At 38.5% G+C, this 72,089-nt stretch overlaps 1 protein-coding gene across 1 annotated transcript; it reads right to left on the bottom strand.

Annotated features, from left to right (window-relative positions):
• Window positions 1–23,783: 23,783 nt before the first annotated feature.
• On the bottom strand, window positions 23,784–52,880 carry LOC102804283 (uncharacterized). Its single transcript, XM_078009094.2, has 6 exons — window positions 52,683–52,880; window positions 50,102–50,262; window positions 30,905–30,985; window positions 30,734–30,795; window positions 29,217–29,383; window positions 23,784–28,806 (listed from the first exon to the last, which is right to left on the bottom strand). Exons 1-6 carry the CDS (start codon window positions 52,878–52,880, stop codon window positions 28,639–28,641), a joined length of 837 nt encoding a protein of 278 aa, XP_077865220.1. The 3' UTR covers window positions 23,784–28,638.
• Between the last annotated feature and the right edge of the window lie 19,209 nt (window positions 52,881–72,089).

Raw genomic sequence — 72,089 nt, forward strand, 5'->3', positions numbered from 1 at the left:
TGAAATGACAAGGTGGTGTGCTGTGGAGTCTGAAATGACAAGGTGGTGTGCTGTGGGGTCTGAAATGACAAGGTAGTGTGCTGTGGAGTCTGAAATGACAAAATTGTGTGCTGTGGAGTCTGAAATGACAAGGTGGTGTACTGTGAAGTCTAAAATGACAAGGTGGTGAGCTGTGCAGTCTGAAATGACAAGGTGGTGTGCTATGGAGTCTGAAACGACAAAATTGTGTGCTGTGGAGTCTGAAATGACAAGGTGGTGTGCTGTGGTATCTGAAATGACAAGGTGGTGAGTCTGAAAGTCAAGATGGTGTGCTGTGTAGTCTGAAATGACAGGGTGGTGTGATGTAGAGTCTGAAATGACAAGGTGGTGTGCTATGGTGTCTGAAATGACACGGTGGTGTGCTGTGTAGTCTGAAATGACAAGGTGGTGTGATGTAGAGTCTGAAGTGAAAAGGTAGTGAGTCTGAAATGAGAAGCTGGTAAGCTGTGGAGTCTGAAATGACAAGTTGGTGAGCTGTGGAGCCTGGAATGACAAGGTGGTGTGCTGTGGAGTCTGAAATGACAAGGTGGTGTGCTGTGGAGTCTGAAATTACAAGGTGGTGTGCTGTGGAGTCTGAAATGACAAGGTGGTGTGCTGTGGAGTCTGAAATGACAAGGTGGTGTGCTGTGGGGTCTGAAATGACAAGGTGGTGTGCTGTGGAGTCTGAAATGACAAGGTGGTGTGCTGTGGAGTCTGAAATGACAAGGTGGTGTACTGTGAAGTCTAAAATGACAAGGTGGTGTGCTATGGTGTCTGAAATGACACGGTGGTGTGCTGTGTAGTCTGAAATGACAAGGTGGTGTGATGTAGAGTCTGAAGTGACAAGGTGGCATGTGTGGAGTCTGAAATAACAAGGTGGTGTGCTGTTGAGTCTGAAATAACAAGGTGGTGAGCTGTTGAGTCTGAAATGACAAGGTGGTGTGCTGTGGAGTCTGAAATGACAAGGTGGTGAGCTGTAGAGTCTGAAATGACAAGGTGGTGTGCTATGGTGTCTGAAATGACACGGTGGTGAGCTGTGGAGTCTGAAATGACAGGGTGGTGTGCTGTGGGGTCTGAAATGAAAAGGTGGTGAGCTGTAGAGTCTGAAATGACAAGGTGGTGTGCTGTGGAGTCTGAAATGACAAGGTGGTGTGCTGTGAAGTCTGAAATGGCAAGGTGGTGTGCTACGGAGTCTGAAATGAAAAGGTAGTGAGTCTGAAATGAGAAGCTGGTAAGCTGTGGAGTCTGAAATGACAAGTTGGTGAGCTGTGGAGCCTGGAATGACAAGGTGGTGTGCTGTGGACCCTGAAATTACAAGGTGGTGTGCTGTGGAGTCTGAAATGACAAGGTGGTGTGCTGTGGAGTCTGAAATGACAAGGTGGTGTGCTGTGGGGTCTGAAATGACAAGGTAGTGTGCTGTGGAGTCTGAAATGACAAAATTGTGTGCTGTGGAGTCTGAAATGACAAGGTGGTGTACTGTGAAGTCTAAAATGACAAGGTGGTGAGCTGTGCAGTCTGAAATGACAAGGTGGTGTGCTATGGAGTCTGAAACAACAAAATTGTGTGCTGTGGAGTCTGAAATGACAAGCTGGTGTGCTGTGGTATCTGAAATGACAAGGTGGTGAGTCTGAAAGTCAAGATGGTGTGCTGTGTAGTCTGAAATGACAGGGTGGTGTGATGTAGAGTCTGAAATGACAAGGTGGTGTGCTATGGTGTCTGAAATGACACGGTGGTGTGCTGTGTAGTCTGAAATGACAAGGTGGTGTGATGTAGAGTCTGAAGTGACAAGGTGGTGTGTGTGGAGTCTGAAATAACAAGGTGGTATGCTGTGGAGTCTGAAATAACAAGGTGGTGAGCTGTTGAGTCTGAAATAACAAGGTGGTGTGCTGTGGAGTCTGAAATGACAAGGTGGTGAGCTGTAGAGTCTGAAATGACAAGGTGGTGTGCTATGGTGTTTGAAATGACACGGTGGTGAGCTGTGGAGTCTGAAATGACAGGGTGGTGTGCTGTGGGGTCTGAAATGAAAAGGTGGTGAGCTGTAGAGTCTGAAATGACAAGGTGGTGTGCCATGGTGTCTGAAATGATAAGGTGGTGTGCTGTGGAGTCTGAAATGAAAAGGTAGTGAGTCTGAAATGAGAAGCTGGTAAGCTGTGGAGTCTGAAATGACAAGTTGGTGAGCTGTGGAGCCTGGAATGACAAGGTGGTGTGCTGTGGACCCGGAAATTATAAGGTGGTGTGCTGTGGAGTCTGAAATGACAAGGTGATGTGCTGTGGAGTCTGAAATGACAAGGTGGTGTGCTGTGGGGTCTGAAATGACAAGGTGGTGTGCTGTGGAGTCTGAAATGACAAAATTGTGTGCTGTGGAGTCTGAAATGACAAGGTGGTGTACTGTGAAGTCTAAAATGACAAGGTGGTGAGCTGTGCAGTCTGAAATGACAAGGTGGTGTGCTATGGAGTCTGAAATGACAAAATTGTGTGCTGTGGAGTCTGAAATGACAAGGTGGTGTGCTGTGGTATCTGAAATGACAAGGTGGTGAGTCTGAAAGTCAAGATGGTGTGCTGTGGAGTCTGAAATGACAGGGTGGTGTGCTGTTGAGCCTGAAATGAGAAGCTGCTAAGCTGTGGAGTCTCAAATGACAAGTTGGTGAGCTGTAGAGTCTGAAATGACAAGGTGGTGTGCTATGGTGTCTAAAATGACACGGTGGTGTGCTGTGTAGTCTGAAATGACAGGGTGGTGTGATGTAGAGTCTGAAATGACAAGGTGGTGTGCTATGGTGTCTGAAATGACACGGTGGTGTGCTGTGTAGTCTGAAATGACAAGGTGGTGTGATGTAGAGTCTGAAGTGACAAGGTGGTGTGTGTGGAGTCGGAAATAACAAGGTGGTGTGCTGTGAAGTCTGAAATGGCAAGGTGGTGTGCTACGGAGTCTGAAATGAAAAGGTAGTGAGTCTGAAATGAGAAGCTGGTAAGCTGTGGAGTCTGAAATGACAAGTTGGTGAGCTGTGGAGCCTGAAATGATAGGGTGGTGTGCTGTTGAGCCTGAAATGAGAAGCTGCTAAGCTGTGGGGTCTGAAATGACAAGGTGGTGTGCTGTGGAGTCTGAAATGACAACATTGTGTGCTGTGGAGTCTGAAATGACAAGGTGGTGTACTGTGAAGTCTAAAATGACAAGGTGGTGAGCTGTGCAGTCTGAAATGACAAGGTGGTGTGCTATGGAGTCTGAAATGACAAAATTGTGTGCTGTGGAGTCTGAAATGACAAGGTGGTCTGCTGTGGTATCTGAAATGACAAGGTGGTGAGTCTGAAAGTCAAGATGGTGTGCTGTGGAGTCTGAAATGATAGGGTGGTGTGCTGTTGAGCCTGAAATGAGAAGCTGCTAAGCTGTGGGGTCTGAAATGACAAGGTGGTGTGTGTGGAGTCTGAAATAACAAGGTGGTGTGCTGTGGAGTCTGAAATAACAAAGTGGTGAGCTGTTGAGTCTGAAATGACAAGGTGGTGTGCTGTGGAGTCTGAAATGACAAGGTGGTGAGCTGTAGAGTCTGAAATGACAAGGTGGTGTGCTATGGTGTCTGAAATGACACGGTGGTGAGCTGTGGAGTCTGAAATGACAGGGTGGGGTCTGAAATGAAAAGGTGGTGAGCTGTAGAGTCTGAAATGACAAGGTGGTGTGCTATGGTGTCTGAAATGACATGGTGGTGTGCTGTGGAGTCTGAAATGACAAGGTGGTGTGATGTGAAGTCTGAAATGGCAAGGTGGTGTGCTACGGAGTCTGAAATGAAAAGGTAGTGAGTCTGAAATGAGAAGCTAGTAAGCTGTGGAGTCTGAAATGACAAGTTGGTGAGCTGTGGAGCCTGGAATGACAAGGTGGTGTGCTGTGGACCCTGAAATTACAAGGTGGTGTGCTGTGGAGTCTGAAATGACAAGGTGGTGTGCTGTGGGGTCTGAAATGACAAGGTGGTGTGCTGTGGAGTCTGAAATGACAAAATTGTGTGCTGTGGAGTCTGACATGACAAGGTGGTGTACTGTGAAGTCTAAAATGACAAGGTGGTGAGCTGTGCAGTCTGAAATGACAAGGTGGTGTGCTATGGAGTCTGAAATGACAAAATTGTGTGCTGTGGAGTCTGAAATGACAAGGGGGTGTGCTGTGGTATCTGAAATGACAAGGTGGTGAGTCTGAAAGTCAAGATGGTGTGCTGTGGAGTCTGAAATGACAGGGTGGTATGCTGTTGAGCCTGAAATGAGAAGCTGCTAAGCTGTGGAGTCTGAAATGACAAGTTGGTGAGCTGTAGAGTCTGAAATGACAAGGTGGTGTGCTATGGTGTCTGAAATAACAAGGTGGTGAGCTGTAGAGTCTGAAATGACAAGGTGGTGTGCTGTGGAGTCTGCAATGACAAGATGGTAGGCTGTGGAGTCTGAAATGACAAGATGGTAAGCTGTGGAGTATGAATGACAAGGTGGTGTGCTGTGGAGTCTAAAATGACAAGGTATGCTGTGGAGTCTGAAATGACAAGGTGGTGTGATATGGTGTCTGAAATAACAAGGTGGTGTGCTGTGGGATCTGAAATGACAAGGTGGGAATGCTGTGGAGTCTGAAATAATAAAGTGGTGTGCTGTGGAGTCTGAAATAATAAGGTGGTGTGCTATGGTGTCTGAAATGACACGGTGGTAAGCTGTGGAGTCTGAAATGACAGGGTGGTGTGCTGTGGAGTCTGAAATGACAAGGTGGTGTGCTATGGTGTCTGAAATGACACGGTGGTGAGCTGTGGAGTCTGAAATGACAGGGTGGTGTGCTGTGGAGTCTGAAATGACAAGATGGTAAGCTGTGGAGTCTGAAATGACAAGATGGTAAGCTGTGGAGTATGAAATGACAAGGTGATGTGTTGTGGAGTCTGAAATGACAGGGTGGTGTGCTGTGAAGTCTGAAATGACAAGATGGTAGGCTGTGGAGTCTAAAATGACAAGGTGTGCTGTGAAGTCTGAAATGACAAGGTGGTGTGATGTGGTGTCTGAAATAACAAGGTGGTGTGCTGTGGGATCTGAAATGACGAGGTGGGAATGCTGTGGAGTCTGAAATGATAAAGTGGTGTGCTGTGGAGTCTGAAATGACAAGGTGGTAAACTGTGAATTCTGAAATGACAAGGTGGTGTGCTGTGGAGTCTAAAATGACAAGGTGTTGTGCTGTGGAGTCTGAAATGACAAGGTGGTGTGATGTCAGGGTCTGAAATGACAAGGTGGGAATGCTGCGGAGTCTGAAATAATAAAGTGGTGTGCTGTGGAGTCTGAAATGACAAGGTGGTGTGCTGTGGAGTCTGAAATAACAAGGTGGTGTGCTGTGAAGTCTGAAATGGCAAGGTGGTGTGCTACGGAGTCTGAAATGAAAAGGTAGTGAGTCTGAAATGAGAAGCTGGTAAGCTGTGGAGTCTGAAATGACACCAATAACCCTTACTTAAATCAATTTTTGACAGGAACTTACTATTATGTAGCCTCTGAAATATGTCCCCTGTTGTTACCATTGGCTCAGGGTCGGTTACAGTGACCTTATTTAATTTCCTATAGTCTACACATATGCGATTTGATCCATCCTTCTTCTTTACAATCACAACCGGTGACGCATAGGGTGATGTGGACTTCCTGATTACTCCCATTTTTAACATATCTTCAATATCTTGCCTAAGGTTCTCCCTTATTGCATATGGTAGTGAGTATGGCTTAGATCGTATTGGTGTATCATTTGTCAGGTCAATCTTATGACTGATTATCTTGGTCTTTCCTGGCAAGTCAGTAAACACCTTATCATAGGTATTGACTAAACCCACCAGTTCTTTTCTCTGGTGTTCTGTCAGGTCTGTACCAATTTGAACATCTTTACCTGACTCCTTGTGTTTACAAGTTCCTAACTCTAGAAGATCATCTTCGTCTACAGCATTCTCTTCATCTGACTCGTTGGACCCCACTGTAGCTGCGCGCACATCATTCATCAGGTCTATGGCCATATTTGGTGAGTAACTTGTCTCACTTCCATCTGGTTGAGGTGACGTCTCCCACTCAACATACAACTTTAACATATTTACATGATACGTCTTCACTTTGTCACCTACCCTCACTCGATAATCGTTTTCGCCTATTACCTGCTCCACCACATAAGGACCCTTTCACTGCATCAACAGCTTGTTGTTGTCAGCTGGCAGCAAAATTAACACCTTATCTCCTTCCTTAAGCACTCGCTTCTTCGTTAACACTTGTATCGGTTCTGTGCCTTTTGTAATTCCTCTCGAGCAATCTCTAAAGTCTGTTCTAACCGATCTCTCAACTCAAACACATACTAGTAACTATTAACTATCTCAGGAGTATCGCTTTCTTTGGTCCATAACTCTTTAAGGATCTTCATTGGGCCTCTAACCGTTCGACCATATAACAGCTCAAATAGGGAAAACCAGTTGACTCCTGTGGTACCTCTCTATATGCGAAGAGTAAAGCACTAATATACCTATGCCATTGACTTGGTTGTTCATGGCACAACCACTTCAACATCTTCTTCAAAGTATCATTAAACTTTTCCACCAGTCCATTACAAATGGGGTGATAGGGCGTAGACGTCAGTCTCTTAATGCTGAGCAATCTTGATACTTCTTGCATGCATTCTGACACAAACTGAGTCCCCATGTCACTTCTTCTGGACCCCCAATCGGCTATAAAAGTCAATCCTACAGTCTCTGTATCTATTTTTTAAGTGGAACCGCCTCTGGATACCGTGTAGCAAAGTCCACCATAATTAAAATGTATCGATGACCCCCGTCACTGGCTGGCGTAATTGGTCCAACCAAATCTATAGCCACATGCTTGAATGGTATATCAATTAAAGGCATCTTACCTAATGGGGCCTTCACAACTGATCCCTTTGAAACAGTCTTCTGGCACACATCACACGACCTACAAAAACTGGTAACATCTTGATGTAGCTCAGGCCAATAAAAGCTAGTCACAATCCGGTCTTCTGTCTTCTTTATCCCCATGTGTCCACTAAATATTAAATCATGGGCAATCTCCATAACACGAGTTCTCAACAGTTTCTGCACAACCACTTGACATACCATCTTGCCTCCTGGAACTGAACGATCCTGATACACACGATATAGCAAGCCTCCATATACCTGGAACTCGGTTGTATGGTGCCCTCTCACTTCTGGTACTCTCTTATTATAATACTTCTTCAATGATGTGTCTGCTTGCGGCATCTTGATTAATTTGTCTTTTGTTACATGTTCTCCAGTCTTTACATCACACACTTTGAGCGGCTTCACCTTACCAGATTTCTTCACTTGCGCTCTGGTTGTTACTGCTCCACTCACATTCCACACTGGATCTGGGTCATCTGGTGGTCTTGCTCCGGGCACATTCCCAACAATTAACTCATAGATTGGGTCCTGCACATATAATGCTTCAACCGTGCCTCTCAAATATGGCGTATCAATTTCCACCATGGCGACTGGAACCCTTCTTACAGTACGATCAACCATCAATATATGACCCATCTTTTTTGTATACTGGTCATCTGGTACCAAGCTCTTCTTGACTATAATGCCATTACACCCAGTGTCTCTCAACATGGTCACAACTGTGTCACCAACCTTCCCTTGACCCACAGGCAAAGTCCTGTCCTCCACAACACCACTTCGATCCATACATGCACCATTCACAACCTTTAACTGCTCCCCCGATGTCAACAACAAATGGTTCTTCTCAATCATTTTAGGCACATCACTGTTAATTTGAACAGCACAGCTAGCACTGATATTAGACTCCTCTTTAACCACTGCAGCTGCACCAGTAGTAGTGCTGGGTTTGACACTCTTTCTTTCTTGACGCCTATGTTGTCCACTATGGCAGAACTTAGCCAAATGTCCTATGGCACCACACTGAAGGCACTGTTCACCTTTGTCATGGTTGACATCAGTAACGCGGGATGGACATTGTGCTGCTCGATGACCAACACCCTGACATACATAATACCGTATACTACTACCCTGTCCCACACCAGTATTTCTAATGGCAGTCTTATTATCGTTACGTCTCACCTGGTCCTTTGTGGATAACTGTCACGGAATCGCTTCCTGTACCCATCCTCTGTGAAATCGTATCTTGTCAACAGCGCCACCTTCACACGGTCATAGTCAACTGCATCAGTGTCGGACATCCTGGAATATACTTGCTCTACCAGCCAACAGCGCACTCAATTTTGTGGCCCATCCATCTCTATGCCAACTCGCATTTATTGCAAACCTCTCAAACCGCAATAAATAACTATCAAGTTCGTCCTTACCATCAACAAATGCAGGCAACTTTGGTGACTGTGCATCACTAACCACATTTCGTTGACCGCCAAAATCAGCCTGTTGGAACCCCGACATTGCTGCTTGCAGCTCTAATCTCCTCAACTCAAATTCTCTTTCCTTTTCTCGCTGTTTTGCTTCCGCTTCCAGCCGTAACTTTTCCTTTCTTTCCCCAATCTCCATTTTCCTTACCTCTGCTTCCCTTTCCCTTTCTCGCTGTTCTGCTTCCATTCGCAATTTCTCTCTTTCGCCTGCTTCCGCTTCCAGCCGTAATTTTTCCTTTCTTTCCTCAATCTCCCTTTCCTTTTCTCACTGTTCTGCTTCCGCTTCCAGACATAACTTTTCCGTTCTTTCCTCAATCTCCATTTTCCTCACCTCTACTTCTATTTTCATTTTTGCCTTTCTCTCTTCCCACGCCGCTTGTCTGTCAGCCCGCTGATAACTCAATGGCTCCAAAATAAATTTCCTTTTGTCTTCTCCAGTCATTCCCAGTTCACCCGCCCATTCCATCAACTCTTGTTTCGATGTATCTTTTATCTCGCTGGCCATGTTGTCTTCTATATGTCTTCACTGTTCCCGGACGAGCCCCCAGATGTTACTCGCAACGTAATATTACCGTAATTGGTATAGTACAGGTGTGATGGTTCAAATACCAAAATGGCAACAGTAACAGAAAGACTTCCCTGGCGGCGATGATAAAATACGAACCCGGAGCCAACAGAAGCTGAGGTTTCAACTGGTACTGGTATTATTATACTCTGCAAAATCAAGTACAATAACGCGGTAAAACTCCACTACCCCAATGACTAGATACTTAAACTCCAATACAATTCAACGAGATCTCTGATCTGAACTCAGTGCTGAACAACTCCCCTATATATACCCCCATTGTCTATAAATAGACCATTACATCAGCATACATAATGAGTCTGGAACTTACTACAAATTTCTAGAATGTTCCATTACCTTTTATCGCCTCCTACAGTGTTCTATTACCTATTCAACCAGTTTCTAAAAATAAATCTAGAATATTCCACCCAGACACAGTACGGTTCTAGAACATTCTCAGTGACACCGAAGTGGTAAATAAGTCGTATGCGACAGAAACCTTGGAAACCTTTATATTTTCACAACACCATGATGACCGGCATGGGCTAAATAGATCGCTTTCTGTTGCAATTTCTTTGGAACCAAATTCTGTTTCAACGTAACAGTTCGTCTTTGACAGATTTGTATTGTACAACATTGTGATGCAAACTATACCACTGTTGTGTGTTAATAGCTGTAAGATTTCATCTTCCGATGTTGCTTGCATAATTTCAGCTATTTTCATAGCAGGGGGTATTGCATTATTCGTTACCAAATTTATGTATGAATCAATTCGTGAAAAGTTGTCTGTACAGTTACTATTTGGGCATGGTTTTCCAAACAAAATTAGGCGTGGTTTTTAAAATATGATCGTGGTCATTTGTGTAACTTGATGTTTTCGTAACTCGACGCTCGTAAGTCCGTAACAATTCAGCATCTCATTGCAAGCTCTACTGAGCATGTCCGCATAATTTATTAGAAGATAAGACGAGGTCAAATGTCACAACAATACAGCGGTAGCACACTACAGGGATTATGAGATGTGAGGTGATATGTAATGGTGTGTTGAAATTGTTTCTTCTTTTTTCTCAGATGTGTGTTTCAAAAACAATAAGTCTATAAATAAACATATTATCTCCATGTATTATCTCCATGAACACTAATTCGTGTTCACATATCTGCAGCACATTCGCCTTCACATTCTTTGTGTCCGATTTGTGCAAATATAGTTGAAGATGAATCAGAAATAGCACAATATAAACGTTTGAGAAGATTCTGTTCGGTGATGTACTCAACCTGCTATATTTGCAGCCAAAATTGTAACTTGATCATACTGTTTTTTTATTTTATTGAAAAACGTTCAACCAAATATTACCCACATTGCCTCTTTGATTCATGGATAAATATATTATCATAGCTAATTACAATAAATAAAATATTCCCCGCAATAACTCAGAACTGTTAACATGCACCCTCTATGACCACAAACTTATGTAACCTGCCCTTTCGTATTGCTACTTTTATATGTTTGGCGTGCTATAAATTCCACCGTTGAAGCTAAACTATTAGCACCTTGCTTTGTGCGACGATCGAGTTTTCGCCGCGGTGGCGTACGCACAGCAGTATATGACCCTGCATGTGTCTGACCGTTCGTCGTTTTTTAAACACGTATTTATTGAACTCACACTTGCAATTTAACATTTAACTAAATTGTACTACAATATCAGTCGTATCAGCATTGAGTTAAAAAACGACATGGTCTGGCATCATTTGCGTTGTTAAATGTTCGTACGCATATTTCTGAATGTCGGCAGTTAAATTAATAAATGCCCAGTGTCATTTCCCAAACGCTCATCAAAATAGGCATTGCAAATTTAGTAGTAAATAACAGCAATAAGCTGCACAAGATTCAATGTAAATTGAAATGTTGCCGCCTATTTGGATGTCGTGTGAAAAATAAAATCATACTACGAGAGCGCCCCCACGCGTTCTTCTTTGACAATATACCTGTTATGAACACTCGCATCGTGTTCAGAGAACATTACTCACGTAGCTGATTGTACTTACACGTAGATATACCAGATTCGACCCAAAGGAATACAGATTAGTTCATTGCAGATAGTCCAGCTTTATTCATTCAAACGGCCAGCTAAGGTAACGCTGCGCTGTCCGCTTCTGTCGTTCTTTTTCTTACCACTCTTACAAAACTCTCTCATAAATTCTCTTTGAATTTCTGTTCCGAAAAAAACAATTGTGCCTATTTTTTTATTACTAGCGCATGTACTTATGTAAATTACAGACTGATGTGTTTATAATCATATTATTGCTTTCTCACAAAATGTTTCTTTTTTCTTACAGTTGTTGCTATACATAGTAAATACTGTTTAAATAATTAACCCTACTGTGTTTTAAAGACTTTACAATATAGGAGTGTTCTATTAATTTTACAAACCTTGGTCCTGCCAATTATTGAACAGAGACATAAATTGTAATGTCAAGTCAAAGAAAATATTTAGGATGCTAAACAGGGGTCCCCTTGATTTAGGAATGTAGTCTCCGAATGAAGTACACACCAGACGTGCTTAGTCACTCTGGAACTCAATGGAGCTCTTCACTTATACGTAGATTATGGAAGCTTGTGAGGTGTATCCACGTAGATAGATGAATGCATGTTTATAATTTGCTGACAGATATTGTGGCTTGTCAGATAATTTTTCGTCTTGCAGCAAAAAGTTTTAGAACCATACAGACGGCTTTTCTGATTTTCAAAGCACATTTCTTAGTTTGTGTGTGCAGGCCAACAGTTTGTGTGTGTAGGCTAACAGTTTGTGTGTGTAGGCCAACAGTGTGTGTGTGTAGGCGAACAGTTTGTGTGTGCAGGCCAACAGTTTGTGTGTGCAGGCCAACAGTTTGTGTGTGCAGGCCAACAGTTTGTGTGTGCAGGCCAACAGTTTGTGTGTGTAGGCCAACAGTGTGTGTGTGCAGGCCAACAGTTTATGCGTGCAGGCCAACAGTTTGTGTGTGCAGGGCAACAGTTTGTGTGTGTAGGCCAACAGTTTGTGTGTGTGTGTGTGTGTGTGTGCAGGCCAACAGTTTGTGTGTGTAGACCAACAGTTTGTGTGTGCAGGCCAACAGTTTGTGTGTGCAGGCCAACAGTTTGTGTGTGTAGGCCAACAGTGTGTGTGTGTAGGCCAACAGTTTATGCGTGCAGGCCAACAGTGTGTGTGTGTGTGCAGGCCAACAGTTTGTGTGTGTAGACCAACAGTTTGTGTGTGTAGGCCAACAGTGTGTGTGTGCAGGCCAACAGTTTATGCGTGCAGGCCAACAGTTTGTGTGTGCAGGCCAACAGTTTGTGTGTGTAGGCCAACAGTGTGTGTGTGTAGGCCAACAGTTTGTGTGTGCAGGCCAACAATTTGTGTGTGTAGACCAACAGTGTGTGTGTGCAGGCCAACAGTGTGTGTGTGTAGGCCAACAGTTTGTGTGTGCAGGCCAACAGTGTGTGTGTGCAGGCCAACAGTGTGTGTGTGTAGGCCAACAGTTTGTGTGTGCAGCCAACAGTTTGTGTGTGCAGGCCAACAGTTTGTGTGTGTAGGCCAACAGTTTGTGTGTGTAGGCCAGCAGTTTGTGTGTGCACGCCAACAGTTTGTGTGTAGGCCAACAGTTTGTGTGTGTGTAGGCCAACGGTTTGTGTGTGCAAGCCAACAGTTTGTGTGTGCAGGCCAACAATTTGTGTGTGTAGGCCAACAGTGTGTGTGTGTAGGCCAACAGTTTGTGTGTGCAGGCCAACAGTTTGTGTGTGCAGGCCAACAGTTTGTGTGGGTAGGCCAACAGTGTGTGTGTGTGCAGGCCCACAGTGTGTGTGTGTGTAGGCCAACAGTTTGTGTGTGCATGCCAACAGTTTGTGTGTGCAAGCAAACAGTTTGTGTGCGTAGGCCAAAAGTTTGTGTGTGTAGGCCAACCAACAGTGTGTGTGTGTAGGCCAACAGTTTGTGTGTGCAGGCCAACAGTTTGTGTGTGCAGGCCAACAGTGTGTGTGTATGTAGGCCAAAAGTGTGTGTGTGTGTGTGTGTGTGTGTGTGTGTGCAGGCCAACAGTTTGTGTGTGTAGACCAACAGTTTGTGTGTGCATGCCAACAGTTTGTGTGTGCAGGCCAACAGTTTGTGTGTGTAGGCCAACAGTGTGTGTGTGTAGGCCAACAGTTTGTGTGTGTAGACCAACAGTTTGTGTGTGCAGGCCAACAGTTTGTGTGTGCAGGCCGACAGTTTGTGTGTGTAGGCCAACAGTGTGTGTGTGCAGGCCAACAGTGAGTGTGTGTAGGCCAACAGTTTGTGTGTGCAGACCAACAGTTTGTGTGTGCAGGCCAACAGTGTGTGTGTGTAGGCCAACAGTGTGTGTGTGTAGGCCAACAGTTTGTGTGTGCAGGCCAACAGTTTGTGTGTGCAGGCCAACAGTTTGTGTGGGTAGGCCAACAGTGTGTGTGTGCAGGCCAACAGTGTGTGTGTGTGTAGGCCAACAGTTTGTGTGTGCATGCCAACAGATTGTGTGTGCAGGCAAACAGTTTGTGTGCGTAGGCCAACAGTTTGTGTGTGTAGGCCAACCAACAGTGTGTGTGTGTAGGCCAACAGTTTGTGTGTGCAGGCCAACAGTTTGTGTGTGTAGGCCAACAGTGTGTGTGTGTAGGCCAACAGTGTGTGTGTGTGTGTGTGCAGGCCAACAGTTTGTGTGTGTAGACCAACAGTTTGTGTGTGTAGGCCAACAGTGTGTGTGTGCAGGCCAACAGTTTATGCGTGCAGGCCAACAGTTTGTGTGTGCAGGCCAACAGTTTGTGTGTGTAGGCCAACAGTGTGTGTGTGTAGGCCAACAGTTTGTGTGTGCAGGCCAACAATTTGTGTGTGCAGGCGAACAGTTTGTGTGTGTAGGCCAACAGTGTGTGTGTGCAGGCCAACAGTGTGTGTGTGTAGGCCAACAGTTTGTGTGTGCAGCCAACAGTTTGTGTGTGCAGGCCAACAGTTTGTGTGTGTAGGCCAACAGTTTGTGTGTGTAGGCCAGCAGTTTGTGTGTGCACGCCAACAGTTTGTGTGTAGGCCAACAGTTTGTGTGTGTGTAGGCCAACGGTTTGTGTGTGCAAGCCAACAGTTTGTGTGTGCAGGCCAACAATTTGTGTGTGTAGGCCAACAGTGTGTGTGTGTGTAGGCCAACAGTTTGTGTGTGCAGGCCAACAGTTTGTGTGTGCAGGCCAACAGTTTGTGTGGGTAGGCCAACAGTGTGTGTGTGCAGGCCCACAGTGTGTGTGTGTAGGCCAACAGTTTGTGTGTGCATGCCAACAGTTTGTGTGTGCAAGCAAACAGTTTGTGTGCGTAGGCCAAAAGTTTGTGTGTGTAGGCCAACCAACAGTGTGTGTGTAGGCCAACAGTTTGTGTGTGCAGGCCAACAGTTTGTGTGTGCAGGCCAACAGTGTGTGTGTGTGTGTAGGCCAAAAGTGTGTGTGTGTGTGTGTGTGTGTGTGCAGGCCAACAGTTTGTGTGTGTAGACCAACAGTTTGTGTGTGCATGCCAACAGTTTGTGTGTGCAGGCCAACAGTTTGTGTGTGTAGGCCAACAGTGTGTGTGTGTAGGCCAACAGTTTGTGTGTGTAGACCAACAGTTTGTGTGTGCAGGCCAACAGTTTGTGTGTGCAGGCCGACAGTTTGTGTGTGTAGGCCAACAGTGTGTGTGTGCAGGCCAACAGTGAGTGTGTGTAGGCCAACAGTTTGTGTGTGCAGACCAACAGTTTGTGTGTGCAGGCCAACAGTTAGTGTGTGCAGGCCAACAGTGTGTGTGTGTAGGCCAACAGTTTGTGTGTGCAGGCCAACAGTTTGTGTGTGCAGGCCAACAGTTTGTGTGGGTAGGCCAACAGTGTGTGTGTGCAGGCCAACAGTGTGTGTGTGTGTAGGCCAACAGTTTGTGTGTGCATGCCAACAGATTGTGTGTGCAGGCAAACAGTTTGTGTGCGTAGGCCAACAGTTTGTGTGTGTAGGCCAACCAACAGTGTGTGTGTGTAGGCCAACAGTTTGTGTGTGCAGGCCAACAGTTTGTGTGTGTAGGCCAACAGTGTGTGTGTGTAGGCCAACAGTGTGTGTGTGTGTAGGCCAACAGTGTGTGTGTGTGTGTGTGTGCAGGCCAACAGTTTGTGTGTGTAGACCAACAGTTTGTGTGTGCATGCCAACAGTGTGTGTGTGCAGGCCAACAGTTTGTGTGTGTAGGCCAACAGTTTGTGTGTGCAGGCCAACAGTTTGTGTGTGCAGGCCAACAGTTTGTGTGTGCAGGCCAACAGTTTGTGTGTGTAGGCCAACAGTTTGTGTGTGTAGGCCAACGGTTTGTGTGTGCAGGCCAACAGTTTGTGTGTGCAGGCCAACAATTTGTGTGCGTAGGCCAACAGTGTGTGTGTGCAGGCCAACAGTGTGTGTGTGCAGGCCAACAGTTTGTGTGTGCAGGCCAACAGTTTGTGTATGCAGGCAAACAGTTTGTGTGTGTAGGCCAACAGTGTGTGTGTGTGTGTGTAGGCCAACAGTTTGTGTGTGCAGGCCAACAGTTTGTGTGTGCAGGAAAACAGTTTGTGTGTGTAGGCCAACAGTGTGTGTGTGTGTGTGTAGGCCAACAGTGTGTGTGTGTGTGTGTGTGTGTGTGTGTGCAGGCCAACAGTTTGTGTGTGTAGACCAACAGTTTGTGTGTGCAGGCCAACAGTTTGTGTGTGCAGGCCAACAGTTTGTGTGTGTAGGCCAACAGTGTGTGTGTGTAGGCCAACAGTGTGTGTGTGTGCAGGCCAACAGTTTGTGTGTGTAGACCAACAGTTTGTGTGTGTAGGCCAACAGTGTGTGTGCGCAGGCCAACAGTTTATGCGTGCAGGCCAACAGTTTGTGTGTGCAGGCCAACAGTTTGTGTGTGTAGGCCAACAGTGTGTATGTGTGTAGGCCAACAGTTTGTGTGTGCAGGCCAACAATTTGTGTGTGCAGGCCAACAGTTTGTGTGTGTAGGCCAACAGTGTGTGTGTGCAGGCCAACAGTGTGTGTGTGTAGGCCAACAGTTTGTGTGTGCAGGCCAACAGTTTGTGTGTGCAGGCCAACAGTTTGTGTGTGTAGGCCAACAGTGTGTGTGTGTAGGCCAACAGTGTGTGTGTGTAGGCCAACAGTTTGTGTGTGCAGGCCAACAGTTTGTGTGTGCAGGCCAACAGTTTGTGTGTGCAGGCCAACAGTTTGTGTGTGTAGACCAACAGTTTGTGTGTGCAGGCCAACAGTGTGTGTGTGTAGGCCAACAGTTTGTGTGTGCAGGCCAACAGTGTGTGTGTGTAGGCCAACAGTTTGTGTGTGCAGGCCAACAGTTTGTGTGTGCAGGCCAACAGTTTGTGTGTGCAGGCAAACAGTTTGTGTGTGTAGGCCAACAGTGTGTGTGTACAGGCCAACATTGTGTGTGTGTGCAGGCCAACAGTTTGTGTGTGTAGGCCAACAGTTTGTGTGTGCAGGCCAACAGTTTGTGTGTGCAGGCCAACAGTTTGTGTGTGTAGGCCAACAGTTTGTGTGTGTAGGCCAACAGTGTGTGTGTGCAGGCCAACAGTTTGTGTGTGCAGTCAACAGTTTGTGTGTGTAGGCCAACAATTTGTGTGTGCAGGCCAACAGTTTGTGTGTGCAGGCCAACAGTTTGTGTGTGTAGGCCAATATTGAATGTCACTGTTGTCTCTTCTAATTATTTATGTGCAAATTGCAAGCGCCTGTGCTGACACATTTATGTTTGGGACTACATGACAAGGCTGTAATTGAATGCACTATCCTGACGTCAACCATGACCTAACCCGAACGTTGTATTCGTCGTTAGTAAATGGAATTGACCTTCCCATTGAGTCTGTGGCACACTCTCTTTGGGTGAGGGTCGACATCTTTTCGTGTTCAGCCTAAGGTAGGTAAGGATTGGAAATCACTACACTACCAGTGATTTGATTGTGTTGCCACCTGCCAAAGTAACCGCCCAAACTTTACAGACACCCTCATGTTTTTTTCAGATTTTTTTCTGAATTTTGCCAAAAACATTTTAGACAATAATCCCATTCGCAAAAGTAATGTTTTGAACAACAGACAGTTATTTGAACCTTCAATGCAATGTCGTACATGCCGAAGCAACTTTCCCAATGTTTTTTTGTGACTTTTTAAACAAATATTTTACAATATATTCTGCAGATTCTGTGAGATTTCCTATCTGCCAATGTCACATTCAAAGGTTTTACAGACTACTCGAGTGAACCTCCCCGCCTGCCAATGCTACTTTTGAATTTTATAGATAACCTAGACTTGCTTGTAGTCTGTTGCGATTCCGATGAAAAATAAATATGAATTGCGTAAACGAAAGGTGAACGCGAAAGACATAGTCATGTAACCGCGGAATCCCAACAGACTTGCCATCAGTGTAAGCGCCCTCATATTACCGGCCTGTGTATACTTGTCTCGCGCTATGTTATCATGTTGTTGACGCCAACAAAATTGTGTAAAACAACCATCGTTTCTACGAGAACGTAAGTCCCTCTATCCCTGTGGTTTATCCAAGAAAGTGTGTATGGTTTCCGGGGTCTCAGTTGATATGTTAATTAGCCTGTCTTCTGATTGGTTGAAACATATCAGACATGTCAATCATTACAAGCCCGAATTTGGCCGGTAATGTGAGGGCTCTTACACTGATGGCAAGTCTGTTGGGATTTCGCGGTCACATGTCGTAGCAAAATTTTAACATTGTGAAAACTGTGCCCCTGGCAAATCAACTTTCTTATCATCACTGATTGCTTTTGTTACTTTTTTACACTCACCAAAGTAAACTTTTGAACCTTTTTTTTATTTTCAGTCAAATTTACCGCCTACCAATGCAATTGCCATACATATTTTATGTAACAAGCACAATTTAAATGATTTTTTATGATTATCCCGATATCACGAATTTTATGTAATTAATACCGCATGAGACATTTCAATAATAACACCAACATAAGAATAAAAACACAAAATAAACAAGAAGTTATACGGCATAGATTACTGCTTACTATAATAAATATTGTTATGAGTGTAGGCGTCGATGTTGTAATTAATTATCATTAATTTTATTAACGAAGTGTATTGTTGAGTTTGATACATAAAAAGGGTGAACAAAACATTCTCGAGACATATCAGACTTCTTAACGTAGATTATAAAATTATCGCTTTTGTACTAGCAGCGAGACTACAGCATAATATCAAAAAATCGATTTATCGGACAGAAAATACCTGGCTTAATACTTTACTCCTTGTACTTGTAGTGGAGATCCTTGATATTGAAAATTAGAGCTGATAATGAAATTAAATGTATTACAATTTCAACTCATAAATTTAGCATAGAAATACAAATTTCTCAAGTAACTGACGACACTACTATTTTCGTATCAAATACAGATTCTATAACTAAAGAAATCAATGTTCAGTGTCGGACGTATCTCTAAACATTGGAAAAACAATTAGAATTGGACCACGTAACAAATGACCCGATGATTTTGCTGGTTTATAATGGCCTAAGATGCCAATAAAATCTCTAGGTACTTTTTTCTCTTATGACACTCGTGATGGTATTTTCTCGCTCTAAACAAAAAAATAAATGCTATAGAACATATCCTATCTCTATGGTAACACAGAAATATAACTGCATATGGTAAAATTGCAGTAATTAAGTCACTGGCGTCTTCGAAAATAGCCTACCTTCTTAATGTTTGTATCGTGCCAGATGTTACACTAAAACGTCTAGAAACGTTATTCTTTAACTTGCGTTGGGGCTCTAGAGTCGACAAAATTTAACGCAATACTATCAGGGGTAAATCTTCTTTCTCTCGGGGTTCTCCACACGTGTCAGGGGGGAACTCGTCTCGTCTCTCTATCTCGTCCCCTTGAGGTACGGGATCGGGGAAGTCACTTTAACTTACTGTCAAATAAGGCACACACAACGAAATACGTTTCAGCTCTCGTCTTAGTCGGTCAATCGAGCACTCTATAAGACACAGCGCCCTGGGGAAAAGTCCCCAAGACTATATCGCAAGGCTGACCCAAGACTCTCTTAGACTGCGTCAAGGCTCGCCCCAAGTCTCTCCAGGACTGCGTCTGTCGTGGAGTATTCGCCAAGACCAACTCAAACTCTCTTTATTCATTTTCAAAACTCTAACCAATTACAAAACAGTAAAAGACTCTAGGGCGTAACCTTCAATCATAAAGCCAATCACACTAAGTACTGAATACGTCATATCTTTTGATTAATCGTTCACTACATTAATAACTACGGATGTCAGAATAGCGACGGTATCTGGTAATTAGTTCCAAACCACTGAGCCAAGTTCCGTCCAAAACTTCAAATAGGCCTACACGATGACAGACATAACACAGCAATTCGCTAATAATCAGTTAATTAAGTCGGTCAACAGATACGCGAAAACAAATTCATGACACATCCCTTCACCCAAACTGAGATATGCCCCTCGGCATTGCACGTTCACAAATCAAAGATACCGTCAGCCACTCATTTTCATACAGGTTAAATACAATACTAATAAAAGGAATAAATCAAAAAGAGTAAAACACACTAATTAAGTACAATGATTATAAAGTCTAAATACAATGGTTATAAAGTCACAAATATCAACGGTTATGAATCAAAAAAAAAGGGAAAGGCTACCAAACGACTCACTTTTCTCAAAACGGTTCGCTGAGATAACCCGTCGCTTCACTTTCTCCGTTACTAAGGTTACAAACTCTATATCAAAAGGTCAAAAAAACTAAGGCGTGGCGGTGTAACCAAGCGATCAGCCAATCGCTGCAGTCGACAGCATGATCACGTGATTACCAGGGATGCGTCTCTCGGTTAAAGCATTGCAAAGCGGTAACTAATAAACAATGAATAAAAAGCTATTAATCAAACTCTTGTCACATACGCTTATAAACTTCAACTGAACTCAAAAGTCGTTAATCTAAACACAAGTCATACGGCGTGGAAACAGAATGCAAAGACAAATCTATCATAACACATTACTCCTCTGGCAAAAAAAGACGGGAAAGTAAAACGATAGAAACTACTGAATTACACATAATCCTGTCAATCATGAACAAAAGCTTGCATTATCATACAATACGTATATAAGCGCACCAAACTCTCACTTCAAAAAGACATTAAAAAACGTTACAAAGGTGCTATCAACTCAAAAAGCGTCAGAAGTATTCCGGAAAACAACACATAAACAAAAACAACTCTTAAAACGTCGATATCTCTGTACATCGACAAATCTCAAAACTCTGAAAAACTCATTGGGGCATTACTTTCCCCATCATATTCCGTACTCATAAACTCATTAAAACTCCATAAACTTCACAAAACTCAAAACACTGTGTTGCAAATACTTGTCCACTGAAACGCGCTTAAATAGTTATAAAGGACCTCGAACGTCACTAAATATCAGTTCAAAACAAAAATCTGGGCGCTTACATAACATACAATTCAATACCACAAAAAAACGGTAAGAAAAAAGATAGAAAAAGCAGCAATACATTACATTACTGAGCAATAGGGTTAGGGTTGTGGAAAAGAGTTCAACGTCCTGAGTTACAGAGTGTCAGTTACAGTGTCCAACGAGCGGTTCTCTAAGCAATACACAGATAGCTAAAGTCAAAGTCTATAAGCGTCTCTTCTCTTGTCATCGCGTTAGCCGGGTCGTTCTTTCATCTTCTTCTTGTCTTTAATGTCACACAATTCTTAATTATACAGTTCTATCCGGTACTCGTCCTTCATAAGGGGTTCAGAAGTCTTCATCTCTTCAGCGTTGTACATGGTGTCGTTCGGGTAAAGCCGTTAGTCGTCAAGCGCAGTTTTGTCTCTGCCATCGAGCCAGTTAGTTCGGTTCGCAAGAAAGACACACCTTCGCCATTTCACTTCTCTTCACAGGATGTCAATGTGTGTAAGACGCAATGCCCGGGTTCTCCACCACGTATCAGGGGTAAATCTTCTTTCTCTCGGGGTTCTCCACACGTGTCAGGGGGGAACTCGTCTCGTCTCTCTATCTCGTCCCCTTGAGGTACGGGATCGGGGAAGTCACTTTAACTTACTGTCAAATAAGGCACACACAACGAAATACGTTTCAGCTCTCGTCTTAGTCGGTCAATCGAGCACTCTATAAGACACAGCGCCCTGGGGAAAAGTCCCCAAGACTATATCGCAAGGCTGACCCAAGACTCTCTTAGACTGCGTCAAGGCTCGCCCCAAGTCTCTCCAGGACTGCGTCTGTCGTGGAGTATTCGCCAAGACCAACTCAAACTCTCTTTATTCATTTTCAAAACTCTAACCAATTACAAAACAGTAAAAGACTCTAGGGCGTAACCTTCAATCATAAAGCCAATCACACTAAGTACTGAATACGTCATATCTTTTGATTAATCGTTCACTACATTAATAACTACGGATGTCAGAATAGCGACGGTATCTGGTAATTAGTTCCAAACCACTGAGCCAAGTTCCGTCCAAAACTTCAAATAGGCCTACACGATGACAGACATAACACAGCAATTCGCTAATAATCAGTTAATTAAGTCGGTCAACAGATACGCGAAAACAAATTCATGACAATACTATGATTCGTGACTACATCTTGAAAATGTATCCCGTTATTACACCTTCAAAAAGCAAACATCGATAACCTAATTTTTCGAATGAATTTTAATGATAAGAAGCACTACGCTGAAATTTTAAACCTACTTATCTTCTACAAAAATGCTATTATAGCTTGGCACGAAACTGGAGGTGGTACCTCAATAAATAAAAATGAAAACATTGGAAACCAAATATCATGGTGTAATAAATGGATAGAGTTCCACGGTGAATCACTTTACTACAAATCATGGCTCAATTCAAACATTATATTTGTAGGCGATGTCATTCATGACCATGGTAATGTAAATGCTATGTACTGCGAAATTTAAAATGTAAAGCAAACTGGGTGAATGAAATATTCATGTTAATCAATGAGTTACCGAAACAGGGGTTCAATATATCATTAGGAAACCGAATTTCATATATTTCGAGACACACATCGGTATATGTAATGTAAACAATCACAACATTCTGAAAGATGTTCATCTCGTAACAACACGTGACTAATATTGGTCCCTTGTGAACGTGAAATTTGTCACACATAAATGAGGAAGGATTTTTTGTATCACAGAAAGTATTTGGTCAAAAATATGGCTAAGTCGAACTTTTAAATTAAACTTACTTCAAAAAGAAAATTGATGTATTAATTCCTCCATGATATCCTACCTCATGAGTTTAAATTTATACAAGTGGAAAAAAGCTAATGAAATATGTTTGTTATGTAATGTAAACAACGATAGTGAGCATCTCTATATCAATTGTGAAAGAGAAAAGAGCTTCATAGTAGTGAAAAATTCAATACAGTTAACTTGTACCAAATGTTCTTTTTCTGAGCTCAAATTGAGATCGTAACAAAAAGCGAAAACTGTGAAATGTATTTTTGTTTTACCTTGTGTTTTTTTTTCAAGTAATGTAAACACGTATGCGACAAAATAAAATATATATACAAATAATATAATATTAACAAACTCTTCTTAGCGTTGCAAAATTAATTTTACTTTACGATGTCACATATGTTTGGGGTATCGTGTTGAATAATGAATTGCTACGTTTACAGTATTGCGAATAATTATTTCTTAAAAGTTCTGGACACACCGAAACTATGAAATCGGAGCAAGTTCTATAGCGTCCAACACACAATGGCGAATTCCCAAAATACACACAATTCATTCAAATTATGCAATAATGCCTTACAGCTTGCAACTACACATTGACACTTTGGGAACCAATGAGGCGGACCAATAGTTTGCAACGTACATGAAAACGAGCCTCAAAATATAATATACTGTTGATAGCGCCGTCAATGTCCGATTCTTACAAACTGCTTGTTTCATTATAATAATCAGATAACTTTATTCAACAGTGTCATGGCTCTTCTTCTTCTATTAGATGAAATTCGCAGTTTGTTTATAAATACAAATTTGTATAAAATATTTTCGAATGTAAAAGGAACATAAACGCATCAAATGTCAAACAAATTGTCGGCTCAAATAATCAACATTACCTGATCCCTTGTTAGATTCTAAGTCAACATTCCTGTAATAACATCGTCACAACTCATATAACTCATATATTTTCATATAAACCAATGAATTGTGATTTACTTGCATGTCAAATTCAGTTTCATAAAAATAATAAATAAACAATTAAATAAATAAAATAAGTGTCGGAATTCCTAAAAACAACTTACACAAAAGTCAACAACATCATTTTCGACAGTAGACCATTGCTCACTTGTGGATAATTTCTCGCTTGCTTAACATAAACAAATTGTACACCTGTCCACGCAGCGTGTCGCTCTTTCTTTGTTTATAATGTTGCCGAAAACATCGACTGTTGCCATGACTATAATTTCATTAAGTTACGCAGAAAATGGTTATAATGACAAATTATTGGTAAATTATACACCTGTACATTTAATGAACAGATCGGATTAACAAAACAGTCGGTCTTCAACACACGTCATGGCCATAGTAGGTCACATCTATGCACCCAAAGTATCATAAATGTCACGTGTTCCAAGATTTTACCAACTCCAGATTACTTTAGTTCATTATACAAGTATGCTATTTTTATGTTAAGCAATCATTTTGATAGCTTCTCACAATAACCACACTAACACCGAACACACACTAAACCACATCGGCAAGTGATCCCGATAAACATTACACACAGGTCGTTACTGTAAAATCACGATGACTTTTTTATTAGTTTTTTCGTAAGTTGTAGAAATACTGTTAAGGATGAGAACTGATGCATGATGGGAATGAGATTACAAAAGAAATTGTGATTTTGTTTGGTTAAAGTTAATGATTTCCATAGAAAGTGGAACAAAAATTACATCAATAAGTTCAGAAAATTGTATCTACACGAACTGAAGAAAAACTGGATATTAAAAATAATTGTAAACAGGTTAGTGGGAGACTATACATTATCAAGACAACTTAATACCTCGTACCATCAGAGTGAACTCTGACATTTGTTTCGTCACTTCTGTCAGCATTGGTAGACGAGGTAATTGCAAATACACACAGGTAATACTACACAGTGTATGTGTTTAACCGGGCGGCCATTTTGGCCCAATTGCTTAAGAATGAACCCTGTTAGATATATTTAAACTGGCTGGCAGCCGTGGTTTGAAATCGAACTAAATACACACACCAGATAATATTGGCACACATACGGCAAATGTATGACGTCATGTAATATGAGTGATGATACAACGTATGAACGTAGTACTGGAAAGCATTATTTGTTTTAAACCTTTAAATAAATAAATAATGTGTTTCATAGTATCTCGATTACATTAATATCAGTGTACAAAAGCCAGTATTCTTCTGATTGCATATCACTTACCCTTTCCCTCCCTATATTGGTGTGAATGATATACATACTTAGTCACGCGTTCGTTCTAACAGTATTTTGCCACGTGATATCGCTTTGGTTGATGTAATCAGTGTTAGTTACGGTGTGAGTTCAGAGTTCAACCACAGCCACCGGCAGTTGGTATAAAAAGTCCAATATTACACAACACAAGCAATATGTACATGTATTTACGAATTGGTCAACAACATCGATAAAAATAACAACAAAAATAACAGCATCAACAATACATCAAAACTTGGCAAAGCCTGGCACTCAGTACTAAGCCAGTTTACATCAAAAATAAAGCTCGGCGTTATGATGCCCTCTACCTTGAGCTGTTACTAGAAAAAATGAATAATAAAAGCTGACAGACACATTTAAAACTGGCATGGTCAACATGCTATTAAACCCGAGTTACCACCCAATGCCGCCATTGTCGCATGGATGGCCTAATGGCTCCAAGGATATGCTAGAAAACCAAGTTACCACCCAATGCCGCCATTGTCGCATGGATGGCCTAATGGCTCCAAGGATATGCTAGAAAACCAAGTTACCACCAAATGCCGCCATTGTCGCATGGATGGCCTAATGGCTCCAAGGATATGCTAGAAAACCAAGTTACCACCCAATGCCGCCATTGTCGCATGGATGGCCTAATGGCTCCAAGGATATGCTAGAAAACCAAGTTACCACCCAATGCCGCCATTGTCGCATGGATGGCCTAATGGCTCCAAGGATATGCTAGAAAACCAAGTTACCACCCAATGCCGCCATTGTCGCATGGATGGCCTAATGGCTCCAAGGATATGCTAGAAAACCAAGTTACCACCCAATGCCGCCATTGTCGCATGGATGGCCTAATGGCTCCAAGGATATGCTAGAAAACCAAGTTACCACCCAATGCCGCCATTGTCGCATGGATGGCCTAATGGCTCCAAGGATATGCTAGAAAACCAAGTTACCACCCAATGCCGCCATTGTCGCATGGATGGCCTAATGGCTCCAAGGATATGCTAGAAAACCAAGTTACCACCCAATGCCGCCATTGTCGCATGGATGGCCTAATGGCTCCAAGGATATGCTAGAAAACCAAGTTACCACCCAATGCCGCCATTGTCGCATGGATGGCCTAATGGCTCCAAGGATATGCTAGAAAACCAAGTTACCACCCAATGCCGCCATTGTCGCATGGATGGCCTAATGGCTCCAAGGATATGCTAGAAAACCAAGTTACCACCCAATGCCGCCATTGTCGCATGGATGGCCTAATGGCTCCAAGGATATGCTAGAAAACCAAGTTACCACCCAATGCCGCCATTGTCGCATGGATGGCCTAATGGCTCCAAGGATATGCTAGAAAACCAAGTTACCACCCAATGCCGCCATTGTCACATGGATGGCCTAATGGCTCCAAGGATATGCTAGAAAACCAAGTTACCACCCAATGCCGCCATTGTCGCATGGATGGCCTAATGGCTCCAAGGATATGCTAGAAAACCAAGTTACCACCCAATGCCGCCATTGTCGCATGGATGGCCTAATGGCTCCAAGGATATGCTAGAAAACCAAGTTACCACCCAATGACCCCCTAGCTACATAAATACTAGTATGCGCTCCGAACACGCACGGCTACAATAATGACAGCCAGATTCATTTTGTTTCATTTATGGATGTACTCACCCTTTTTGTAAAATCTGACATCACTTCATATAGACAATGAAGTGATTTGTTTTTCATTCCCTGATTTTACTGTGTACTCTTTTTAGTACTTGTAATTGTTTGAATATTTTTGGCCCAGCTTATCAATTATTTGTCAGTCATTTGTTTTGTGTTTTATCTGCGCATGCTCACTATCACATGTTACAAACATTTCTACACACTGAATCATTCATTAGCGAATGTCAAACAATCTTGTTGTTGACATTCGTGTATAGGAATGCAAACGTTGACTTAGCCAAAACAGCGCCACCAACGATGTATTTGCTCACGATATCCAGTAAAATAAATAAATAAATAAATAAATAAATAAATAAATAATAAATAAATAAATAAATAAATAAATAAATAAATAGGGGCTCTAATCAAATGGAATAAATTCTTGGTACTGGCCTCATATCGTGGGAAACTGGAATACAATACCCATTGTTATGTATATTCACTGAACTAATGATTATAGTACAAATATAGTGCATTATAATATAAATGCATTCTCAATAAATTGATAAATGTACAATATTATGATATTATCACTGAATATTCGCTGCTTGGGACCAATTAAAACTGATCATATTCAGTAGATGATGAGACCCAAAGGTTACTGCTGTCTTGTTCATTTACTCTAAAGTCTTGTTACATATAAAACATCTCATATGTGTGTGATACCAATGATTGCACACAGTGATCTGAAATAGTGGGCAGTCAGATAAAACGTGCACACATGCAGCACGCATACGTGCATATTGAAAACCGAAGCATAAATTATTGTTAAACGTTCAAAGTTTGTTTGTTGATTTTGCAGCATTTATTCGACTTACGGAAATTCTAGCTTAGTAGAGTTGAATGTTCCCATTGTACACTCACCCAGTATGACTGTTAAACACGTTGGGTAATGCATAAAATTCGATGAGCATTTTTATTTTCTGTTGCAGTGCAACTAGTGTGACCATAAAAAACGATGTGTATTACGACTTGTGTGACCGTGAAACATGTTGAAAATCCCATCTCGTGTGAAACACGACGGACATTGCATCTAGCTTGGCCTTGAAACACGATGGGTTTTCCATCCAGTGTGATTGTGAAACACAATGGGCATTCTATCTAGTATAACTGTGAAACAGGATGGGCATTCCATCTCATTTGACCGTGAAACACGACGGGTAATACCATCTAGTGTGACAGTACACCACGATGGGTATTCTATCTCGTGTGACTATGTACATCATCACTCACCATGGGAAATGAGAATCACTGATCAGCGTTTAAAATAGTAACATGGCAAACACTGTAAATGAAGAGCAGTGTGAATGAACTCCTTCACATACCCTTACATTTCAGTTGATTGTCCTGTCAACAAACAAGCTTCTCTTTGATTGGTTTAACTGTTCGGTGTTAGGATTGAGTAGCCAATCAGGCACAATCTTGTAAGTAACTTTACATTGTCTCTGATTTTGCAGTGAATGATGACATGACTCCCTGCTTTTCGGAATTATAACGGCATGGCTCTGTGCAAATAAATTTGACATAAACGACATCATGACGACATCAATTAAAGAGTTTTGGCGGAAATGAGTCTTGATTTTAAAACTCACATACGCTTATATATGCATAGTGTTTATCGACATTTGTTGACCAATAAATTATAGTAGCTGCACATTCAACAAGAAAACACGTCATTGAAAACACCGAGCAAACAAGAACACTGAAAACACGGCATATCTTACAAGACATATATCAAGACTTTTCATAATAAATAATTTTTTTTTGTAAAACTGTGAGAGAAAAAATTGAAAATTCTGTTTACTCTGTGATATAGTTACAATAATCACGAGAATTCAAAATTGTTTTTCAACTCGTCCATTCAAAGCTATTGTCTGAAAAAAAGTGTTTTGGCAAAAAACCTATGTATAATTAACATAATAAAAAGTGGATAATCCAATTAGACACATCAACACTACCAGTGAATTCTGTCATGGTTACTGCAAAACAGCACCAACGTGTTCTGTATGGCACACTGTACGTGGAAAGTTTCTTTAAATATCAGTGTTTAAAGCCAGGCGTCTTGTTTCAATAACAATACAAGATGGCGATCAGACACACATCATGTATGCGTACTGTCATCTTACAGCGTATGCAGCGACATTACGATGGTGACACTGGAACACTACACACACAACAATCCACTCGGGTGAACATGATGTTGTAATCCTGTAATTAAACTGTGTGTTACTCCATGTAACATCCTAATCGAGTATCCAATCAACATTCATTACATATCCATATCCAATAAGCAGTGTTGTTGCATCTAAGACTTGAAAATAAAGATGTCCGCCATCTTGAACAATTATTATTATTACTGTGTCTGTCGGTGAGTCACAACCTCACACATTAAAACAAGCACACAAATGACAGCTATAGGAATGGAACTTTAGATCAAACAGGCTTGGACGATTTCATCCTTTGCATAATAGTTGTTTATATTTTTGTGAATTTATAAATCTTGGGTAGGAGTCTCTATGCATTAGGATATAAATTTGTTGTTGTGCATCATCAAAGGTATGCTGTGTGGGGTCCACCATATTCCTATTAATGACCTCTCGTACCCGTGAGTCAAGGCTCACCTGAAATATACAAGAATACCAAAAAGTTACATAACAATGCGAGATATATAGTGATTAACTATTCTTGAAGACGTTCGATTGGGACAAACAGACAAATAAACAAACAAAACCTAAAAAAAGCGACAAACTGTTGAAGCGCTGCAATAATTTCGGTAAGACATTGTTCAGGCAACAAACTGCATATTACTGAAGTTCACAAAAAAGTAACGCAGGTGGGATTGAAGATGATTTTATCGTTTTCACACGTTGTCCGATCCCATCTTATCTTTCACCCTTGTTCTGTTGATTTTATTTCGCCAAACGCTATTGCACCTCCTCGTATTCTGTGATATAATAATGTCGTCTGCCACCAGAAAGGTTATAAATACACTAAATTGCTGCAAAACTGATGTTTGTAAATTCAAATCTACCTCTTTAGGTGAAAGTATTGAGATATAATCTTCGTATATCAGCCTGGATTTTTCTTCTATAATCTCTTGATCCGTTTGATGCCGTAATTCTTCGCAAGCTAGCCAAAATAGTAAATTTTCTTCACTGTATTCAGACTTGAGAAATTCTCTGAATGAATCCCGGCCAGCTGAGCAGAGAGAAAATCAATAAATGAGTGGTTAATTCAACATTGATAGATAAAGAAATACAAAAAGCGTTTCAATAACATGGTGCTAATATCATCTGATGCACAATGAAAAACGCTTTTTTTAAAAGCGCCATCTGGCGACGAGAATGAAAAGGTCGTGGTGCGCTATATTAAATCACAAACGCTAAACATTTCGGAAGATGACTGAATGGAACTATGACATGAACCAGAAGTATTTACTGACATTATAGTACAAGAATTTTTCTAGAAGAAAAAACATGGTGAAACTATTGATCATCTTGACCATGATTTATTTACCATACTGTCATTTATGCCGAAATTTATGTCGTATTTGTTATAAACTCAATAAAATAACTGTTAATTTATCAAAACATTGGTAGTATAATTCTCAGGAGGGGACCAGAATAATTGATGCGGATTTAAGTTCAGTAATAAGTAGTAGTAGTAGTAGTAGTAGTAGTAGTAGTAGTAGTAGTAGTAGTAGTAGTAGTAGTAGTAGTAGTAGTAGTAGTAGTAGTAAGATGTGTGATGTAGGTGTGAAAGTTGAACATGATATAGGTACAGATATACAGTCTTCTTTTGGACAATAATATCGTATTTAACTATTTATGAACTAAATAAATCTTCTAGTTACTCAGTAAATGTCAATTATAGAATATGACATGTGTTTGTATGGAAGTTTTAAAATAGTGCAACAATAGTATCTCAGCAAATTTCAGCAAGAAATTGCTCTTAAAATGTTGGTAAAAAATATCTGTCAAAGTTTGCTGGGAAAATATATATATACTACCAAATGAAAACTAAATTGATTATTATGGTTTATTTTTTTATTCAATTTAGTCTAATTCATATCTTGTAAAATATACTTGACTTTCACACTAATGAGTTATTATAACTACAAGAAACACTATTCAATGATATAATGATACATTAAAGGTAACAATAAAAATATGTTAATTAGCATCATGCTTAATATGTTATATTTTTTTCTTGATTTCAATTTTAAAGCTAATCTCATCACTATCGAATTGCATTCAATAACATTTATGTTTGTTTCATGTTTCCACTCAGACAGACAGTTGTTACATAACAGACTCCTCATATTTATGCTAATGGACACATTTTTATAAATTTTCAAAAATATGCAAGCCAGATTTATTTGAACAGCACTGAGAAAATACATTGAATGCTTACATTTTAAAGTTTGAGAAATTCATTTTGGTCACAAGAAGTGTTAACGACGATGACGACAACGACGACATATATTGTAACAACTATACATCGCCACTTCATTATTATTTGGAATTACAATAAGATAAATTGAATTACCTGCACTTTTCATGAGTCTGTCGAATGATTCGCCCCATGACTTTATCTCATCACGTGACGGTCTGAAAAAAGAGAAAGAAAGATTGAAATACTGTTGTGTATATATATGGAAACTACGTCATAAACAAGGTACATGTATATTGCAAATTACAAAAACAAATTAAGCATTACTTTTCTATCTCTTTATCTTTTAACTCCATTTTTGTGTCGCTTTTTTGTTTTTCGTTTTCTGATGGATCTCGTACGGCAAGACTGAAAGATAATTGATATAATTAGTCACGTTGATTAATAACAATGCGGGTAGGTTTTGGTGAATGAAGATGGTGAGCGCCATGCTGAACATCGACGACAATCTGTAGTACCTGAGTATATGCTTGTGGGTAGCAGACATGTTGCTGGATACACGGCGGGTCATGGAACATGCAGTATTACGTAATAATTGTACGGAGTAATAACAAACCGCAGGCAAGCCTGTGGGCTTAGTGTTAATATCGACTCCCTTCATTCTCACGACTGGTTTTCTGATGAGAAGAATTCCTGACCCGCCTTCCTTTTTATGTCGCCATGTTACTGACGTCATCACTCTTAACATAATTTACAAGTGCTTTTCCTATATTATTCCTTTCAAGTGACAGGCGGCTTTACGCAGCCCAACTGATTTATTTACCGACTCATTGACATCACTCTGACGTCTTGTCTCGAAACGCCGGATAGAATTTTCGAAATTGACCTTTCTGGATATTCGCCCCGCTTCCCGCCACCCTAGCTCTCATTTTAAACAATTTCACGTTCAGCGATGTAATCTTAATATTTGTCTATGATAACGTATTGTATGTAATTATTGACACGAGCGGTGACCTGAATATTGACATACGAGTCTATGGCAGATAATGTATGAACACATAAACCGCTATGTTACAGCATTATGAGTACAGCTCATTAAATTCGATGAGCCCTGCCCTGGACATTGTTGTGGCGTTTGGAAAAGTAGCAGTAGTCGTGGTGGTGATTGGAATACGTAATTTACATATTAATAGTGATTTTTCAATCGCAGTCGGACAAAAACAACAACGCAACTTAATTAACAAACTATAACGTGAACGTTAAACAAAGGGATCCTGCAGGTAGGCCAGACTCTCTGGTTCTCACCACAAGGGGTTACGATCACCCCTACCAATCCCTAAGCAGAAATAAAACACACTACAATGTATAAAAACTACGTGGACCACACTACGGGTAAATAACTGACTACAATGAAACGTGTTGTTATAAGGTCTTTAATTAAAAGTAAGTAGGATCATAAGATCAACGTGACAGCATGTAAATGTGTGTACCACCCTACGTAGCGTACTTGATGCTCGGTGCCAGACTCACCGTAAAGTTCGTAACCAGATGTTCGGCAAAGCGGGAGTTAAAACCGATTATATACAGATATTGAGTGCTTCTCCATCTCGATTGCATAGTGCACCCCCAACAGCCCAAATGTTATCAAACGCATGTAACCGATTAGTTAAACGGCAGTACTCAAACTCTAAGTTAAGCCTGGAATGCGTACGATGTTTAAAAATCTCCAGTGGATCAGTAGTTCCCATGTCTTGACGCTTATTCCTGCGACTGAGATGAAATGACATCTTTGCCGTGGCAACAATGTAAATGGACAGTTGATAAGCTTGTTTAGAAATAAAGGCACGTGACTTGGAAGGTGGTAACATAACAAACCACCATAGATGAATGGCTGAATCAGGGAATGTGAGGCGACCAGCAATAGTCCCGATGTGGATCAGCAAAGCATTGATATTGGGACATTCATAAAAAATGTGACACAATGAATCGTCATCGCCGCAAACAGGGCATTTATCGTGTTGTGCGAGTGCTGTACTATAGAGATACGTGCCAGAGTAGTATAAGCTCCATGGAGAATTCTCCATTGAAGATCGCCTTCTAGTTTTCATAATGGTGGGGAGTAACATCCTTTGAATTTTGGCTTTAACTCGTTTGGAACTGTCATGAATTTGTTTTTGCGTATCTGTTAATCGACTTAATTAGCTGATTATTAGCGAATTGCTGTGTTATGTCTGTCATCGTTTAGGCCTATTTGAAGTTTTGGACGGAACTTGGCTCAGTGATTTGGAACTAATTACGAGATAACCGTCGCTATTCTAACTACGATTTCTGACAGTTGATATCCGTAGTTATTAATGTAGTGAACGATTAATCAAAGATATGACGTATTCAGTACTTAGTGTGATTGGCTGTATGATTGAAGGTTACGCCTTAGAGTCTTTTTACTGCTTTGTAATTGGTTAGAGTTTTGAAAATGAATAAAGTTGTTTTGAGTTGGTCTTGGCAAGTACTCCACGATAGACGCAGTCGAGAGTCCAGTCCTGGAGAGCCTTGGGGCGAGTGTTGACGCAGTCTAAGAGAGTCTTGGTTCAGCCTTGCGATAGTCTTGGGGATTTTTCCCCAGGGCGCCGTGTCTCATAGAGTGCTCGACTGATCGACTAAGACGAGAGTTGAAACGTATTTCGTTGTGCGTGTCTTATTTGACTGTAAAGCTTAAGTGACTTCCCCGATCCCGTACCTCAAGGGGACGAGATATAGAGACGAGACGAGATTGCCCCCTGGCAAGTGTGGAGACCCCCGTGGAGAAGAATTTACCCCTGATAGAACACTCAAAATGTTGCGCCATACAGTATCAATTTTATCAGTATGATGTTGAGCATGGAGTAAAGAAATCATATATTTGTAGAAATCCCCATTTTTCATCTTACACAGAGACATATTTAAATCATCGGAGTTATATAGATCAATGTTGTGTTTAGTTGTCGGAGGCAGGTCACTAGATTCATTTTTAAAGTATGTTTGAATGCAGTCTTTCCACGACGCAGGGATTGACTCGTGCATAATTTTTAGACTGAGATTAAAGATTCTCTCCGACTGCATTCCGACTTTTCTGAACACAACTGGCGACGGAAGCCATTCTTTTCCTGGTATGCCGATCAAATCACCTACTTTGGTGATACCAGCATCAACAAAGTGTTTGAGCACATACGGTTCATTTCTAAGTGGATGCAAAACTAGAGGATTTTTAAAAATAGGTTCTGAAAGAACGTCAGAAACATTGTCGGAGTTAACCTTATGGCGTATATCCAAAGAATTCCAACACTTCAACAGATCAGAATAAAAGTTAGGTCCATGAAAGGATGAAATATTAATGCTGGTTAACAATAACTGTGATGTGTATTTGAGTTTACCTACTTGGCTGAAGTAATAATCCGTGAATTTACATATTAATAGTAGTAGTCGTGGTGGTGATTGGAATACGTAATTTACATATTAATAGTAGTAGCCGTGGTGGTGATTGGAATACTTAATTTACATATTTTTTTTATATGATTTATTTCACCAATAATAATAACAATTCTAGTAATCTTATAATAATAATAATAATAATAATAATAATAATTTCTTGGTGTGGACCACAGAGGTAGTTCATCCGAACTAATCTAGTCTGTGGCCCAATCCTAACCAATATACATTTCTATGCAGGCTATATATATATATATATATATATATATATATATATATATATATATATATATATATATATATATATATATATATATATATATATATATATATATATATATATATATATATATATGTATATATACGTGCACACACATACATATATACACATACAAACAAAAAACAAAATCTCCAGAAATAAATAAGTAAAATAATAATAATAAAAAAAAATGAGAGAAAAAAAGAAAGAAAAAAAAATTGAGCTGTTAATGCGCTACTCTGCACATCATATTATTAGTGGAACAATCGTGGGCAAGTACAAATAAAGTTTAGCTGCAAATAATATTTGTATCATACATATGATAAAGCTAGTATTTAAATATTAAAGTACGGTGTTCAGTATATGTTGTTTTAGGGAACTTTTGAAAGTTATTCTATTAGTAATTTGTTTGATTGGCTCAGGTAGAGAATTCCAATGTTTTACGGCTGTATATTTTAAAGTATGTTGGGAAAGTGAAAGATTCATCCTGGGGACATAGTAGTTATTACCTGACGCAAGTCGTGTTGGATATAAATGAGGTAGAGGGGAGAGATAGTCATTGATATTATGGGCATAGCGGTTGCTTTTCAGATCATAAATGAACAGACATATCTTAAATTTACACAACTTGTGAATATCAAGTATGCCCAGTTTTTTAAATAGAGGGGCAGTATGTGCATTGTAAACAGCAAAAGAGATAAGCCGTACAACTTTCTTTTGCAAAAGAAGGATAGGCTCTAATAGTGTATGATAGGCGGCGTTTCCCCATACTTCTAAACAATAACTAATATGCGGGAGAATCAGGGAATTGTATAACAAAAGTAAAACTGATTTGGGCACATAATGTCTGATCTGGGAGATAATACCAACTTTGGGGGCAATTATTTTTTTTACTTTTTCAATGTGAGGTTTCCAGTTGAGGTGCTGGTCAATGGACACGCCAAGATAATTGATTGAACAAACGCCCTCTATCTCAAACCCATTTATATCCAAGCTGCCCTCAATGCCCAGGTGTTATTAATAGTAGTAGTCGTGGTGGTGATTGGAATACGTAATTTACATATTAATACTAGTAGTCGTGGTGGTGATTGGAATACGTAATTTGCATATTAATAGTAGTAGTCGTGGTGGTGATTGGAATACGTAATTTACATATTAATAGTAGTAGTCGTGGTGGTGATTGGAATACTTAATTTACATATTAATAGTAGTAGTCGTGGTGGTGATTGGAATACGTAATTCACATATTAATAGTAGTAGTCGTGGTGGTGATTGGAATACGTAATTTACATATTAATAGTAGTAGTCGTGATGGTGATTGGAATACGTAATTTACATATTAATAGTAGTAGTCGTGGTGGTGATTGGAATACTTAATTTACATATTAATAGTAGTAGTCGTAGTGGTGATTGGAATACGTAATTTACATATTAATAGTAGTAGTCGTGGTGGTGATTGGAATACGTAATTTACATATTAATAGTAGTAGTCGTGGTGGTGATTGGAATACGTAATTTACATATTAATAGTAGTAGTCGTAGTGGTGACTGGAATACATAATTTACATATTAATAGTAGTAGTCTTGGTGGTGATTGCAATACTTAATTTACATATTAATAGTAGTAGTCGTGGTGGTGATTGAACTACTTAATTTACATATTAATAGTTGTAGTCGTGTAGTCTGTTGTAGTGGTTGTGATGGTCATTGGGACACGTGATGTACATTTCAATTGCAGTGCTTGGTGTGGTAGTTAGGACACGTAATGTACATTTCAATTACAGTGCTTGGTGTGGTAGTTAGGACACGTGATGTACATTTCAATTGCAGTGCTTGGTGTGGTAGTTAGGACACGTGATGTACTTTTCAATTGCAGCGCTTGGTGTTGTAGTTAGAGCACGTGATGTACAATTCCTACGTCGTAGGAATAGGAATTTGTGGTGATTAGTGTGATACTTGGTGTAGCATAGCAATCTGTTCATATCATTTCCATTGTTGTATTAATATCGCATCAGGCGGTTAGTGATATTGAATGTGGAATATTAATTTGCGTGAGACAGATATCCATGGTCAAATTTTGTAAGCAACTAGGTTGCCATGGTGACCCCATACGTATCTTACAATTTTGTTATGGTATTTCTCGGTATAATAGAAAGTGTTCTTTGTTACAGCACATATTCCATATATATACTTTGTTACTACCTATGGTTGTCATGACATTATTACATGTGTTGGTGATTGTCATGATAAGTGTACGTATACTGTAAGACAGTCTGCCATGGTAATGCTACGTTTCCATGCTTGTTGTCATAGTGATCACGCATACTAAATTATTAGTTTATCTATGAACTAGGGGCAATAGTACATATGCCATTACAGTTGTCATGGTAACAGTACATATGCCATGGGGTTGCCATGGTAACTTACTCGTTCACGAGATAGAAATAAAATGGAAATGAAAAGTCGGGTTCACACTGACCTGTGCGTCCTGTCCAAATTAGGTTATGGATGGAGAGATGGAAAAACATAGAAAAAAATGTTATAGCTGATAGTGGGTGTGTTACTTATCTGGCAATGACATAAGTCAAACTGTTTGTTTATAGTACACGTAAAACACTACCATAATTACAACAACAACAACAACAACAACAACAACAACAACTACTACTACTACTACTACTTCTACAATAACAAAATACCATGTTAATACAGACATTAGCAGTGATAACGTTGTCGGAAACGGAAATCAACATCTTTCAACTAAAGCAACGTGGATGAAATAAACTTAGTCATGCTGCAAGTCAGCAAACATCAAATATCATGCTTTAGTCGTGACGTGTGATAGACATAGAGCAGGTTTAATGATACACATGTAATACATGTACTTATCAAAGCAATACACAGATCAAGATTAAAATACAAATAGAGTGAATTATATATGAGCGAAAACTCTATGCAGATTTGCTGTTGTCCCTGGCAGGATACATGGTAAGTGTACATCATGAAATAACATACTACCAACATATTAGCATATATGGTGACTTTCCAAAGAGAAACTACAACAACAATGGATCCCTAAGCATAAATCGGTTAACATCAAGTAACTTGTTTTCACGTTGCATCGATCAATCAATAATTAAAGCGCGGTGGTCGTCGCGCAGCGCGTGTTCGACTTTCATGTAAATAAACAATGTATTTTACACGCGTTGTATACGTCGCTATGAGTCCCATATCGAACAGGACGCGGCGCGACAACTGCCGCCCTTTAACCGTATGTCTCAACACAACTGATGTCAGCATGTGCAAGGATTTCTTAACTAATTTAAAACCATTTTGTATAAAATTATACGTTGACTGCCGCCTTCAAAATATAAACTAAATAATAATGTAATCACCGGAGCCGTTGCACCACGTTCCGTTCTATGAGAACTATGCGGTATTGCACCCGTCAGAGAGTGTTCGACACAATCATAAAACACGTGTCTGCCATCTGCCATCTTTGAATCTCAAAATGGAAGTTGAATTAATCAGGTGGTGTTACACCACAGTCGATATTCACATAGTTGCATATTAGTAATTATAGCATTCTTTATCATAATTATTTGTTATGATTCAGAGGCGGCGGCACAGAATTTTACATGGAGGGGTGGGCGAGATCTGGTTACCAACATAGCGTCGAAGGCGCGATCCAGGGGCATGCTCAGCCTTAAACAAAATTGAAATCGAAATCCACTGAAACTCTATTTCCTGCACTTTGAGGGGCACATTTTGTTGACACAAAGGGTTTCAGCTTGATTTTGGAGGGGCCGCCGCCGCCGCCAGTGAGATTGGCCCATAAAGTAAAATTGAGTGGTACGAAACTGAGATCGATACAATGCATTTATTTATTTTCGGACAATCAGCATGACCTTTGTATCCGAGGTCACAAAGACGTTTGGAAAAGAGACCATATTACAATGCATTATAGGCTTGTTACGTTACGAGCCTACGCGCTTTGTAATTGGTGGAGTTGTGTTGGAGCAACAATTCGGTCAAAACTATCCCAAATTTTTCTATGGTTCAAAATTGTGATATTATCTTTTTCGACGAACTCATAACACATGCTGTACTTAAACACCAATAAAAAAAGTAATACAGAGAGAATCCCAAGTGTGTTTGTTATTGTAACGCCGCTTATTATTGAATCTAAAGAAGTTGCTTGTTTATGTATGTTAGTGACAGAAGTTGTGTGCATTGTGATTATATGAAGATATCCCCCTACAATATAAGTCTTGAGTAAGTCATCTGACTGATTGAATTAACAATATCTGAATTTTAGTTGAAATGTCTAGTTGCATAACTTGCATTGTGTAATATATGGCGGTCTTAATGTCGTCTCATGATGGCGAAATATATTGCCAGACGACAAGGTTTTTCATATCACGATGGCGGAATATATTGCCAGACGACAAGGTTTGTCGTATCACGATGGCGAAATATATTGCCAGACGACAAGATTTGTCGTATCACGATAGCTAAATATATTGCCAGACGACAAGGTTTGTCGTATCACGATGGCGAAATATATTGCCAGACGACAAGATTTGTCGTATCACGATGGCAAAATATATTGCCAGACTATAAGGTCTGTCATATCACGACGGCAAAATATATTGCCAGACGACAAGATTTGTCGTATCACGATAGCTAAATATATTGCCAGACGACAAGGTTTGTCGTATCACGATGGCGAAATATATTGCCAGACGACAAGATTTGTCGTATCACGATGGCAAAATATATTGCCAGACGACAAGGTTTTTCATATCACGATGGCGGAATATATTGCCAGACGACAAGGTTTGTCGTATCACGATGACGAAATATATTGCCAGACGACAAGATTTGTCGTATCACGATGGCGAAATATATTGCCAGACGACAAGATTTGTCGTATCACGATGGCTAAATATATTGCCAGACGACAAGGTTTGTCGTATCACGATGGCGAAATATATTGCCAGACGACAAGATTTGTCGTATCACGATGGCAAAATATATTGCCAGACTATAAGGTCTGTCATATCACGATGGCGAAATATATTGCCAGACGACAAGGTTTTTCATATCACGATGGCGGAATATATTGCCAGATGACAAGGTTTGTCGTATCACGATGACGAAATATATTGCCAGACGACAAGATTTGTCGTATCACGATGGCAAAATATATTGCCAGACGACAAGATTTGTCGTATCACGATGGCGAAATATATTGCCAGACGACAAGATTTGTCGTATCACGATGGCAAAATATATTGCCAGACTATAAGGTCTGTCATATCACGATGGCGAAATATATTGCCAGACGATAAAGTCTGTCATATCACGATGGCAAAATATATTGCCAGACGATAAGGTCTGTTATATCACGATGGCAAAATATATTGCCAGACGATAAAGTCTGTTATATCATGATGGCGAAATATATTGCCAGACGATAAGGTCTGTCGTATCACGATGGCGAAATATATTGCCAGACGATAATGTCTGTCATATCACGATAGCTAAATATATTGCCAGACGACAAGATTTGTCGTATCACGATGGCGAAATATATTGCCAGACGACAAGATTTGTCGTATCACGATGGCAAAATATATTGCCAGACTATAAGGTCTGTCATATCACGACGGCAAAATATATTGCCAGACGACAAGATTTGTCGTATCACGATAGCTAAATATATTGCCAGACGACAAGGTTTGTCGTATCACGATGGCGAAATATATTGCCAGACGACAAGATTTGTCGTATCACGATGGCAAAATATATTGCCAGACGACAAGGTTTTTCATATCACGATGGCGGAATATATTGCCAGACGACAAGGTTTGTCGTATCACGATGACGAAATATATTGCCAGACGACAAGATTTGTCGTATCACGATGGCGAAATATATTGCCAGACGACAAGATTTGTCGTATCACGATGGCTAAATATATTGCCAGACGACAAGGTTTGTCGTATCACGATGGCGAAATATATTGCCAGACGACAAGATTTGTCGTATCACGATGGCAAAATATATTGCCAGACTATAAGGTCTGTCATATCACGATGGCGAAATATATTGCCAGACGACAAGGTTTTTCATATCACGATGGCGGAATATATTGCCAGATGACAAGGTTTGTCGTATCACGATGACGAAATATATTGCCAGACGACAAGATTTGTCGTATCACGATGGCAAAATATATTGCCAGACGACAAGATTTGTCGTATCACGATGGCGAAATATATTGCCAGACGACAAGATTTGTCGTATCACGATGGCAAAATATATTGCCAGACTATAAGGTCTGTCATATCACGATGGCGAAATATATTGCCAGACGATAAAGTCTGTCATATCACGATGGCAAAATATATTGCCAGACGATAAGGTCTGTTATATCACGATGGCAAAATATATTGCCAGACGATAAAGTCTGTTATATCATGATGGCGAAATATATTGCCAGACGATAAGGTCTGTCGTATCACGATGGCGAAATATATTGCCAGACGATAATGTCTGTCATATCACGATGGCAAAATATATTGCCAGACGATAAGGTCTGTCATATCACGATGGCGAAATATATTGCCAGACGATAAAGTCTGTCATATCACGATGACAAAATATATTGCCAGACGATAAAGTCTGTCATATCACGATGGCAAAATATATTGCCAGACGATAAGGTCTGTCGTATCACGATGGCAAAATATATTGCCAGACGATAAGGTCTGTCATATCACGATGGCAAAATATATTGCCAGACGACAAGGTCTGTCATATCACGATGGCGAAATATATTGCCAGAAAATATATTGCCAGACGACAAGGTTTGTCGTATCACGATGGCTAAATATATTGCCAGACGACAAGGTTTTTCATATCACGATGGCGAAATATATTGCCAGACGACAAGGTTTGTCGTATCACGATGGCGAAATATATTGCCAGACGACAAGGTTTTTTTCGTCCCACGATAGCGAATTATATTGCCAGACGACAAAGTTTATCGTATCACGATGGCGAAATATATTGCCAGACGATAAGGTCTCATATCACGATGGCGAAATATATTACAAGACTTCAATGTTTGTCGTATCACGATGGCGAAATATATTGCCAGACGATAAGGTCTCATATCACGATGGCGAAATATATTGCCAGACGATAAAGTCTGTCATATCACGATGGCGAAATATATTGCCAGACGATAAGGTCTGTCATATCACGACGACTAAATATATAACCAGACGATAAGGTCTGTCATATCACGATGGCTAAATATATAACCAGACGATAAGGTCTCATATCACGATGGCGAAATATATTACCAGACGACACAGTTTGTCGTATCACGATGGCGAAATATATTGCCAGACGATAAGGTCTCATATCACGATGGCGAAATATATTGCCAGACGATAATGTTTGTCGATAGAATTAGCTTCCCACAATGACACAATAGAATGGCACCCGATGGAGTTTTCCGTCTCACTGGTGAAATAAAGTGGAAACTATGGAGTTTCCCATCTCACAAAGGCAGAATAGTGACAGACGGCGAACTGGATTAATGCGAGCTCATTATAATACACGACAGGTATCGGGAGTGATCATCCCCACCTTGGAATAACGAATATAACAACTAAAAACTAAAATGCGGTGTTACTATGGTAACGACTCTCAGGGCATATTTAGTACGGCTTAGCCAAGGTCATGCCATTATGTTCCATGAACATTGAACCTTCGGAGAATTCATCGCATTCGATTCATGTGATGAATCACGTATCATAGCGTAAAAGGTCACGGGACCTGTATTTGGGTACATTGTGCACGAACCGAACGTAACACTAACTAAGGTTTTGTATCCACAAACTATTTTCAATTTATATTTTAATCAGTAGAGGAAGAACTGTTAAATATTGTTAATATTATAATTAACCTTAATTATTCCCAAGTGGCATGCAGTAATGCTCATTAATATGTTAATTATTTTATTGTGAAAATACCTTTACATCAAAGGACGTGAATAACATGGAGTAAATTGGCGCAATTTCATACATTGCACCTAGTGTGTATTGTTTATAGACTACGTCTAGTGTGTATTGTTTATACACTACATCTAGTGTGTCTTGTTTATACACTACGTCTAGTGTGACTTGCTTATACACTACGTCTAGTGTGACTTGCTTATACACTACGTCTAGTGTGACTTGCTTATACACTACGTGTAGTGTGTCTTGTTTATACACTACGTCTAGTGTGGCTTGTTTATACACTACGTCTAGTGTGACTTGCTTATACACTACGTCTAGTGTGACTTGTTTATACACTACGTCTAGTGTGTCTTGTTTATACACTACATCTAGTGTGACTTGTTTATACACTACATCTAGTGTGACTTGCTTATACACTACATCTAGTGTGACTTGCTTATACACTACGTCTAGTGTGTTTTGTTTATACACTACATCTAGTGTGTCTTGTTTATACACTACGTCTAGTGTGACTTGCTTATACACTACGTCTAGTGTGACTTGCTTATACACTACGTGTAGTGTGTCTTGTTTATACACTACGTCTAGTGTGGCTTGTTTATACACTACGTCTAGTGTGACTTGCTTATACACTACGTCTAGTGTGACTTGTTTATACACTACGTCTAGTGTGTCTTGTTTATACACTACATCTAGTGTGACTTGCTTATACACTACGTCTAGTGTGTCTTGTTTATACACTACGTCTAGTGTGACTTGTTTATACACTACATCTAGTGTGTCTTGTTTATACACTACATCTAGTGTGTTTTGTTTATACACTACGTCTAGTGTGTCTTGTTTATACACTACATCTAGTGTGTTTTGTTTATACACTACATCTAGTGTGTCTTGTTTATACACTACATCTAGTGTGTTTTGTTTATACACTACGTCTAGTGTGTCTTGTTTATACACTACGTCTAGTGTGACTTGTTTATACACTACGTCTAGTGTGTCTTGTTTATACACTACATCTAGTGTGTTTTGTTTATACACTACGTCTAGTGTGTCTTGTTTATACACTACATCTAGTGTGACTTGCTTATACACTACGTCTAGTGTGTTTTGTTTATACACTACGTCTAGTGTGTCTTGTTTATACACTACGTCTAGTGTGTCTTGTTTATACACTACATCTAGTGTGACTTGCTTATACACTACGTCTAGTGTGGCTTGTTTATACACTACGTCAAGTGTGACTTGCTTATACACTACGTCTAGTGTGTTTTGTTTATACACTACGTCTAGTGTGTCTTGTTTATACACTACATCTAGTGTGTCTTGTTTATACACTACATCTAGTGTGTCTTGTTTATACACTACATCTAGTGTGACTTGCTTATACACTACGTCTAGTGTGGCTTGTTTATACACTACGTCAAGTGTGACTTGCTTATACACTACGTCTAGTGTGACTTGTTTATACACTACGTCTAGTGTGACTTGTTTATACACTACGTCTAGTGTGTCGTGTTTATACACTACGTCTAGTGTGTCGTGTTTATACACTACGTCTAGTGTGTCTTGTTTATACACTACATCTAGTGTGACTTGCTTATACACTACGTCTAGTGTGTCTTGTTTATACACTACGTCTAGTGTGGCTTGTTTATACACTACGTCTAGTGTGACTTGCTTATACACTACGTCTAGTGTGACTTGTTTATACACTACGTCTAGTGTGTCTTGTTTATACACTACATCTAGTGTGACTTGCTTATACACTACGTCTAGTGTGTCTTGTTTATACACTACGTCTAGTGTGACTTGTTTATACACTACATCTAGTGTGTCTTGTTTATACACTACATCTAGTGTGTTTTGTTTATACACTACGTCTAGTGTGTCTTGTTTATACACTACATCTAGTGTGTCTTGTTTATACACTACATCTAGTGTGTTTTGTTTATACACTACGTCTAGTGTGTCTTGTTTATACACTACGTCTAGTGTGACTTGTTTATACACTACGTCTAGTGTCTTGTTTATACACTACATCTAGTGTGTTTTGTTTATACACTACGTCTAGTGTGTCTTGTTTATACACTACATCTAGTGTGACTTGTTTATACACTACATCTAGTGTGACTTGCTTATACACTACGTCTAGTGTGTTTTGTTTATACACTACGTCTAGTGTGTCTTGTTTATACACTACGTCTAGTGTGTCTTGTTTATACACTACATCTAGTGTGACTTGCTTATACACTACGTCTAGTGTGGCTTGTTTATACACTACATCTAGTGTGTCTTGTTTATACACTACATCTAGTGTGTCTTGTTTATACACTACATCTAGTGTGACTTGCTTATACACTACGTCTAGTGTGGCTTGTTTATACACTACGTCAAGTGTGACTTGCTTATACACTACGTCTAGTGTGACTTGTTTATACACTACGTCTAGTGTGTCGTGTTTATACACTACGTCTAGTGTGTCTTGTTTATACACTACATCTAGTGTGTCTTGTTTATACACTACGTCAAGTGTGACTTGCTTATACACTACGTCTAGTGTGACTTGTTTATACACTACGTCTAGTGTGTCGTGTTTATACACTACGTCTAGTGTGTCGTGTTTATACACTACGTCTAGTGTGTCTTGTTTATACACTACGTCTAGTGTGACTTGTTTATACACTACGTCTAGTGTGTCGTGTTTATACACTACGTCTAGTGTGTTTTGTGTATTCACCAACGTGTCTTGTTTGTATACCTCACTCAGTCGAATTATTACATATTTACCTGAAATATGGCAGATGTGACGATGGTCGTGGTTTGGCAGTGGCACTGAATATGTGTTGGTTGCATTGCAGGTGATTTGGTGATGGCACTGGGAAGGTATCGGCTGGTGGTTGGGCAGTAGCATTTGGTAGGTGTAGCTGGGTTTTGAGTGACTAAGCGGTAGCACTGGTAGATGTAGGTCAGTTGTATGTGGCACTGGGTAGGTGGGTTGGAGATGCTGGTGTTGTTAGGCGAACAAACAAATTATTTTGTAAAATACCAATAGTGAATAGTGTCGTGAGCAGAATCAGTCGAACAGAATTGAACATGTTTTTCTTGCTAAGTACACTATACACGATTCGTGTATTTTAAGAACAAAGAGTGGGCGCGGATGCCGTCATAACCTAGAAGTAACAACACATGGCTTATATTGCTACAACGAGGGATTTGGGAGGTATCAACGAGGGAATGGGGAGGATATAAACGAGGGAATAGGGAGGATGTAAAACGAGGGAATGAGGAGGATGTCAACGAAGGAATTGGGAGGATGTCAACGAGGGAATGGGGAGGGTGTTATTCTAATAAATTATATCACGGCCTGCAATGCAGCTCATTAAATTAATGTACTCGGTCACCGCACATTTTTTGATAAATCATTATTGGAGAAAAAGAATGAAATGATATGCCAAAAAGATGACATTACTGTTTCCATGGCGACGATATTGCCTTGGCCCTATGATATACATGACCTTTAATTGCGTAGACGTGTATAAATTAATTATGCAAATACATCACGACACCTATTGTTAGAATATTCCCCAAGGATTTGTGTATACAGATATTTATGACGAATAAGGCCCGTACGTGCGTGCCCGATTCCCGTGTACATAACACATTCCGAACATGCCATTTGCTTGTATAAGCGGTAATCACTTAATAATAATTGACCACGCCCCGGTGGTCTCTGCCCATATATTTTCGGTTTGCCAATCCCATTATATCTAGTAATGGATCAACTGAAGGATAATATATTCAGTAAGGTGTTCACAAACGAAAACACACACAATAAGATTTGAAAACCTATATATTGAGGTTAAAAATAACAGAATGCAAATTAAAATATAAATGAGTGCACATATCACATGCCTTACTGTGTATCCATATAACCTCAATATTTAATGAGTGGCATATGATTTAATTTAGCAGCAGCGCCCTGCAGGAAACACAGCCTATATAATCCAATGTATCGTCCATATTGTTCCCCATAACACTGAATCATTGGGCGGAGATACGTTACTAAGACGCGCACGACTGTACCATGTTCTGATAGTTTTCGGCCTTTGATTTCACCGTGATAATTGCCAGGTGGTGAAAATGCCCGGATGTCCACCCGAGAATACATTATAGACAGTCAAACACTGCGAATCTCTAAATTGCAAATTAGATTGCGTTTTAGGTAAATGTTCACCAGTGAGACGCTTGTCCAGTTTATTTATGTCCATGAAACACACAGATACCATCACAATAAGACAATCACAAAATGTATGCCGTCGTCACATTTCCATTGTCACCATCCGACCGTTCAAATACGATATGATATTTCACGTGAATGGTTGACAACCGTATATAAACTATACATGTCATACAACAGTTCTACATGTAATTATAATAGAGTATACAGGAATGTATACAATGATCGCATCGACCGCCACGTATTATTATTATTACTAATTGCAGCGAAAAACGTTTTACACAATTCTATTTCAGTGACGATAAAACAAAGGAATATGACGTAAATAATCTGACTACGTGATGACGTAGACAAAACCTAGGAATAGATGTACGGTTCACACAAATGCAAATAAAATGAATGATAAATGAAAGATAAATTATGTTGTTTTTTCTGGTGACAGACGCAACACGAGATCGTACCCGGACAGCATCGAAATATAACGTCGTCTTTATCAAACAGGATTTGGTAAGTTATGATTAGCGCCACACGCATTTAACAAATAAGGTCGTCTTCTCATGTTCATTCATTCAGACTTATCAGTCTATCAATATTGACACGCGTCGATTGTATCGGTAACTGATTGAGATACATGTATTTGAGATAACTGACTCGTACTTTATTTTGTAGCGTATATACCTTGTTAAATTATTGGTTCTAATGTTTGTTCTATATTACGATATTATTAGGTCACGATATATTTTCGACATAAATGGCCGCCGCGAAAGAACGTGTCTTAAATAGTACCCCATTCCCGCCCGTCGATCGATCGCGCGTAATTGGAACGTCTTCAGTAGTACCCCATTCCCGCCCGTCGATCGCTCGTAATTGGAACACTAATTAAAACGGAAAAATGTCCCGTGGTTAGCAGCTTTCTAACTAACTGCGAATGATTCTTACCATGCTCTTATTTACGAGTTTGCCTTGAAGGAAACAAATGAAACGTGAACACGTTAGAGTAGCCATGTTCACTGTTAATAATCGTTTATCGAAAAAAACATCTGGAAATGTTGAGAACCCGTTGCAGAACATTCACTTAATTTCATATCACATACCGAATGACTTTGGTTAGAGAGGAATAATTTGTGAATACATGCTACACAAATTACCTTGCCATGTGTATTAATTTCGGAAATTGGAGTCAACATCAAAAACATGGAACGGTTTATGTAAATTTATTTATGCGAAAAAAAGTTACTGTCATCGGCACAGTCCATGTTTGTATTTGGCTGAATTGAATTTTCAGAAAACAAAAGCAAATTGGCCATTATGTTTTGCATTTGTACCAAATAATTGAAAAGAAACTTATTAAACCAATGTTATTGTCATTCGATCATTTTAAAACATAACGAAAATGTGTTTGTGAACTATGGTGCAATTTATGTTGAACTGTGTTTCATATGTTAATTTATCACAAAAAAACATTGGGTAGGAACAGGAATGTTTTTGGGTGGATTCACTGGACTTTCAGTTTAGTATACATCTGTTGGCCTAAGATCTATTATCATAGCCAAGTAATGATTTAGTATAGCCCCACTTATAAACTAAACAACTAAATGTTTCATAATAAATCTTGAAACACAGTCCATTGCAGGGCTTAGATTTAGGGGAAATCATAGTCTGAGAAGAGAGGCTATACATTTTAAAAGTAAATGGCCGCCATTCGGCCATCTTGAATTGGATCATCAAATGACCTATATTGTTTAAGTAACAGTGTGTCCATATCTGGCTTATGAATGCATATAAGTACCAATATATATATTAAACTTTGTTTATGATAATAAAAAAATCGTGCATTTTCCCAGAAAATGGTTATTTTTTTAATCAATCTATATATAACCTATATTTTTGCTAATAGAATGTACACAGTTAGACATGTTAAAACAAATATCTGTCTAGTGATTGTTTACATGTAATGCCTGCTTACTAGAGTTTTGTATGTGTCTATGGCGTATGGAATGTTATCATGTGAATATTTTGGTTTAGTATTGCATAAATCAACCATAGAACTCTGAATAACTCACATTATCAATGAATTGCTACACAGATGGAGATACTTTTAAGGTTAATTTAATGTCATAAATGCATACGCCCTGTGGTGAACTTTTGTGTGGTTATCGTCCTTTGGCAAGCACACGCGCATTTATAAATATTATTTTTCAAATTGTCATTGGATTATGTCAGATTTTATTAATTTAGCAGTTGAACATGATCTAACAAATATGCTATGCACTTTAATATATACTGAAGATCAAAATATAGATGCAATTTTTATACTTGGTAATTTTCTTCTATGTAAACTAATAAGAATGGAAATTATGATTAAGGAATTCTTTCAATTACAAAGCAGATTATTTTCTTGGGAGATACAAATATAGCAATCATAGTTGGCATCGTGGCGCTTGTCTTAGACTCAAATGTATGGACATTATTTATGTGGTGCCTATTGTTTTTGTTTATACCAATAGAGTGAAAATATACTCAACTTCAGATCTGTTAGCAAAAAATTGTATAGTAAAATGACAAAAACAAAACAAAGCAACTGGCATTATACTGTATAGTGAAAGAGAAAAACATATGGACATGTGGTATACATGAAATGTTTCTGCAATACTTGTGACACCCGCCATAGATAAGTATCACCGATGACATCTGAGTAACAGTGTTATTTTTAATTTAACCACAAGCTTATTCTAACTACCAAATCGTCTAATAAACATTTGGTTTGATAGTTTACAGAATTGAATTTTTTTACATATTAATATGGGTATGTAAAATACACAACATTTGAATTAGATTTAATATATGACGACTGTAGCGATTTTACCAAAATAGATTATTGCTGGCATGGTGTGATATGGCAGACGTTGGCAGACACTAAGATGGTATATGGTTATTGCTGGCATAGTGTGATATGACAGAAGGTTGGTTAATGTCTGGCACACGACAGGGGACAAAGGTTAGCATGTACAAAGACAGTACATGGTTATTGTTTGGTGCAAGGGCATGAGACAGGTCAACACGTTCTAAGACAATATTGTCAGGTAGAATGTGATCTGTCCAAAGTATTATCTGACACAGTGGTTTGTAACATGGTATGTCATGTTGAATATATGTGCTGTACACATCCAAGCACATTGCATTACATTAGTTATAATTCGAATTAGCGCACGTAACAACAGCCCAATCTTGTGGGACAACCAAAAAAAAAAACACCACAAATGTATGCAATGTAGGCCAGTTCAACTGAACGATGAATATACATGCGAAAATGTGCAAAGATATATAGACCATGGTGAAGAAAAGGAGTGTGTTTGAAGAACTATACGTTGATAAAAACAAATGTGCATATGTAAATACTGTTCTCAACTATTTAGACACAGCAGTGAATATGGTGGTACCCTGTTTGACGAACGCCTGATTGAGCGCGACTAATACCTTAGATTGGTTCTTCGAGGTCAGTGTATAAGAGAATATGTGCCTACCAGCTACAGCTGCAACAGCAACACCAGCAAAAACAGCAAGCTTTTGAACTTTTATTTTTATCTTCAGCAGGTGACGGAGGCGGTGTACTTTGAGTATTTTGGCGATCCCTCTTCATTCTACTCCCTGCATTCCCTTGCAGGGTAGACAGTGCACTCATTTGCTATGAAATAAACAATACAATATTAGAAATGATACCATTATCAAAATCAAAGATAGCTCTCGTATTTGTAATACATAAGCATATTTTATATACAATCATGTATTATTTTTGTATGCATGTATGTTTCTATTTACTTGCTATATCTTCACTTTTAGTAACAGTACAGTCATTTTTCTAATTAAGCACAATGTGTAAATGTGGATTTAGCGACCCATCATCACTTTGCATAAGAGCCGCATGCGTATGATTGATGAATGATATATGAATGAATACATATACGAATATATACGAATGTATACGAATATATACGAATGTATACGAATATATATATACGAATATATACGAATAAATACGAATACGAATGAACATATATATATATATACGAATATATATACGAATGTATACGAAAATATACGAATGTATACGAATATATACGAATGATGCATATATTTATCTTCTGTATGCATTTCTGTTTTTATTTATGTACGTCCCCTTGGAAGAATCTCACACAATAACTATTTAGATAGGAGTGAATGTCATTGACGTCATAGCAGGTCAAAGTTCGAAGTAGCTCACTAACAAAATAACTTTATATTGTTTTTTTTATCAAATGTTGGGGGAATTATTCCCTTCTGACTGCGATGAATATTTATATATTCTGATATATTATATATAGGTCGCCCCTGGTGACAGAAGTTGAAACTGACTGTCTTTGATACAATTAAACTAGGATAAACGTAATGTATAGACACCATACAAACACGGGTGTTAGTGAATTTAATGAGCCAAGAAAATAGACACTGGGTCACACATGAAGTTTGTAACATCAGCAATGATATCCACTCAAAAACCAAATCACTGAGATTATCCAAATAAACAGAAAGCCTTAAATTCTAGTGAAATAATCGCAATGGTTACATATAATTTGTTTTTTCTTGACAAATTTCCCTCGTATGATCAGTTTTAAAAAAATGTAATGATATGTTGACATGGTAACACATGACTTATTTAAAGGTAATATATTGGATTTAGGGTTAGGACAGTATAGGTGCTGTCAACGACTGGTCTGGTCACGTGATATATTCTACTTATATATGTGACACTAGTTGATACACATATGTGAGATGGATCGTTATAGTGAGACAGCTTGCCGTACTCTACACAAATGCTTCGAGGCTAGCACTTTCAATCAATTGCGATGTTCCTGGAAACATATATATATATAATATTATACATATTAGATAATTGAATGTTGTTGTTACATTTAACGTATTATTCAGTCAAAACTACAATAGTTTCGCGATTCATGAACAAAAGACTGTACAGATTCGCGCATGCGTAAACTATCGCAATTATGCACTTACAATTGCTGTTCTTCAATTCACGTCAGCGTAAATCAAATAATAGGGTGATATTAATGAAGTGGTAACGAGTGACAAGCGCTATATAACGTATAACAATTGGTAGTTAAGCACGACTCGCATATAATTATATTAATATTCAATTAGGCTATCAACGGTTGACTTCCGGTCTGAAATACGTTAAAACAAATATTTCCTCCAATTTATATTGGTACAAGTAAAGAGTCTTTGAATGACTTAAGTGTGGGGTCAGAGGTCGCCGAACGTCTCAGCATGTGAATTACAATTACTATAAAACCTAGACATAAAAATGCGAATGATAATTGATATATTTAATGGTGACATTAATTACTGCCGATGAAGCAAGTCGGCGTTCAAAATACGTCACTTGTCCAACACCGATTTTGCGCCATCAGTAACTGACAATTACGATTCAGATTGAATTCAAGCTATACATTTTATATCCTTATCATTTTTAGCTAACAAATTCTGTATCGACAGAAACGTAAAGGTCATGGCGTCATTGACTATTAAGAACGATGGTGAAAAAGGGTCAACATGAAAGAAAGCACCGAAAATGCCGGTTTGCATATCAAATACAAGCACAAACATGGCGATATCAAACCAAGAATAGATATAAGTATATGCAGAAACAACTAAAGATTATGAGAAATGTCTGGCAGTAAAAGGGGTCACCGTGAATGAGTACGCACATTTATATTATAATATAATCGAAAATTATATGAGAGACAATACGGAGCTCGGCTGTAAATAGAGGAAGGCAATTACTGCAGAGCGGTACGGCATCCGTTTTAAAGCAAGGTCACGCGAGAAAAGCTTTATAACAACACTCTAAATGATGGAGTGAAATATAACGGAGATAAAAAATTATCCAAGAAAAGACGGAGAATACGACACTTGATTTAACGCCTACAATAGGTACGTTATAATGACTATCATCACGAAGTGAGGGAGACCTGAGCTAAGTCCGTTCAGCTGACACACTATGTTTGATCATTTCCAAGTATTAAATTAAATACGATGAATTTATATACTGACCATTTTAAACCGGAAAGGAACCACGAAACCACACAACATCGGTAAATCCGGGAGCGGGGAACTAAAATCTGTCACTGTCTGTCTCCAACGAGATGCTCTAGCTGATCCAGCTGCGAAGTGATTCTGAACAGCGCCGGCCCAATGACCTTTGGCCGCTGACGGAATCGAGAAATATGACGACGGGCAAGTCAGATGCATGTGTATGAACGATCTTAGATCCCCATAAGACGTAAGATCAGACAGGAACATACGTATTTTGTTTTGAGAAATGCTAGTTTATTTGGCGACAAGAATGAGAAATAACTGCTTTCGTTACCAGCCTGCCGGGCATAGAGAGTATTCAACCATTGTGACGCTGTACACCACCATTCGCTTATCAGTCTGTATACATACACGACTTACAGTTCAGCCATTTAGGGAAGGAAAATTGCCGAAATTTACTGAAATAGTTGTTCGGGAAAATCGCCGATGCTGAAGACAACGATGACCCTCAGTTTCTCAGCACATTAGCTCAAAATTTAATTGAAACGTGGAAAAAGTACATCCGATGATATGCTTGACTAACCGCAGTTAAATTACAAATTGGTATGCGTACTCTCAAGCGATTGTATGTCACATATATCATATATCGTTAAAAATACGCCAAATGAGGTTATCCACGAACAGAGAGATATGGTTTCATGTTATTCTCGTTGGTGTAAATACTACACAGTGTCCAAGACGATGCAAGAAAACGCCCTTCGTGGAAATAAATTTAGTATTTATAAAGTTATGCAACAGAATGACGTACCCGGATGTGTGACCTTCAATATATGGGTCAATATCAACCGGTCTGATAACAAGCGTCTAATATGGGTTTTGAGGAATGTTAAAATAAGCATAATGATGATGTTTACCAGATGCAGTGATATAGCATCGTCGATTTGATGGAACTTTCACGTCACATTTTGCATATCTTGTATCAAGATTGACGATTTTCTCCTTAACAGAGACACTTTCCACAAAACGGGGTTTGATTTAGTTTCGCAGACATTTAATGGGCGGTGAACGCCGCGATATGGTCCCATATCAACGTGTACAACGCATTGTTTACATGACGACAGCTGCCCTTTAAACATTTCTACATTTAAATGAAATACCGACGCCATGCACACTAATATAATTCACTTTCACAAAACCAAAATGGAGGTGGATAAGATAATCTACATTGCGCATGCGTTATATCACTCATTTCAACAAGCAGTTTTTCATCAGATGTCAACAGCACCGTTTGTAGCAAAATACTACTGACCTCAATACTATTTCCCAGCTCTCAAATGTGATGGTGTCGCATAAAGTATCGATATAATCGGGGCCTATTTTTAACCCATGCACGTCTGAGCTGTACACCACTCTAGCTACTGTGCATGTGATTCGACTTGATAACATCATCGCTTTACAGAATACTTATTTCGAAAGAAAACACGAGAGCATGGACATATATTGAGGAAGTTGAACAGTTAAACAATTGAATTGATAGTTGCTGTAATTACATCGGTACACATGATGACATCCTTACCTCGTATAATTGGGGGGATGTACTGAACTACTTGTAAAAGCAAGCCGACAGTTCTCTCTATCATGGTGTACATGCACTGTTTGTCAAAACATATGCGAACATGTGAGATCAGAATTAGAGCGCTCGATTGACTTAGTACTGAACGTGTTAGTTTAACTTCTATGCTAAACATAGCATGTTTTTTTTTTTACAAAAAGGCGGGTACATTTATCAACATTAAACACAATACTACATAAATGTCACGAAACAATTTGGAACATGGATTGAGTCAGCAAACGTGGGTCAAATTAAATCATTCGCCATTCATAATATCTCAAGACATTGCCAGCCAATCAGATTCGCGCATTACGGGTGTCCACTGAACTAAGTTCAATAACTTACCGAGAGAACACGATACGCGACAATATTAATGAAATTAAGAGATTTACAGGCTTACCATAACTGTGTCATTGGAGAGAAAACTATGATTTTAGCCACCGAACTATGTTAATTGTCACTTGAATTCGACCGAGTATCGAAGTAGCGTCTAGCATAGTTCTATTACAACAGATACGAGTAACAATATCATAAGTTTCTTGTATAAAATTACAACAACCTAAAATATTACGAGCATCTGTGTTGCCAGGTGGTGTTTGTAAAAATATTTATTTGTCTCCATATTAATACTTTAGGTACTTCATCATACAGGTAAAAAGGCGTCCCTGATAAAACCCTAAAGGTACTAGTATATCACTGCTCTTGAAATCTTTGAAGTCAGTTTTTGTTCGACTATGCACTGACCAGTATATGCTACAAGACTATTTACATAGCGTTACAATAAATACACTCATACAGCAAACCGAACCGCAGCAGGCAATAGACAGCAGAGTGGACTAACGCATAGCATCAATAATATGACCCTTGTGCTCAATATATCACACACAAGAATTTGTTAAATACAAAATAGGAAAATAACCCAAATTGGTACATAAATAATTATTCACAAAGAAGTAGGTCAAAAAAATCTAAAGTCGGTTATATACATACACTGTCACTATAATGTTATTGCCGAATCGCGGTGAATAATAACTACAAGTGCTAAGTAATAGCTATATGATAATTATAAACAGAAATGTCTTATAATCAGTATTGTGGTTTATTTATTCATTCTGTGCCTCACTTGACATTGACATAGGTGCTGGTTTATCTAAGAAACATTGTAAGTATGAAACTCGCCGTGAAAACAGCTCCACCACAAACAAACCAATATATATATATATATAAAACATTACATTGAGATTGCGTCTGTGAATCATGCTACTGTAATCCACTGACAATGCCCCTAGTTAGTTAGTAGAAATAAATGAGTGGTTGATATGCAAACAACCAAACACACATATAATTCTACCAGTACAATGTACCATCAAAACTGCAAACTATGTGTACAAATGCACAACGAGAATTTGAGTACATAAAAGATTATAATGTGAAGATAATACCTTTCACAGTGAATAAAGAGGTCACAAGATGGCGTCGCTCCCAGTTGCAACACGACAGGTGTGTTGAAGAAAATGTAATGTTCCTATCAACATTGTTTATTTAAACATATTCTAATTTGTTGTTTGACAGTTGAAAAATGACACATTCAATTAATGTCTGTTCATGTCATAAGAATTTCAGGAATAAAAAACAAATTAATAGCAGTCTGTTTCCGTTTCTGGCAGTAACCATAGTCCAAACCGGAATAAGTTCCTCTCGCTTCGGCGCCATGTATTATGAGAAACCCATCCATGCTGACTGTGGGATATCCGATCTGTATTTATCATAATACGTTGCATAACACCTGTCCAATTGAGTGCTTTGAGCTTTAATTCAATTATCAAGCCACTACCCAGATAATATATCACTGTGGTTTGGTAATGTACGTTCAATGAAATGATTAATTTCATTTTGTACTAGCGCACTCATCGCACGCTACGGTAAACTGCCACTTGCTATTTTTAAAAAGGTGTTTGGTCCGCACCATAGCTGTTCTGCTTCCATTGTGAGCAAGGGACAGCGTACAGATGTGACGACGATACGCTTGAACGCCTCAATGTAGGTGATGTGCGTTAAAACATGAAAGAAGAAATTGGAATTGAAATGAGTGCTTATACGTTTTAGAGCAAATAATGAAGCGGCTTTCAAAGGAAGACAAGTTATATTGCTTTCGATTCTATATGTATGACAAATTTCAATTAATTATACAAAATCACACGATTTGTTGTATTTATTTAACGTCTAGATCACATGTAAATATGATTGGAAAACATTAATAAAATAATAAAGAGTACACAGACTGTATAGAGTAAAGAACAGACTGAGCACATTTTGAGGTTGAGCTGTGAGGTTCAGAAATTAATGGTCTGATAATGATAAAAGTACAGTACAAACAGTAGTGATATTTCAAACTGTTACCATACGGGATATTTCCATGTTATGAGTCCAACAATAAAGAAGAATTATCAGGTATGGGACATGTCCATTTTATGAGTCCAACAATCAAGAAGAATTATCAAGTATGGGACATTTCCATGTTATGAGTCCAACCATCAAGAAGAATTATCATGTATGGGACATGTCCATGTTATGAGTCCAACAATAAAGAAGAATTATCAGGTATGGGACATTTCCATGTTATGAGTCCAATCATCAAGAAGAATTATCAGGTATGGGACATGTTCATTTTATGAGTCCAACTATCAAGAAGAATTATCAGGTATGGGACATGTGCATTTTATGAGTCCAACAATCAAGAAGAATTATCAGGTATGGGACATTTCCATGTTAAGAGTCCAACAATCAAGAAGAATTATCAGGTATGGGACATGTCCATGTTATGAGTCCAACAATCAAGAAGAATTATCAGGTATGGGACATGTCCATTTTATGAGTCCAACAATCAAGAAGAATTATCAGGTATAGGACATTTCCATGTTTTGGGTCCAACCATCAAGAAGAATTATCAGGTATGGGACATGTCCATGTTATGAGTCCAACAATAAAGAAGAATTATCAGGTATGGAACATGTCCATGTTATGAGTCCAACAATAAAGAAGAATTATCAGGTATGGGACATGTCCATGTTATGAGTCCAACAATAAAGAAGAATTATAAGGTATGGGACATGTCCATTTTATGAGTCCAACCATCAAGAAGAATTATCAGGTATGGGACATGTCCATGTTATGAGTCCAACAATAAAGAAGAATTATAAGGTATGGGACATGTCCATGTTATGAGTCCAACCATCAAGAAGAATTATAAGGTATGGGACATGTCCATGTTATTAGTCCAACAATAAAGAAGAATTATAAGGTATGGGACATGTCCATGTTATGAGTCCAACCATCAAGAAGAATTATCAGGTATGGTACATGTCCATGTTATGAGTCCAACAATAAAGAAGAATTATCAGGTATGGGACATGTCCATGTTATGAGTCCAACAATCAAGAAGAATTATCAGGTATGGGACATTTCCATGTTATGAGTCCAACCATCAAGAAGAATTATCAGGTATGAGACATGTCCATGTTATGAGTCCAACAATCAAGAAGAATTATCAGGTATGGGACATGTCCATGTTATGAGTCCAACAATCAAGAAGAATTATAAGGTATGGGACATGTCCATGTTATGAGTCCAACCATCAAGAAGAATTATCAGGTATGGGACATGTCCATGTTATGAGTCCAACAATAAAGAAGAATTATCAGTTATGGGACATTTCCATGATATGAGTCCAACCATCAAGAAGAATTATCCGGTATGGGACATGTCCATTTTATGAGTCCAACTATCAAGAAGAATTATCAGGTATGGGACATGTCCATTTTATGAGTCCAACCATCAAGAAGAATTATCAGGTATGGGACATGTCCATGTTATGAGTCCAACTATCAAGAAGAATTATCAGGTATGGGACATTTCCATGTTATGAGTCCAACAATAAAGAAGAATTATAAGGTATGGGACATGTCCATTTTATGAGTCCAACTATCAAGAAGAATTATCAGGTATGGGACATGTTCATATTATGAGTCCAACCATCAAGAAGAATTATAAGGTATGGGACATGTCCATGTTATGAGTCCAACCATCAAGAAGAATTATCAGGTATGGGACATGTCCATGTTATGAGTCCAACAATAAAGAAGAATTATCAGTTATGGGACATTTCCATGATATGAGTCCAACCATCAAGAAGAATTATCCGGTATGGGACATGTCCATTTTATGAGTCCAACTATCAAGAAGAATTATCAGGTATGGGACATGTCCATTTTATGAGTCCAACCATCAAGAAGAATTATCAGGTATGGGACATGTCCATGTTATGAGTCCAACTATCAAGAAGAATTATCAGGTATGGGACATTTCCATGTTATGAGTCCAACAATAAAGAAGAATTATAAGGTATGGGACATGTCCATTTTATGAGTCCAACTATCAAGAAGAATTATCAGGTATGGGACATGTTCATATTATGAGTCCAACCATCAAGAAGAATTATCAGGTATGGGACATGTCCATGTTATGAGTCCAACTATCAAGAAGAATTATCAGGTATGGGACATGTCCATGTTATGAGTCCAACAATAAAGAAGAATTATAAGGTATGGGACATGTCCATGTTATGAGTCCAACTATCAAGAAGAATTATCAGGTATGGGACATGTCCATTTTATGAGTCCAACAATAAAGAAGAATTATGAGGTATGGGACATGTCCATGTTATGAGTCCAACTATCAAGAAGAATTATCAGGTATGGGACATTTCCATGTTATGAGTCCAACAATCGAGAAGAATTATCAGGTATGGGACATGTCCATGTTATGAGTCCAACAATAAAGAAGAAATATAAGGTATGGAACATGTCCATGTTATGAGTCCAACTATCAAGAAGAATTATCAGGTATGGGACATGTCCATGTTATGAGTCCAACAATAAAGAAGAATTATCAAGTGTGGGACATTTCCATGTTATGAGTCCAACAATAAAGAAGGATTATCAGGTATGGGACATGTCCATGTTATAAGTCCAACAATAAAGAAGAATTATCAGGTATGGGACATGTCCATGTTATGAGTCCAACAATAAAGAAGAATTATCAGGTATGGGACATGTCCATGTTATGAGTCCAACAATCAAGAAGAATTATCAGGTATGGGACATGTCCATTTTATGAGTCCAACCATCAAGAAGAATTATCAGGTATGGGACATGTCCATGTTATGAGTCCAACAATAAAGAAGAATTATCAGGTATGGGACATGTCCATGTTATGAGTCCAACAATAAAGAAGAATTATCAGGTATGGGACATGTCCATGTTATGAGTCCAACAATAAAGAAGAATTATAAGGTATGGGACATGTCCATTTTATGAGTCCAACCATCAAGAAGAATTATCAGGTATGGGACATGTCCATGTTATGAGTCCAACAATAAAGAAGAATTATAAGGTATGGGACATGTCCATGTTATGAGTCCAACCATCAAGAAGAATTATAAGGTATGGGACATGTCCATGTTATTAGTCCAACAATAAAGAAGAATTATAAGGTATGGGACATGTCCATGTTATGAGTCCAACCATCAAGAAGAATTATCAGGTATGGTACATGTCCATGTTATGAGTCCAACAATAAAGAAGAATTATCAGGTATGGGACATGTCCATGTTATGAGTCCAACAATCAAGAAGAATTATCAGGTATGGGACATTTCCATGTTATGAGTCCAACCATCAAGAAGAATTATCAGGTATGAGACATGTCCATGTTATGAGTCCAACAATCAAGAAGAATTATCAGGTATGGGACATGTCCATGTTATGAGTCCAACAATCAAGAAGAATTATAAGGTATGGGACATGTCCATGTTATGAGTCCAACCATCAAGAAGAATTATCAGGTATGGGACATGTCCATGTTATGAGTCCAACAATAAAGAAGAATTATCAGTTATGGGACATTTCCATGATATGAGTCCAACCATCAAGAAGAATTATCCGGTATGGGACATGTCCATTTTATGAGTCCAACTATCAAGAAGAATTATCAGGTATGGGACATGTCCATATTATGAGTCCAACCATCAAGAAGAATTATCAGGTATGGGACATGTCCATGTTATGAGTCCAACTATCAAGAAGAATTATCAGGTATGGGACATTTCCATGTTATGAGTCCAACAATAAAGAAGAATTATAAGGTATGGGACATGTCCATTTTATGAGTCCAACTATCAAGAAGAATTATCAGGTATGGGACATGTTCATATTATGAGTCCAACCATCAAGAAGAATTATCAGGTATGGGACATGTCCATGTTATGAGTCCAACTATCAAGAAGAATTATCAGGTATGGGACATGTCCATGTTATGAGTCCAACAATAAAGAAGAATTATAAGGTATGGGACATGTCCATGTTATGAGTCCAACCATCAAGAAGAATTATCAGGTATGGGACATGTCCATTTTATGAGTCCAACAATAAAGAAGAATTATGAGGTATGGGACATGTCCATGTTATGAGTCCAACTATCAAGAAGAATTATCAGGTATGGGACATTTCCATGTTATGAGTCCAACAATCGAGAAGAATTATAAGGTATGGGACATGTCCATGTTCTGAGTCCAACAATAAAGAAGAATTATCAGGTATAGGACATTTCAATTTTATGAGTCCAACAATAAAGAAGAATTATCAGGTATGGGACATGTCCATGTTATGAGTCCAACTATCAAGAAGAATTATCAGGTATGGGACATGTCCATGTTATGAGTCCAACTATCAAGAAGAATTATAAGGTATGGGACATGTCCATGTTATGAGTCCAACAATAAAGAAGAAATATAAGGTATGGAACATGTCCATGTTATGAGTCCAACTATCAAGAAGAATTATCAGGTATGGGACATGTCCATGTTATGAGTCCAACAATAAAGAAGAATTATCAAGTGTGGGACATTTCCATGTTATGAGTCCAACAATAAAGAAGGATTATCAGGTATGGGACATGTCCATGTTATGAGTCCAACAATAAAGACGAATTATCAGGTATGGGACATGTCCATGTTATGAGTCCAACAATAAAGAAGAATTATCAGGTATGGGACATGTCCATGTTATGAGTCCAACAATAAAGAAGAATTATCAGGTATGGGACATTTCCATGTTATGAGTCCAACCATCAAGAAGAAATATCAGGTATGGGACATGTCCATGTTATGAGTCCAACTATCAAGAAGAATTATCAGGTATGGGACATGTCCATGTTATGAGTCCAACTATCAAGAAGAATTATCAGGTATGGGACATTTCCATGTTATGAGTCCAACAATAAAGAAGAATTATCAGGTATGGGACATGTCCATGTTATGAGTCCAACTATCAAGAAGAATTATCAGGTATGGGACATGTCCATGTTATGAGTCCAACAATAAAGAAGAATTATCAGTTATGGGACATTTCCATGTTATGAGTCCAACCATCAAGAAGAATTATCTGGTATGGGACATGTCCATTTTATGAGTCCAACTATCAAGAAGAATTATCAGGTATGGGACATGTCCATGTTATGAGTCCAACAATAAAGAAGAATTATCAGGTATGGGACATGTCCATGTTATGAGTCCAACAATAAAGAAGAATTATCAGGTATGGGACATTTCCATGTTATGAGTCCAACCATCAAGAAGAAATATCAGGTATGGGACATGTCCATGTTATGAGTCCAACAATAAAGAAGAATTATAAGGTATGGGACATTTCCATGTTATGAGTCCAACAATAAAGAAGGATTATCAGGTATGGGACATGTCCATGTTATGAGTCCAACAATAAAGAAGAATTATCAGGTATGGGACATGTCCATGTTATGAGTCCAACAATAAAGAAGAATTATAAGGTATGGGACATGTCCATGTTATGAGTCCAACAATCAAGAAGAATTATCAGGTATGGGACATTTCCATGTTATGATTCCAACAATAAAGAAGAATTATAAGGTATGGGACATGTCCATGTTATGAGTCCAACTATCAAGAAGAATTATCAGGTATGGGACATGTCCATGTTATGAGTCCAACAATCAAGAAGAATTATCAGGTATGGGACATTTCCATGTTATGAGTCCAACTATCAAGAAGAATTATCAGGTATGGGACATGTCCATGTTATGAGTCCAACTATCAAGAAGAATTATAAGGTATGGGACATGTCCATGTTATGAGTCCAACAATAAAGAAGAAATATAAGGTATGGAACATGTCCATGTTATGATTCCAACAATAAAGAAGAATTATAAGGTATGGGACATGTCCATGTTATGAGTCCAACTATCAAGAAGAATTATCAGGTATGGGACATGTCCATGTTATGAGTCCAACAATAAAGAAGAATTATCAGGTATGGGACATTTCCATGTTATGAGTCCAACCATCAAGAAGAAATATCAGGTATGGGACATGTCCATGTTATGAGTCCAACTATCAAGAAGAGTTATCAGGTATGGGACATGTCCATGTTATGAGTCCAACAATAAAGAAGAATTATAAGGTATGGGACATGTCCATGTTATGAGTCCAACTATCAAGAAGAATTATATGGTATGGGACATGTCCATTTTATGAGTCCAACTATCAAGAAGAATTATAAGGTATGGGACATGTCCATGTTATGAGTCCAACAATAAAGAAGAATTATCAGGTATGGGACATGTCCATGTTATGAGTCCAACTAACAAGAAGAATTATCAGGTATGGGACATTTCCATGTTATGAGTCCAACAATAAAGAAGAATTGTCAGGTATGGGACATGTCCATGTTATGAGTCCAACTATCAAGAAGAATTATCAGGTATGGGACATGTCCATGTTATGAGTCCAACTATCAAGAAGAATTATCAGGTATGGGACATGTCCATTTTATGAGTCCAACAATCAAGAAGAATTATCAGGTATGGGGCATGTCCATGTTATGAGTCCAACAATAAAGAAGAATTATAAGGTATGGGACATGTCCATGTTATGAGTCCAACTATCAAGAAGAATTATCAGGTATGGGACATTTCCATGTTATGAGTCCAACAATAAAGAAGAATTATCAAGTGTGGGACATTTCCATGTTATGAGTCCAACAATAAAGAAGGATTATCAGGTATGGGACATGTCCATGTTATGAGTCCAACAATAAAGACGAATTATCAGGTATGGGACATGTCCATGTTATGAGTCCAACAATAAAGAAGAATTATCAGGTATGGGACATGTCCATGTTATGAGTCCAACAATAAAGAAGAATTATCAGGTATGGGACATTTCCATGTTATGAGTCCAACCATCAAGAAGAAATATCAGGTATGGGACATGTCCATGTTATGAGTCCAACTATCAAGAAGAATTATCAGGTATGGGACATGTCCATGTTATGAGTCCAACTATCAAGAAGAATTATCAGGTATGGGACATTTCCATGTTATGAGTCCAACAATAAAGAAGAATTATCAGGTATGGGACATGTCCATGTTATGAGTCCAACTATCAAGAAGAATTATCAGGTATGGGACATGTCCATGTTATGAGTCCAACAATAAAGAAGAATTATCAGTTATGGGACATTTCCATGTTATGAGTCCAACCATCAAGAAGAATTATCCGGTATGGGACATGTCCATTTTATGAGTCCAACTATCAAGAAGAATTATCAGGTATGGGACATGTCCATGTTATGAGTCCAACAATAAAGAAGAATTATCAGGTATGGGACATGTCCATGTTATGAGTCCAACAATAAAGACGAATTATCAGGTATGGGACATTTCCATGTTATGAGTCCAACCATCAAGAAGAAATATCAGGTATGGGACATGTCCATGTTATGAGTCCAACAATAAAGAAGAATTATAAGGTATGGGACATTTCCATGTTATGAGTCCAACAATAAAGAAGGATTATCAGGTATGGGACATGTCCATGTTATGAGTCCAACAATAAAGAAGAATTATCAGGTATGGGACATGTCCATGTTATGAGTCCAACAATAAAGAAGAATTATAAGGTATGGGACATGTCCATGTTATGAGTCCAACAATCAAGAAGAATTATCAGGTATGGGACATTTCCATGTTATGATTCCAACAATAAAGAAGAATTATAAGGTATGGGACATGTCCATGTTATGAGTCCAACTATCAAGAAGAATTATCAGGTATGGGACATGTCCATGTTATGAGTCCAACAATCAAGAAGAATTATCAGGTATGGGACATTTCCATGTTATGAGTCCAACTATCAAGAAGAATTATCAGGTATGGGACATGTCCATGTTATGAGTCCAACTATCAAGAAGAATTATAAGGTATGGGACATGTCCATGTTATGAGTCCAACAATAAAGAAGAAATATAAGGTATGGAACATGTCCATGTTATGATTCCAACAATTAAGAAGAATTATAAGGTATGGGACATGTCCATGTTATGAGTCCAACTATCAAGAAGAATTATCAGGTATGGGACATGTCCATGTTATGAGTCCAACAATAAAGAAGAATTATCAGGTATGGGACATTTCCATGTTATGAGTCCAACCATCAAGAAGAAATATCAGGTATGGGACATGTCCATGTTATGAGTCCAACTATCAAGAAGAGTTATCAGGTATGGGACATGTCCATGTTATGAGTCCAACAATAAAGAAGAATTATAAGGTATGGGACATGTCCATGTTATGAGTCCAACTATCAAGAAGAATTATATGGTATGGGACATGTCCATTTTATGAGTCCAACTATCAAGAAGAATTATAAGGTATGGGACATGTCCATGTTATGAGTCCAACAATAAAGAAGAATTATCAGGTATGGGACATGTCCATGTTATGAGTCCAACTAACAAGAAGAATTATCAGGTATGGGACATTTCCATGTTATGAGTCCAACAATAAAGAAGAATTGTCAGGTATGGGACATGTCCATGTTATGAGTCCAACTATCAAGAAGAATTATCAGGTATGGGACATGTCCATGTTATGAGTCCAACTATCAAGAAGAATTATCAGGTATGGGACATGTCCATTTTATGAGTCCAACAATCAAGAAGAATTATCAGGTATGGGGCATGTCCATGTTATGAGTCCAACAATAAAGAAGAATTATAAGGTATGGGACATGTCCATGTTATGAGTCCAACTATCAAGAAGAATTATCAGGTATGGGACATTTCCATGTTATGAGTCCAACAATAAAGAAGAATTATCAGGTATGGGACATGTCCATGTTATGAGTCCAACTATCAAGAAGAATTATCAGGTATGGGACATGTAGAAGTTCCTATCACCAAGTAGAATTAAATTAATAAACTTACGCGTTTAAATACCAATTTTATGTAAGTATGGAAAAATCAGAAATTATAAGTTGACATCACTTCAATATTGGTAAGGGCTGCTTATATCATCTTTACAGATAACGCAGTGGCGAAGATGTTTTTATAACTACTGATTTAAATAAGCGAATGGCATCCTTAATGACTTGCTTCGCTCACCAATTTACTTTAACAATAGCACTTTTCTGAGAGAGTACGTAGTGACGCAAGCGCAGAACCATCCTGACGTAAGCAAACACTGGCTAAAAATGGACCATTCAATCTAAGCAACTATATTCCTAGACAACAGTTACCGTGGAGACGAACAAAGCAGGTGAACAAACAGCAGAAAAGACCCTATTGAAATAAGTGTATTAAATCATGCCGAATATAGAAAATAGTTATTGACGTCATTCGCTGACTGTATAGGACGGTTATTCACCTCTTATAGCGATGGAATAGAAGATAAACAGTTTTATTACTCTGAAATATCTGCATTTTTAAAGATAAGACTTGATTCTTAATTCATTGCAATATGCATTGTTGCATGTTGTCATTTGAATAGTTCATGTATATTATATTTATATAACCATTAATATGTGTGCATATGTAAACTTTATTTTATTAAAGAATAAATTTTAAGCTATAATAGTAATTATTTTATTTATGGAAGTAGCATATGGGAACACATATATAAAAACACTATATAGTTAGGTTTGAACGCAGTCTATGGCCAAACGACTGTATGTCAATACACTATATATGTATACATCGTACAGTCAAGCCGAAACCCAGCGTTTATGACCAAACGGGAAAATCGTACATGGCCATGTAGGAAATGACATAAACTGCCATATGAAGACAACCTTATAAGGGCAAACAGGTCATCTACACATAAAATATGATATGGATGACATTTAAAAATATAATGTAATCATGCATTATTATTGTAAAATAATCATATACTGAGAAATCCGCATGTATAAATGGGGTGGGTGGGTGAGTATATCTTAATCACGTGTTATATGTATTACTATAATTAATTCCCATAGACCATAATTCAACTATTTCATAACAACCAAATTTATAGAAAATTTCACAGTGCTCATACATATTTCTAACTGTCAATGCGAAGCTACTTATAAGATTGTGCCTGATTGGCTTCCAAACGCTAACAACCAGACCAATCAGAGAGCCACCTGTGTGTTGCCGTGTTTTTACGTATTAAACTCTGCCTTGTTTACTTCGACTCAACTGCTAAAAAGAAGCTGAACAATACTGACCACAATGAAACAAGTTGCTCTGTCAGTATCGCAGACGATACCAATTCTATTCTGTTTATATGATATGTATTTAGTATTTTGAGGAAGTGTCGTAATAAAGTGTTAGTCGAGATGACGACACCCAGGAGTAACTGATTGCTTTTCTGGAATTGATATCCTCGCTTGTACAGAAAGCGTAGTTGGTCTGTTTTCAGAAGGCAAGCATAACAATCTAAAGTACTGTGACGGAATATTTACTTCCATGTGATGTTGGTGGGAAGACCTTTCACGACAATAATCAGACGTGTTCAGCCAGGAAGGTAGGCATCATATGTACCGTATGTGATGTAAGTATAATCTTTAAAGCGCGGTGGTCTCGCTGCGCGTGTGCGACATTTGTGTTGATAAACATCGATTTTCCCACAATCCAATGTGCTCTTCAAATGGGAATCACAAGTATGAGGTTTGACCTGGGCGCGACACGCACTGATTACCGCCAGCGACTCCTTCGATACCTTCCAATTACCAAAAAAAAATAATTAAAGATTGGAATCGTCAAAGTCTCCAACTTTGTTTATATGAGACCCATATATCTCGCGCATGCGTGGCGCCACGACCACCGCCCTTTAACATTTAAAACATCAGTCATATGTATTGTTATCATTACTGTCCATAAATAACACGAACGAACGAACCTGACGTACACGATCACGAGTTCGCCAATATATATATAACATTTCATTACTGCATGCATTGCAAACGATAACAATTGTCAGCCGAAATGGAATTACAAGGCCGTAGGAAGCAAACATTAGTTGGTCCGGCCATCCATCGAGAGCCGGAGGTCCGAGGCGTATGATGATGTCTACTAGGGGGACGTGCAGAAGTGGTCCGGCCATAGCCGGTACTGCTCCTACGGCCTTGAATTATTATCGAGAGGCTAATCTCCAAAACATCTCCCTCCCCTGGTTTTCACTGAGTCATCATTCCCATGTGTGGGTGATGATTACAGGCACTTGATATCGATCTAAGTCTAGGCTAATGAGTGTGAACATAAAAGTGGGAATCTGTTACACGACACCATCTTTATCTCACGAGTGACCCTACAATATCAAATTTATTGAACGAGTTCGAACAAATGAAAATCACTGCACGAGTTTCTAATGTTGTCATATTTATTCCCTGTACCATATCGCTGCTTCTCAAGGCAAAAACTAACGCAAAGACGTAGTTTGTGAGGGCTCAATCAAGATCGTAGAGGGTTCTGGTTCATTTACACAACCGATTACCTTTTTTCTATTGCGATTCACAAACAGTTATTTTTAGAGTCATCGCTATAATTACGATTTGAGGATGCACGTGTAACATAATTTTAAAGTCTTTTTACACCGTTGTCGTTTAACAATCCGTGACAAAAAGCCTCTAGATATGAGTGGAGCTAAAATATGTGCAAGAACACAAAACAAATGACTGACGATTTACAAAACAATCGAAAACTACTGACAAGTACACAATAAAGTCATTTACATTTGGTGATACACCTGGTAATACAGGCAGGTTTTCACACAGTAATCGACAACGCATGGTAGCAGACCACGTGACAAAATTAATATATTTACATTTCTAAATTAAACTTAAAGATTGTTTGAGGTATTCCTTACATGGTCAATTAGCATACACACTGAATTAGTCTACACTGCATGATAATCCATCCCTGAACTAAAATACAAGCTAAAATAGACAATTGGAAAGTAATAACTCATGTCACCAAATGGGGCGCTCTAGTTACAACTATTTATATGTATCGATGTTAACCCAAATATAAAGACAATCGTGGTGAACAAGTCGCACTATATTGACAACAATTTCCGGTAATCAATTACCTCATTCATTGACTGTTGGTATGGCATCGATAAGTGTACTCACTAGAATCATTACGTCACATTATGGTCACGTGAACAATACATATTACGGCAACAATGGAATTACATAAGAACATGACAATAAGACAATTAAAAACGTAGGTCAATAATTATGTGAGCATTGGAACATTGTGATATTAAATGTTGAACCATTTATATACAACCATCAATCAAGTGAATTTACATACAGCCATCAATCTAGTGAATAATTCATATGTATCAATCAATCTAGTGAACTATTTAAATATAGTCACTGAAAAACTGAATCATTTATATACAACCATCAATCTAGTGAATTATTTATATACAGCCGGTAATCTGGTGAATCATTTACATATATCCACCAATCTGCTGAATAATTCATATGTATCAATCAATCTAGTGAATTATTTAAATATAGCCACTGATCAACTGAATCATTTATATACAACCATCAATCAAATGAATGATGTATATACAAATACAAATCAAGTAAATCAGTTATATATAGCCACCAATCTAGTGAATTATTCACATACAACCATCAATCTAGTGAATCATTTTTATACAACCATCAATCTAGTGAATTATTAATATACAACCATCAATTTAGTGAATAATTCATATACAACCATCAATCTAGTGAATTATTTATATACAACCATCAATCTAGTGAATTATTTATATACAACCATCAATCTAGTGAATTATTTATATACAACCATCAATCTAGTGAATCATTTATATACAACCACCAATCTAGTGAATAGTTTATATACAACCATCAATCTAGTGAATCATTTATATACAACCATCAATCTAGTGAATTATTTATATACAGCCGGTAATCTGGTGAATCATTTACATATATCCACCAATCTGCTGAATAATTCATATGTATCAATCAATCTAGTGAATTATTTAAATATAAGCCACTGATCAACTGAATCATTTATATACAACCATCAATCTAGTGAATTATTTATATACAACCATCAATCTAGTGAATTATGTATATACAAATACAAATCAAGTAAATCATTTATATATAGCCACCAATCTAGTGAATTATTCACATACAACCATCAATCTAGTGAATCATTTTTATACAACCATCAATCTAGTGAATTATTTATATACAACCATCAATCTAGTGAATTATTCATATACAACCATCAATCTAGTGAATTATTTATATACAACCATCAATCTAATGAATCATTCATATACAACCATCAATCTAGTGAATCATTTATATACTACCATCAATCTAGTGAATTATTTATATACAACCATCAATCTAGTGAATTATTTATATACAACCATCAATCTAGTGAATCATTTATATACAACCATCACTCTATTGAATTATTCATATACAACCATCAATTTAGTGAATCGTTTATATACAACCATCAATCTAATGAATCATTCATATAACACCATCAATCTAGTGAATCATTTATATACAACCATCAATCTAGTAAATTATTTATATACAACCATCGATCTAATGAATTATTTATATACAACCATCCATCTAGTGAATCATTTATATACAACCATCACTCTATTGAATTATTCATATACAACCATCAATCTAATGAATTATTCGTATACAACCATCAATCTAATGAATTATTCGTATACAACCATCAATCTAATGAATTATTCGTATACAACCATCAATCTAATGAATTATTCATATACAACCATCAATCTAGTGAATTATTTATATACAACCATCAATCTAGTGAATCATTTATATACTACCATCAATCTAATGAATCATTCATATAAAACCATCAATCTAATGAATTATTCGTATACAACCATCAATCTAATGAATTATTCATATACAACCATCAATCTAGTGAATTATTTATATATAGCCAACTATCTATTGAAGCAGTTACTAGTATAAATAGTCCCATATCTATCGAATCCTGCATGCACAAGGAGCACTTTACTAACACCTTATAATTATGCAGCAAGAATTTAGCCAAGGCCATGTCGACACAAATAAAATAAAAATTAAGCTGGTCAATTGTAGCTCAGATGGTTTTGTTTCATATACCTCACCAACCCACATAGAACATGGCAGTTTAATTTGTTACCAATGTGTTACCAATGTGAGCATGGCTTCTCAGCTCTCGTCTCAGGTCATATTCCATTCCAGTTGTCTTTATGCGATGTCACGTGGAGCACAACGCACCATTGAAGAAAACACCCCCTCGACATAATTACGGGTTGTCATGGCAATGACCTTTTTAGTAGATATATGGAGGTTTTGACTGCAATCTTATATATGCTGTTTCTAAAGGATGCATTTATTAGGTAATAGATTTAATTAAAGCAATCCTAAAAACAATCTGGACATACACCTGGTCCAGGGAGTCGAGCTATCACATAAAACAAATTAAAATGATGAATGGTATACAAAAGGTAATGAAAATTCTTTATCTTTATTTTGTATGTTTCATAGCTATTTTTATCCCAGTTACCAAAATATAACTCACCGTTATGGTAATCTCCAATTAAAGAACAGAAATACGACATCAGATGTTTATCTTTGTAATCAATTACATCGTTGCCTGCTTGCTCCCTTGCTTGTTCGCTTCTTTAAATGTGTTCAAGAACACAACAATGGACTCCAGATACATTAGCCTATATTACTAGATTAGTGTTTTCTCCCGTCATCATCATCATTATATATGCTGTCTGCTTTGGATCACGTGATTAATCGCAAATCTGCCCACGCGGAAGGCAGTAACGATTTACCAAGGTCATAGGTCAACTCATGTTTGATTCATATGTGAATAGCGTGATTATGGTATTGATATTGAGATTTTGCAGAGATAGTTTGAACGTATAACAAATATTTAAATATTTACCATAATGATGTAATAGTGTCATTACACACAATTATGGAATGAAACTCAACAAATATCTTATACACACTGGCATTGTAGAAATGCATTGGTTACATATCTGTACATGGTTACAACAGACACTCAGGTTACGTACGCTGAGATATGCATCCAAATACAATACAATACGATATATTATCATCACGTCCCGATACAATTGCAGTGTCAGACAATCTGTTGATCACACAACGGATTTTAATCCAACACCTGTAACTGACACATTACTATAAAAGCAGTTCACGATTGTGTGTGTGTGTGTTTATTGCCTGTGATTTTCCGAGAAAACGCCTATTCAATAATACCAGTTGGTAAATGGTGGATAAATGCACTAGGTATATGTTACTGAAAAGTCAAAAAGGCCATTTAT

This window comes from Saccoglossus kowalevskii, chromosome 18, assembly GCF_978046115.1.
Source record: "Saccoglossus kowalevskii chromosome 18, keSacKowa6.1, whole genome shotgun sequence".
NCBI classification, from domain to species: domain Eukaryota; kingdom Metazoa; phylum Hemichordata; class Enteropneusta; family Harrimaniidae; genus Saccoglossus; species Saccoglossus kowalevskii.

Excerpts from the sequence above, each read along its gene's own strand:
- LOC102804283 (XM_078009094.2), bottom strand. The coding sequence starts at position 52,880 with ATGCATCTGACTTGCCCGTCGTCATATTTCTCGATTCCGTCAGCGGCC. Across the intron at positions 50,263-52,682 it reads TTCCTTTCCGGTTTAAAATG|CAAATGAGTGCACTGTCTAC; the intron begins GTCAGTATATAA and ends TTTATTTCATAG. Across the intron at positions 30,986-50,101 it reads TGCTGTTGCAGCTGTAGCTG|TCTTGCCGTACGAGATCCAT; the intron begins GTAGGCACATAT and ends ATTATCTTTCAG.